This window comes from Gorilla gorilla, chromosome 1 (genome assembly GCF_029281585.2).
Source record: "Gorilla gorilla gorilla isolate KB3781 chromosome 1, NHGRI_mGorGor1-v2.1_pri, whole genome shotgun sequence".
Taxonomy (NCBI): domain Eukaryota; kingdom Metazoa; phylum Chordata; class Mammalia; order Primates; family Hominidae; genus Gorilla; species Gorilla gorilla.
Genome location: NC_073224.2, coordinates 223,060,066 through 223,130,472, shown reverse-complemented (window position 1 = coordinate 223,130,472; position 70,407 = coordinate 223,060,066). Strand labels below are relative to the sequence as shown.

The window sequence follows — 70,407 nt, the reverse complement described above, 5'->3', positions numbered from 1 at the left end:
GCCCTCTGCACGGGCATCCTGGGCTGTCCCATTGTCTAGTCCTTGTCTCCCCTGCTTCTCCCTCCTCCTTTTCACGTTTTCCCTTTTGACTCCCCTGCCTCTTTCCCGTTCCCGCCCCACCGACCCCATCTACTGAAGCCGAGTTGAGTGAAGAGAGAGCAAGCGGAACAGATGATTGCCTGAAGGCGGCGCAAAAGAACAGAAAGAGCTACCGTGAGAGCCGTCGGGGAGTTCAGCTTCCCTTGGGCCCCACTTGGCTCAGGCTGGGGTCGCAGATCCAGGCATTTCCAGAGGCACTGGCTTCTGAAGCAGGCGAGGGTGAACGCAGGGTGAAGGCCATTCGTCCGCCCTTCTGGCTTCAGAGTCACGCAATGCACGCGTTTCTAATGTACAGCAAGACGATTAGTCGACTCCGCCTCTCCGGTTTTCCGAAGCTTTGTAGTCTGCACAGTTGTCCCGCAGAAAGCGAATGGCAACCCCTAGGGTTTAGTGATTGCTTAATATATATAGAGATGAAAGTAAGTAATAGAGGTTGTCTCTGTGGCGCAGTCGCTTAGCGCGTTCGGCTCTTAACCGGAAGGTTGGTGGTTCGAGACCACCCAGGGACGTGGTTTTAAATGTTGGTGGTTGTGGCCAGGTGCAGTGCCTCACGCCTATTAATCCCAACACTTTGATAGGCCGATGTAGGGGAAGCCACCACAGAGCTCAGAAGTTCAAGACCAGTGAGAATCCCATCTCATTTAAAAAAAAAATTGCAGCTGTATCTATCTCCTCAGACCTATCACTGTATTTAAAAGTGAAAGACTGTTTCCTTGTGGCTTGTGCATCCCATGAGGACAGACAGCAGAAGGTCCCCTTCCAAGCCTCCTAGAAAATAAGATCTCTGCAGCACAAACTAGCTTGTATGTACGGGAAACAAAGTATTTGAAGAAACAAACTTCAAAAATTCTGCCTTGCTTTCCACAAAAATTAACCCAACACAGTCTGCCTTGAAGTGGCATCATACCTCTTCACATGACTCCTCTCCCTGCCTTTATGCTATTGTCATGCTTTTTACTTTACACCTGTTATAAACCTTACAATCCATCTCTGTTACTTTTGTTTCAAGAGTCAGATGTGTTTTTGTTTGTTTGTTTTTGTTTTTTTGTTGTTGGTGGTGGTGTTTTTAAGACGAGTCTTACTCTATCGGACAGGCTGGAGGGCAGTGGCACAGTCTTGGCTCACTGCAACCTCTGCTTTCTGGGTTCGAATCATTCTCCTGACTCAGACTCCTGAGTAGCAGAGATTACACGCTTGGGCCACCACATCTGACTAATTTTTGAATTTTTCATAGAGAGGAAGGTTCACCATATTGGCCAGGCTGGTCTCGAACTCCTGACCTCAAGTGATCCACCTTCCTCGGCCTCCCAAAGTGCCGGGATTCCAGGTGTGAGCCATCGTGCCCGGCTAAACAGTCAGATGTTAAAATTATATATTTGCCTTTGTAGATGTCATTTCTAGTGTCTTTTATTTTTTCATCCAGATTTTCATCTGGTGTCAGTTTCCTTCTGCCTGGAGGACTCCTTTAACTTCTCTATTAGGTGTCTTAAACTTGCACTATCATTCTCTGATGCTCTGTTCACTAAAAAAAAAAAAAAAAAAAAAATTGTTGGCCGGGTGCGGTGGCTCACGTCTGTAATCCCAGCAATTTGGGAGGCCGAGGCGGATGGATCAGGAGGTCAGGAGATCCAGACCATCCTGGCTAACACTGTGAAATGCCATCTCTACTAAGAATACAAAAATTAGCTGGCCGTGGTGGTGGGCGCCTGTAGTCCCAGCTACTCAGGAGGCTGAGGCGGGAGAATGGTGTGAACCCAGGAGGCGGAGCTTGGAACCTGTCAAAAGGCATTCTTAGCCTTAAAAGAAAAGCCAGGGACATCCCTTGCCTCAGGACTCTCGAACTTACAAAAACCTTTCACCCTCTATGTGGATGAATAACAAGGGACAACTTTGGATGTTCTAACTCAAAGGCAGAGGAATTACTTTGGACCAGTGGCTTATTTCTCTAAACAGCTAGACCAGGTGGCAGCTGGGTGACCAGAAAGCTTGAGATCTGTGGCTACCATCACTCTATTGTTAGAAGAAACCACTAAGTTTACCTTGGGACAACAATTAGATGCTATACCACCCCACCCCCACCCCCTGCCACCCCATGAAGTATAGTACAGAGGGTCCTAGAGGCAAAAGTACACCAATGGCTAACAGAGGGCCAGTTACTTAAATATCAGACCCTTCTGCTTGACACCCCAGATGTTACCCTGAAAGTATGCTGATTTTTAAACCCTACTACTCTGTTGCTGCACCTCACGTCTCAAGAAACAGATCCCCAACTCACTGACTCCTGTGTGGAAACCACGGAAGAGCTCTACTCTAGAAGGCCCAACTTTGAAGACAAGCTCTTGTCTAACCCAAATGTTGAGTGGTTTAGAGATGGAAATAGCTATATTCATGAGGGAGTAAGAAAGGAAGCTTAGCCAACAAGAAATCATTGAGGCCAAGGGTTTACCTTCTCAGACTTGTGCTCCAAAAGCAGAATTAGCTGCCCTAATTAGGACCTTCCAACCATGAAAAGACTTAAGCTGGGCACGGTGGCTCACCCCTGTAATCCCAGCACTATGGGAGGCCAAGGTGGGTGGATCACCTGAGGTTCCTCCCAGGAACCTGGCCTCCCAGGTTCACGCCATTCTCCTGCCTCAGCCTCCAGAGTAGCTGGGACTACAGGTGCCTGCCACCACACCTGGCTAATTGTTTGTAAATTTTTTAGTAGAGATGGGGTTTCACCATGTTAGTCAGGATGGTCTTGATCTCCTGACCTCGTGACCACCCACCTGGGCCTCCTGAAGTGCTGAGATTACATGTGTGAGCCACCATGCCCGGCCCCTGAAGCCTTTCTTTTTAAAAAGCTTCCCCACCTTTATGACTGCCTTCAAGTCTCTGCCAAAACACAACTAACAGTGACTGACTCCCTGCTATAGCAAGCTCAGAATAAATAGCCTTTGCTTTTTTTCATTTGGTTGGTCTTTGTTTATTTGCAGAAGCTTCAATGTAGAGTTGACAAAGACTCCAGTCTTTGACCAAACCTTAGTGGTTTCCTCTGAGCCCTTTTCTCTGTTATTTCTTTGCCTGCCAAGTCCAGTTTTAGGAAAGAATACTGTTGAGTCTAGTTTAGCAAGAGTCCTCGCAACCACCTTTGATAGCTAATCAAGTTCCTCTTAGTCATTTTCCATCCACTGACTTTCTTATCTTGCCAATTGGCTATAATCTTCAACTCCTCCTGCTGTATTCGAGGTTGAGCCCAGTTGTCTGCTGGTCTCTCTTGCCTACTGTAGTACATACAATAACATCTGTCTCATGTTTTTAAGAAGTGTCCAGTGCAGCCCCTCAGAAACTACCTTTGCAAAATTATGACAACAAGAGAAAGCTGACATGGCTGACTCCATCTTGGTTCTAGCCTCACAGGCTTGCTGTCTTTGCTCATTCCTGTGCAATTTCCCCCAAGCTATCTTTGGGAAAAATTGAGTTTATAGTTCAAATCAGGGCTCCCCAATCCCCAGGGCCATAAGACAGGTACTGGTCCATGGCCTGTTAGGAACCCAGCTGAACAGCAGGAGGTGAGCTGCAGGCTTTCAAGCATTACCACCTGAGCTCTGCCTCTTGTCAGATCAGCATGAGCATTAGCTGCTCATCAGAGCTCGGACCCTATTGGGAACTGCTCATGTGAGTGATCCAGATTGCGCACTCCTTATGAGACTGTAACTGATGCCTGATGACCTGAGGTGGAACAGTTTCATCTGGAAACCTTCCACCACCCCCTTCCGTGGAAAAATTGTCTTCCACGAAACCAGTCCCTGGTGACAAAAAGGTTGGGGACAGCCAAAAAGGCTGGTTTAAATGATAACCTTCACCAAAACTAAATTACCCCTGTAAAATGAATGAAAGGCCACCAAGTTAGAAGGATGAAAGGGGCCTGATTTCTACTAAGATGTATGCCTCGTTAAATAATTACCAGCCATTATTCCAGAAGTCACAAGATTGGCAGCTTCCCCAATTACTGCTGTGAAGAACATCACTATTGTAGAACCTAAGATTGGCCTCTTGAGATGTCTTTTCAGGCTTTGGCATTTCTGACTGCTAGATATCACCATCTGGCCCAAAAATCAACCAGCCCCTTAGCCCCCACCCAGAAGCTGACTCCATGCAGGAGGGCCATTTGCCATGCCCCTGTGATTTCATCCCCAACAATCAGCACCGCGCAAGCCCTAGCCCCCTGCCCAACAAGCTATCTTTGAAAAACCCCTTACCTCCAAGCCTTCAGTGAGATTGGTTTGAGTAATAACTCTGTCTCCCACATGTCGTGGCTGGCCTGTGTCAATGAAACTCTTTCCTGCAGTGCCATGGTCTCCATGAATTGAGTTTTTGTGTACATTGGTCAGGAAGAACCCATCAGGCGGTTACATCTGCAGGATGGTGCCAGTTCTTTCCACAAAGGCTGGTCAGATACCCAGAAAACATTTCTCCACTACTACCTGGACAATGTGTCTCCCTGTCAATCTCCAGGGAATGGGGCCTGGATCAAGTATTTAGTATTCAGCAGTTACTACACTGTCACCTAATCCCTCATTTTCAATATTTTGCCATGCCTTCCAGTGGCCTAACTGGCCACCATGCCACAGAATCTTTACTTTATGGTCTCCAAGGAGAACTCCCCACTTGATGTTTTGTGATTTGAGCAATGGAATAGAATCTGATACTGGTGGGCTGGGGTAGGTCCCTGGACACTGGTGGGATCTCGACCCCAGCCGTGGTGTCCAGGCTCTTGACACCATCGCGAGAACAAAGTCAAAGATGAGTCAGCTCAGATAGTGAAAGAAGAGCTTTATTGCAAAGCAAAAAGTACACACTCAAGAAAGGGGAGCTCGGGCATACCCGAGAGAGAATAATGGGTTCTGGGGTTTCATCTTGATGGGTTTCTTTAACCAAGAATTGGAATATTCACGAAAATTCCTGGGTAAAGGTGGAGATTTCTTGGAACTGTGGTGCCATTTTTACATCAAACACTGGTCTCAGAACTGTCATGGCACTGGCGGGTGTGTGATTTAGTATGTTAATGAGCATATAATGAGGGCCTAGGTAAAACCTCCATCAAATCCAGCACCATGTTGGGTCCACTCAGTCTTAGCCAGCTTGATCCACACCCTGGTTTTTCAGCGTCTTAACAGCCCATAGCCTCAAGTCATGTAAATCTGCTGCCTAGAATGTGTTATCCTGTGACCACCCTGTAGTATTGCTGTCTGAAATCTACTTGTAAATATTCAAATGGTCTTTGACTTGGGCATTCCAACTTTGCTTACTTCACAGTGTTTCCTGTGTAATATATAAGAAAAGATGATCCAGACATTTGTTAAACATCTCAAATAAGATGTATCCCAGGTATTTGTGTCAAATTTGGATTATTTTGGTTTCATCTTTGCAGAATATAAAAAACTAACATGAGGTAAGCACTAAGGTGTGGAGATGGCTGTGCAAGAGATGACAAAGTCCAGCACCACGCTTGAGAGTGTCCAATCATCTCTTCTGGGGCAGCATAGTTTTCTACAATACTGATTTCGGAAAAAAAACAACAAATCCAAAAAAAACAACCTACAAGATTCATGAATCTGGACAACTGTCTTTATAACATTACCAGTGATAAAACCAGTAAGGAAGGCTGGTTTGCAGTCATCTGAGCAGCCTCTTTACTTTCATAAATATGGTTTCTCTCTGATGTTAAACGGCTTCCAATTGCAAGCAGAATGCTGCATCACAAGGATAAGCATGTGAAGAGAACGGGTTTCTTTTGTAATCCTAAACATTCTAGTCTGCGAATTAAAAACCATTATTTGAAGAAGGATGCCCCGGCTCCATCTGGCCACCGAAAGGTTGCTCCTTAACACAGGCTAAGGACCAGCTTCTTTGGGAGAGAACAGACGCAGGGGCGGGAGGGAAAAAGGGAGAGGCAGACGTCACTTCCCCTTGGCGGCTCTGGCAGCAGATTGGTCGGTTGAGTGGCAGAAAGGCAGATGGGGACTGGGCAAGGCACTGTCGGTGACATCACGGAGAAGGCGACTTCTATGTAGATGAGGCAGCGCAGAGGCTGCTGCTTCGCCACTTGCTGCTTCGCCACGAAGGAGTTCCCGTGCGGTGGGAGCGGATTCAGGACCGCTGATCGGAAGTGAAAATCCCAGCTGTGTGTCAGGGCTGGAAAGGGCTCGGGAGTGCGCGGGGCAAGTGACCGTGTGTATAAAGAGTGAGGCGTATGAGGCTGTGGCGGGGCAGAGGCACAAGCTCTCATACTTACCTGGCAGGGGAGATACCATGATCACGAAGGTGGTTTTCCCAGGGCGAGGCTTATCCATTGCACTCCGGATGTGCTGACCCCTGCGATTTCCCCAAATGTGGGAAACTCGGCTGCATAATTTGTGGTAGTGGGGGACTGCGTTCGCGCTTTCCCCTGATTCTCCCTGGTTTCAAAAACAGACTGCATGCTAAGGGTTATGTCTTTTTTCCTGTTGGTTTGTGTTCTGGTTGGCGTTTTATGTGGTAATTCTACAGTGGAGAGTTGGGGAATAAGAAGTAACATGTCGCCTGCACGCCATAGGAGAAAAAGCAAGCATCAGCCGTATGGGCTTTGTAACACAAGTTAACTATCGTGAAGTCCGCTCAGCTGTTCCCTTTCTACCCTGGCTGCTTTTTGCAGGGATTGGTCTGTGGTCTCTAGTCTCTTGGGTTCTCACCCTGTGTGAAAATCTTCGTGTTTTTCCCTACCCCCCAGTCACCTCTTACACAGCCTCTGCTTCCAAGCGCAGCCCCCACAGGAGTTTGTAGGATTTCTGTGCTAGCGGGGACTGTGTTCTCACCTCATAGAGCCAGGTAGAAATTATGCAGATGGGCGCTGTTCTCTGGGAAGAAAGCAGGGCCTTTGGGGCTCTCAGTGTCCCCGTTGGGTTGTAGACATAACACGCTTACTTTGCATAGGGGAACGGCTCTGCCGGCCCCCAGGTGCCCTAGCGCATATTCATGGAGGCCCGCAGGTCAGAACCGCAGTCTCACCTGTCTTGGCGGAAATGCCCTGTGATCCTCCCTGAGATAGAAGGCGGGAAGTTTTATGAGGAGCCGGTCCAGTTTCCCTACTATCTCCTGCCGTTTATATATCTAGTCTTTCTTCAGACTTTAAGCGACTGCTTCATGTTTGATGTCTCACTCCCACATCCTATATCCATTGCCAGGCAACTTTCTAGATAGCACCCTGACCCATCCTTCCCACCCCCAAGAAGCCCTTTCCTATTTCCGGGGCCAGTGTCCTCCCCAGTCCCTCTTTCTTCAGACCCTCGCTTATCACCTTCATGGACAGAAAATATTTAGCTCTCTCTCAACCTGAGGTTTACACCTGACACGCGTCAGTGCCCTGGCAAATTCCTTAATACCCCTTCTCAAATAGCAGTGTAAATCATCTCTTCTTAACTCCCAGAGGTATCTAATTGGTTTTGTCCCTGCACTACATGAATACTAGTATTCCACTACAGAGGAAAACCCCAGGCCTAGCGATGGCGGTTCCGGGCATTGTGCCAGCCTCTCCCAGGGTATGTTTTCTGACCTCACCTACTTTTGATCAACTGAGATCAGGAGTTCAAGACCAGCCTGAGCAACATGGCAAAACTCCGTCTCTACTAAAAACACATTCACACGCACAATAATAATAATAATAATTGCCGGGCGCAGTGGTGTGTGTCTGTAATCCCAACTACTCGGGAGGCTGAGGGAGGAGAATCACTCGAACCCGGGAGATGGAGGTTATTGTGAGCCGAGATCGCGCCATTGCACAGCAGCCTGGGCAACAGAGTAAGATTCTGTCTCAAAAAAAGAAAAAAAATTAGTGCATCTGAGACATATTATTGGAGACAGTAGAATCCTGCATCCAACAGGCACTTGGTGCAGATCTGAACCCATTGAGCTATTGGCTCATGTTCCCTATGTTCTATTAAGTATCATAAGCAGAAATTGAGCTCTTTGGCTTTTACCCACTGAGTTTGGCTATAGGACAGGTCTCTCTCTCTCTCTCTCTCTCTCTCTCTCTCTCTCTCTCTCTCTTTCTCTCTCATTCTTTGCATCATTATTTTTTGCCATCAGTGTGGGGTTTTGGTTTTGAGGTTATGAAGTGAATTTCTGGGGACAATCTCTGTTGGATGGTGTTGACAAGGATCCAGTCCCTGTTTGGTGATACATGACAGCTAATCTGTTCTGTGAGTCTTCTTTATTGTCTATTTATTGTCCTGAGAATAATGGTATTTCCTGATATTTGAGACTGCAGCAATGATAAGTTGTTCAGATCTTGTCTTTCCAATGTTTGGTAAAAATTTTATAGGCCCAACTGTTGTCAATATCTGCAAGAGTGGCATCTCTGTTACAAGAGTGATCTTACTACTCAATGTCCCCCCTCCCACCCAACTTCGTTTCCTAGGGGCTCTTGGCTTTAACGAATTTACTGTATCTAAAAGACAACTTAGTACAGGAAGAAAACTAAATCTGTAGCATGTAAGGAGCCGTTTTATTTGATTGGTATATTCAGGTTTCTAACCAGCTGAAAAATTCAAATACATGCCCTTTAAGGATTAAGTTTAAACCTCACTACAAAGAGAGAAAAGATTTATATGATCACATAGAAGCAATGGAATCAGCAATATGAGTACTTTTCACAACGACACAAATCGAATTTAATAATCTCCAGAACATTAAGGAAGTTCAGCCCTTAATGAAAATGAATGAAAAGAAATTATTCACCCACTGTTACATGCCCTGGAAAGAGAATGCCCTGCCGGACTCAAAAGAGTATCACAATATTACTCAGATTTTCAGCAATGAAGGCCCTCCAAGGATCTAATGATGTTCATATTTTCAGTTTATTTCCTTCACTGATAAACATTGTTAATAGATACCATTGCCTCTGTTTTCACTTTAAGTGATGTTACTTAGCACAATTCGTTTCTTTAGAATGCACCCTAGTTTGGTGGAACGAATTTTCCTGCTTTATAAATATAGGATATTTTCTCATGAAACAAATTGGCGTACTCTTTCAGTGAAGTGAATAGACAAATTAGATCTCTAAAATTGTAAAGGAGTCACTGCCCCAATTATCTTAGGAACAATAATAATCACTTAGATAAAATTAAAATAAGAAAATTAAGCCAGGTATGGTGGCTCATGGCTACAGTCCCAGCACTTTAAGAGTTGGAGACCAGCCTGAGCAACACAGTGAAACCCCCGTCCCTACACATTTTTTAAGTATTAGCTAATTTTTTAAAGTTGGCCGGGCATGATAATGCATGACTGTAATCTCAGGCTGCAGTGAGCTACGATTGTGCCACTTCCCTCCAGCTTGAGTGACAGAATGAGACTCCCAACTCAAAAAATAAATAAATAAATAAATAAATAAATAAATAAATAAAATTAAGAATTTGTTGAAAATTGTTTTACTACAATGCTAGGCTGCATGTCTTGCACCTGTACTCCCAGCAACTCAACATGCTGAGGCGGAAGGATTGCTTTAGATCAGCGATTGGAGACCAGCCTGGGGAACAGGGCAAGACATCATCTCTAAAAAAATACAAGGAAAGCTGAGCCAGGAGGATTGCCTGAGCCCAGAAGTTCCAAGTTGGTCAGCTATGATTGCCCCGCTGCACTCTAGCCTGGATAACACAGCAAGACCCTGTGCCTTATTTTATAATTTATGTTTTTTTTTTACTGCTTATGCTTATTTATCTATTTATTTATTTTTGAGACAGAGTCTTGCTCTGTAGCCCAGGCTAGAGTGCAGTGGTGCCATCTCAGCTCACTACAAGCTCTGCGTCCCAGGTTGAAGCTATTTCCCTGCCTCAGCCTCCAGAGTAGCTGGGATTACAGGCGCACGCCACCACGCCCAGCTAATTTTTATATGTTTAGTAGAGACAGGGTTTCATCATGTTTGCCAGGCTAGTCTCAAACTCCTGACCTCAAGTGATGCACCTGTCTCGGCCTCCCAAAGTGCTGGGATTACAGGTGTGAGCCACCTCACCCAGGCTCCTTATGCTTGAAATGTGAGGTTTCATTAGGGAAAAATTTTCTTGTGGAATTTCTAACATGAAAAAATAATAGATTTAGCTGTAGATTAAATTAATGGTCCTGGTAGTTTGGTCCAATAAAATAAATGAAATGAAATTGATAACAGAGAGGAATCTTTGATGCCTTTGAACAATTTAAATAATGTAATATTTATTATATAAAGACATGAAAAAGTTCATTACATTATTATTTTATTTATTTATTTATTTATTTATTTATTTATTTATTTATTTTGAGATGTAGTCTCACTCTGTCGCCTAAGCTAGAGTGCAGTGGTGCAATCTCGGCTCACTGCAACCTCTGCTTCCCGGGTTCAAGCAATTCTCCTGTCTCAGCCTCCTGAGTAGCTGGGATTACAGGCGCACACCACCACACCTGGCTAATTTTTGCATTTTTAGTAGACACGGGGTTTCACCATGTTGGTCAGGCTGTCTTGAACTCCTGACCTCATGATCCTTCTGCTATGGCTTCCCAAAGCGCTGGGGTTACAGGCATGAGCCACTGCACCTGGCCCATTATATTATTTTTTAAAAATCAGTGTGACTCTTTTGACAAATTAGAATAGTTTAATAATCTTGGTTAGGCTGGGCATGGTGGCTCATGCCTGTAGTCCCAGCACTTTGGGAGCCCGAGGTCAGGAGTTTGAGACCAGCCTGGCCAACATGGTGAAACCCTGTCTCTACTAAAAATACAAAAATTAGCCGGGCATGGTGGGGGGCTCCTGTAATCCCAGCTACTCAGAAGGCTGAGGCAGGAGAATTGCTTGAACTCAGGAGGCAGAGGTCGCAGTGAGCCAAGATCACACCATTGCACTCCAGCCTGGGGGGGCGACAGAGTGAGACTCTGTCTCAAAAAAATAATAAATAAATAAAAATAAAGTATAAAAAATTAAAATTATGTGTTCAAATACATTCAATATATGGCAATGAAAAGAAGGCCTAGCATGACTGTCTGCATTTTGCTCCTAACCCTTCCTACCCTGTGGTGACATCTTCCAGGCTAACTGCTTTTTCTTCTTTCTGCACATAGGCCAAGCTATCTATGGGAGGGATTTAGCTTACAGTTTAACTTTAAAGCACAGATGATAATAATCCCTTCCCCAAACTAACCCCTGAGAAGATAGAGAGGTTGTATACACAAGTAACAGTGTTATGCTGAAGATTTATAAGAGCAGTGTGACCTGACAAAGGATGAACAATTTTCACCATCCCCTTGGGCTCTCACTGCAGCCCATGTCTGTCATTGTCAGACCTCTTCACCTCAAGCACCTCCTTCTTCCTCCCTTCCCTAACGTACAAGGAGCCTGAAAATCGTATTAATTTAAGATGGTTCTTTAGGATACTAGTTCACCATCTGTTCAGTTTGGTGGCTCTCTGGAATAAAGTCACCTTCCCTGCCCCTGCACCTCAACCCTCGACTTCTTGGCTGTCATGCAGCAAGCAGTGAGTGCAGTAGGCGGAGATCACACCACTGCACTCCAGTCTGGGTGACCCTGTCTCAAAAAAAAAAAAAAGAGAGAGAGAGAGAAAAATTTGGTTTTAGAACTAGACAAATTAAATGGGACACTTACTTCCAATGAGACCTAGAAATGTCTAAATTTCTAAAATTTCTAAAAGAACTGAGAAAATTGCCTCCATTGAGGAAGTAAGCTGAAGGAGGTAAACTGTCATGTTTTCTGAATTGAGAAACATGGAGGAGGCTTTGTCTCTTTCACCTCCAGCTGCTCCTTCTCCTCCTGCCCCTGCACCTGCACAGTCTTTCTTACCTGAGCCTTCCTGTCCTGCCTTGCCTCTTCTTCCATCACCATCACCTGAGGAAAGTCCCCAGGGATCTGGTCCCTTCCCTGAAACTTCTGTTCTGACAGCCCCTTTCAAGGTAAAACCCAAACCCACAGGAAGAGGGGAGCCTACCGTTGTGTATACCACTTCACCAAAACGTGAATTAAGAATATTATAAAGGACTTCCCTGATCTAAACTTAAATACCTTTCACTCTTCTGTTTCTAAAGCAGGCTCCAAGATCCTGTAGGCTTTGGCAGAAAATTTGACTTAACTGTTGAAATCTTTGAGCCCAAATATTCTGATCTTTATCAATTAATTCACATGCTGGTGAAGAAGGGAAGGCCACTAACTGGTTGCAAAAGGTAAATTGGAAGGATTTTCCAAAAGGGACTGAAGCAGAACATGAAAGGCTCACATTTTCAACAAATATCTCCAAGTTGCCATTCCCCAGGTCCTTCCTAAAAATATAGATTGGAGGATAATTCAGCATTGTACTAAAAAGCCAGACAAATCTGTCTTTGCTTAACTAAAATGGTTTGAGAGCCAGGTGTGGTAGTTCATGCCTGTAATCCCAGCACTTTGGGAGGCTGAGGCGGGTGAATCACTTGAGGTCAGGAGTTCGAGACCAGCCTGCCAACATGGTGGAACTCTGTCTCCACTAAAAATACAAAAATTAGCCAGGTGGCTACTCAGGAGGCTGAAGCAAAAGAATTCCTTGAACCCAGGAGGTGGAGGTTGCAGTGAGCTGAGATTCTGCCACTGCAATACAGCCTGGGAGACAGAGCGAGACTGTCTCACAAAGAAAAAAATAAAAAGAAAAAAGAAAAATAGAAAAAAAATAGCAGGGTAGTAGAAATATAATGCACACAAGAATGATAATCATGAAGACAATCTGATTCTAGAAGAGTAAGGGAACCTATTCCATTAGAGAGCCAACTGAAAACATCAAATCCCAGTTCACACCCCAGGGTGTGGGGTCACGTGCCTGTAGTCCCAGCTACTCGGGAGGATTAGTAAGGAGGTTTGCTTGAATTCATGAGGTCAAGGCAGGAGTAAACCCTGATCATGCCACTGCACTCCAGCCTGAGTGACAGTGAGACCTTGTCTCAAAAACAAGCAAACAAACAAACAAACAACAACCCACAAAACCAAACAACAACAAATTGCCACCTCACTCTGAAATGACAGTGGCAAACATCACTCTGCTATTGGAAAATTAAAAGAGAAACACTCCCTCTTGCTATCAACCTGGCCTCTTGCTCTAACTTGTCTGACTCATGGTTTAAAATGCCCAAAAGCTGATGTACTCAAGTTATAATACACTTACCTATTCTGCACCAGCATTTATTTTTGTCTGAAGGAGATCACCATCCATGGTCCTATACATGTCTAACAGCATGGAATGATGAAGGGCAGTGTCTTTTAGGATATTTGGTTATATCTATATATAGGGCTCTGAAGAAACCCAACATTGGGCGAGTTCCTTCAAACTTTTCACTAGGCATGACCACTGCTCTATTTTAGATAGAGATTCTGTGGGGCAAAACCTGAGAATTATCTGCCTGACTATCAAGAAGATAGCTCCTTGCAGTTTTTGGGGGAGAACACTTTTGCTTCAAGGGAGTGTTTCCTCCCAGGATTAGAAATCTTTCTGTAACCTCAGGAAACATTGCTGATGAAAACCAGGCATGGTGTGCTGCACAACTTGTAGTAATAAGGCAGAAGTTAAAAGGAAAAGGCAAGTTTTCCTGTACTTGGCTGACTCCAAGACCTGCCATAGATAGAGCCCTAGCAGATCCCTGGTAACACGATCTGAAAAGTCAGAGCCCCGTGGAATGAGTTCCGGAGACTCTCTCAACACAATCAGCCCCTAGCAAAGATAAGAGGAAAAAACAACAAATGCCTTTACTACCTTCTCTTTCCCCCTTTCCATTTCTAATTATTCAAGTTTTGCTAAGTTCCTGATTTCCCTTCAGTGCAGCTGCAAGGTCACCAGCTATACTTGCATTGCAAGACCTGTGACAGTTTCATTAGCTGCCTTTCTTCTGCTTCTATAAGCCCTCTTGCCTGCCCCTAAGTTTCATGCCATCAAATTCCTTAGCTTAGAGATGTGCATTAGCTTAGAGATGTGGATCTCAAAGTGGCTCTCAGAGCAACAGCATCAGGGTCACCTGGGAACGTGTTAGAAATGCAGATTCTCAGGTACCATCCCACATTTAATGAATCAGAAACTCAGAGTAGAGACCAGCAATTTGTTTGAACAAGTCCTTCAGGGATTCTGATACAGCTGATGTTTGAGAAACACTAGCTTTTGGTAAACGTAAGAGGGTCACGTTAGTATTTTTAAATCATTGAAAGTTGGTTTGTTTTGTTTTTTCTTAAGTGGGACTCATTTGTACTTCAATACACAGAATGGATATTTAGAGGAAGTCGTTTTTGACCTAACACAGATGAGCACTTCCAATTGAATAGCGCTTTCTGATAATGGGGCTGCCCCCTACAAGTGAATAACTGGGTTTCTCTAGGCTGGAGCTGCAGACAGGTCACTATGTGTATGGAGGATTGTATTAATATGATCGTGGCTCTTTATAGCTCTGCATTACCAATATTCTGTTTTAAAGTCTCTCCTCAATATCCAATGTCTCTGTGTTAATGATGGTAAGGACTGGGTAACAGTAACAATCATCCTGTTGTTGACAACAGATGATAAGTGAAAGCCCAACTTTACACTCTGTATAATCTTACACCAATGCCTCATTCCTCGTCTAATTTTTTTTTTACATGTTAACACATGACCTTGGCATTACTAAGTAAGAAGCCCTCTCACTTAGAACCTGATGCAGTATGATAAAAGTTATTTTGAGAACAATCAGGAGCTCTAGTTTTCAATTCTGCTTCTCTTCTCAAGTAGTTCTATGCCTTAGTTTCTTCTTTGTAAATTTAAATGGTTGGAACCGAGGATCTGTGAAGTGTGATTCAAGGTGAAATTGTATGTACCCCACACTGAGTTTCTCTGCTATACCCCTAACCCATTCAACAATCACACCACCAGTTTTCAGGACTCACAGTAGGATAGCCATCTATCATTTGTTAATAGGTGTGCTCTTTCATCCAAACAAGAAACTCATGATTTCTGCAGTTTTTTATTCTAGCCAGGTTCTAGGTGCTGGCCTGGAACTATAAAACGAACATTTCACAAAAAGTCATGACAATATACAAGGGAAAGACGATTTCTTTGAATATCCATAATCTCAATATGGAGTCTGGCTGTGGATGGCCAAGAGATAGTTTCCTTAACTGGAAAAAGTTTTTAAATGAGGCATGGTGGACGATATATCTTTGCATCATTACAAAGAAGAAAAAAGAGAAATCTCACAACTGAAAAAAGTGAAATCCACTTTATTTAATGCGGACCTCTGTCTCTGGTGTGCAGGTCCTCTGTGTCCAAAGCAGATCTTATCGCTTTTCCTCAAATGGGAACTTGTTCACTTTTAGACTTTGTTATTGTTCATTTTGGGCTTACCTTTGGTTTTTTCCTGTGCTCTTAAAAGGGTGCAAATCAAAATCTGAGTATGATAATCCACTTATCATATGACTAATTACTTCAGTACAAGGAGTTCCTGCCTGTCTGTCCAATATTAATCTTACTATGTCCCAATGTCACATTGGCTTCTTTTCCTTCTCGGTGGCAGCATTTGGAGCTTTTACTTAATTTAGGGTCAATTTCGACCTCTGAATTTTCCACCCCTCCCCCACAGCTGTGGCTGGGTCATGTTGTTTTCTTTTATCTCTATAAATATTGTGACTTGTAATTGTCACTTATAAATTCATTCTGGCTATACTGAATCATTCCCCAATTATCCAAGTCATCCAAATATTCGATGTGCATTTCCACAAATCATGTAGTGGCGCCCTGATAGGGGATGGTTTGTAGAATTAATTATATGCTTTACGTCTCCATTCAGGTCACCAATACATTAAACAGAGCAGGGCCCTGAACAGCTTATATGGATCAACGATTGACAGAGCTGATGGGGTTGCTGCAAAGCCACTGACTTTTGCTATTCCCCATAACAAAGTATGTTCAAATCTAGGTCACAGGTTTGTGGTAGGGTTGATTCACAGTATACATGTGCAATGGTGTTCAGTAGCATAGCAGCTGAGGTTGTGAAGACATGTGCACCCAGGTCAAAGAAGAAAGATCCTTAGACAAAGCCGCTCAATTCCCAGACACCCAATCTTCCTTGGGCTTTGTGAACCTGAGATTTGACAGGCTCTTGGGAATGCCTGTCTCTAAGACTCTGTTGGCAGGCCTAATCAGGCTGGTGGCCATCTCCATATGTGCCCCCCCAGCATTTGTGACAAAATAAAGGAAGGGGGACCCAATAAAGCTACTTCTGAAAGCTTATGATCCCACCCCTCATTTAAACTATGTGATGTTGTCATTCTATATAAACTCTTTCCAAGTAACTTAACTAAAACACACTTTGCCAGTAGTCTTGAGTGTGGGCACAGCATTATTCTTTTCTAGGCCTTAAGGGTTCCTTCTGCTTAAAAATAATGTCTAATTTTCATGAAGCTTACCCATTATTAAAGTGCCTTCTGAATATATGTTATCTTGTTCTATTGGTTTCAATATACCTATTTTCTTTAAAAAGAAAAAATTATGAACCATGAGTGTTAACACCAGAAAAACCTTAAGGTACATCTGATCTAATTTCCCACTTTAAAGTGAGAAAATCAAACAGTGCCTAGGGGTCTGATTTTTCCCCAGGCTAATTCGGGTTTTCATATTTCCATCTCAAAGTGGACTTTCTTTGGCTAACTTTAAGTTTTAAACGTAAAGGCCTGAAAAGGAACTCAGGATCTAGCTTTTTCATTAGTTTTGATCATGTATGAAAGCAAATATTTCTTTCCCCCAGATGAAACCCCCGGGCTTCCAGTATTTGTAGTGATAGTGTGAATCCATTAGGTCTATTTTTAATTATATCTCTCTTATTGGTTATTTTTTCACATTTCCTAACTCATTTGTGATATTGCTTCCATATAATTCAACTTTTTGTGCGCTGGGTTCCCATTTGCCCCACAAAGGCCTATGTGCAAATCTGATATCCTGTTTGAATGACATTGTTTTGTTTTTACCTTATTGCTTCCTATCTTTCACAACAATGTAGTCAGTTCTCAACATTAAGGCATTAAAAATTAGCTTTTCTCAAATGCTCAGCATCATTAATCATTAGGGAAATGCAAATTAAAACCATAATGAATATCATCTCACACCTGTTAGAGTGGCATTTATCAAAAAGGTGAATGATGTGTTAGACATAATGCAGAGAAAAGGGAACACACACATTGTGAATAAGTATGTAAATTAGTACAGCTGGTGTGGAAAACAGTATGGAGTTTCCTCAAAAAACTAAAAATAGAATCTACGCTATGATCCAGGAACCCTATTTCTGGGTACATATCCAAGAGAAGCTTCAGAGAATGCTTTGTTGGGTTTTCTGGAACCCGGCAGGGCTCAGGTGTGTGGGGATGCGCTCTGTGAGCCTGTGTTTCCTCCGCCCTGAGGGCTCCTCCCGCTCCTGTAGGAAAAGGCGGTGCCCCTTTTGTCTTGTCCATGTGGGACTCCAAAGGGTCCAGACGCGACAGAAAGGCGGCAAATCCTCTCAGAGTGGGCAAGGGAGGAGATAGAATATGGGAATGGGGCAGTAGAGGGGTGGGATTTCATGAAATTTCCTGATTCAAGGCTATCATGAAGTAGGCCTCTTTGGGAGCTCGGCCCTCCAGTCACTGGTGAGGGTAACATCCCACCAGTCTCTGGTGAGGTCCAGTCGCCTCCGCCTACTGCATTGAAAGCCAAAAGCAGAACTAGGCCAGCACTGCGGCCTGGAGTCCAGTGACCCAGCGGTCTGCATATTCCCCAGGGTGGAAGCACTCGGACTTCAGGTTTGATGGCAATGCGGTCACCACTGCAATAAGAAAAGCAACTAGGGAAAATGGCACCTTCTTCTCCAAACTTTTGAGACACTCTTGCTCTGTGGTCCAGGCTGGAGTGCAGTGGCGCGATTTCGGCTCACTGCGACCTCTGCCTCCCTGGTTCAGGCGATTCTCCTGCCTCGGCCTCCCAGGAAGCTAATTTTTGGCATTGCGAGAGAGAGGGAAGGCGGTGGGGGGAGAAAGAGATTGATTTTAATGTCTTCAAGCAAAAAGAGACTCTTTCTGCCTGTTGGCCATCTGCTGCCACGTGAACGTGAAAATCCATCGAGACGCTTTCTGTGAAAACCGCCTTTATCTCTTTGTCCCTCTTAGGTTAAAATCCGCACTCCAAAACCTTATTGAACAGAAAAATTACAAAAAGCACATGTAAGACGTTTCAGTTTTGTAAAGGGTAAAATGAAACTGCCCTTCAAGAAGAATCAGAAGACCGACGAGGGAGAGAGGAGCGATCGTGAAATCTAAGTGGGCTGCCCCCGAGTCTTCCAGGGTTTTGTACTCGGTGGCTTGGCCTGAGCTGGTGTGCCCGCATTTTCAAACAGCCAAGTGCCCTGAGACACAGCCTTTGCTACGGTACCTGCTAAAATTTGCAAGTGTGACTAACTATTACTTAAATTGAGTGGGGCAGACTAAGAGACAGCAGCAGTGAAGGATGCCCTTTGGGAGAAAGACGTCGAGGCGCTGAGGCCAAAGGGTCCGTGAGGAAAGAGCCCGCAGCTCGCGCCCCTCGGCCTGCGGAAGGGAGGGCAAGGAGGGTCCTACGCTTCCTGGGAGGACGCGAAGAGCCAAGAGCTCTGACAGCCGGCGCCGGGAAAAGGCCCCGAGGCGGGGTCCGCATCCCTGGAAGGGCGGCGTCCACACTCCTGCGAGGCACGGGGCGCCCGGGGCTCGGAAGCTCAAAGCCCGCCGGCTTCTGCAGCTTCTGGGAGCCAAGAGTGTCAGCCGGGAGGATCCCGCACACGGCGCTTAGTTCTGGAACTGGAAACCCTGGGGAGGATGCGGGATCCCAAAGCCCGGGTGTGGGTCCCCATAGTCTTCGTGTTGGGAGTAGGTGCGGAACGCTAAGCCTGGGCCTATTGGGAGCCATAGTCTTCTTGATGGCTGGTGCTTATTGGGCTTTTTTCAGTCGAATTTCAAAATGCAGTTGAATTTATTACTTTGGAAACGATAATAGAAATGGCTGATCTAAGATTTTCGTGATTATGTTTTGCCTTTTCCAGTGTATGTGCAGTTTCTGTAGTATAGTGGTTATCATGTTTGCCTCACATGTGAAAGACCCTTGGCTCGAGACTGGAGGGAAACATGGACTTTTGGTTTTTCTTTTTGTCCCTAAATTTAGTGAGTTTAATGGAGGTTGGGAAACAAACAGAAAAGTAGTTGAACCTGTGGCTACACTTTAGACCTCCTCAATCTAGACAGATTGTTGACCAGGCTACAGTTTCCACTGGTCTGCCAGCAAGAGGCCTGCTTAATATTAGCTTTGGTTCCAGAAATTCCTTAAGAGTCTCTTCATTCTCTTCTGTCGCCTGAATTTTCACAGGCTGACACTGAAAGTGGATGACATCTTAGTGCATTTCCTAAGTGTCCCGCTTGGCTTCGCTTTACTCTGATAAGTTGCAGACCTGGCTCATTTGCGAGACAAAAACAAAATATTTTTTTAAAAGGTTCTAAATCTGCATCTGGAAGTCATAGAGTCAATATTCCTAAATCACATGAATAATGTATATACATTTGCATGCATACCCCTTCCCCAAATAATCCTCAGAAAACCGGTTAAGTTTTAGCATCTGTGACTCTGAGATGCATATGAGGCCTTTGTAAATTTAGAAGTTAAGAGTAGAAAGTACAGGTTTGTATTTTAGAAGGAGATTTGGGAATAAATGTAGCTCTGGTTGATATAGATCATATGTTAAGGTTTGTTGGCCAGAGCTGGTGTGTGTCTTGGGTGTTGGGCAAAGAACAGAGAACAGCCAAAGCTCTGCGAGGTCAATGTGAAGGGTGATTTCCTTGGTGGGCTCAAGTTTATGACACAGCCTGGACCTAGCTTGGCTTCTCAGCTAGAGAAGAAACATGATTCCATGTCACAGCTCCTGTCTTTGAAAAAGTCATAATGACTCCCAGACCCAACATGTGGAGAAAACTCTGGATTTGTCTCTTCAGTTGAATGGCTCCATTGAAAATGAGGAAAGAAACCTCTCTACTATTTGAACTTCATCAAAAGACTAATATGTTAATATTTTGACCATCAATATTTCCTTAAACTAGTCTACTCCTTTCATAGCTGATACATCAAAGCATATTAACTTAGGAAATGGGATTCTCCCAAACAATGAAACATTGACATCAAGGGTTCTTCATCTTTTCATATCACATTTCCTTCAAATGCTTTATACATCTTCAAGCAGACAAATAATAGTATTATAATGATTACGAGACCGATCATTACTCTTTTGCCAAAAAAACCAGCGACAAAAGACTAACTTAGTGGACCAACCTTTGTTTCTTCATTATCTGTACATTGATTCTGTCCTTTTATTTCCTCTATCTTCTAATTCTGCTTCTGCTTCTTATTTCCTCCCTGGATTTGAACTTTATTTACCTAAACTACCAGTTAGGTTACTTTCTCAGAACCTCTAAGGCAGCAGTTTGAGATTGACAATGGAAGATTTAAGATTAGAAAAAAGAAACATGAATGAATTTCTGATGTTATATTATAGGGGTTTATAATGCAGGTTGAAAGACCTTTTTCAGAGTTAAGAGTTTGATCCACCAAATGAGCTATTTTGATATTTATAACTTTGTCTAGTAAAAGTTTCCTATAAAAACATTTGGTTTGGATGTCTTTGTTAGCTTTTAGTCGACACTTGAAAAAGGCGCTTGGAAGTTTCTAAGTCTTTTTGGATACTCTTTTCTGTTATCCTCCAGGGGGTTGCTGTGGAGAGGCATTGGTGGTTCAGTGGTAGAATTCTCGCCTCCCACGCGGGAGACCCGGGTTCAATTCCCGGCCAATGCAGTAGGGACTTTTTTTTCACTTCATTATGGCCCTTTACCCGTCTTTTACGCTGCAAAATTATACTGCAAAACCTAATAGTGCATTTAGGGGCTTGGCCACCACAAGCTAAAGTGACAACATTACTCACGAAAGTAGCGGCAAGAGACTTTCAGGACACTAACCCAGGACCCATGCAATTGTTGGACGCAAACAGCTTAGCAAAGTGGCAAGCGCGAAGTGTTTCCGGTGAGTCACTGCAGTTTTGATATTGGTACCTGTTACTTTCATCTATTCACGGGGCGGATCCCTGCAAACCCGAAGAATCATCAGGTTCCTGATTCGCGTGCTGCACCTTGGGCTTACTGCTCAGCCACTGTAGAGAGGATCAAGAAATGACGCTCTTGGAAGGAGAGAAGCTGCGGGCAGGACAGTCACGTCAGAGGTCCAAGAGGCTTCAGCGGCCCAAAGAAAGGGAAGGTGTGTGGGGAAGAATCTGCGTGGAGATGAGGGGAGCGGCGGAGACTGGTCCTTGCGCAGAGGTGGCCAGTGGACCCTCAGGGCTGTACCTCAGACACCGTGAACCGAATTTGCTCACATCGTCAGCGACCGCGGCCTCCGCGTGCTTTGTGGGCCCATCGGTGTTCCCCGAGAGATTTCGTGTGTCTGGCGATGTGTGTCAACAGGTGTTGGCCTGAAATTTGGCCGGGAACGTTGGCTCACGCCAGTAATCCCAGCACTTTGTGAGGCCAAGGCGGATGGATCGCTTGAGGTCAAGAGTTCAAGACCAGCCTGGCTAACATGGAAAAATCCCGTCTCTACTAAAAATACAAAAATTAGTCGAATGTGGTGGCATGCACCTGCTATTCCAGCTACTTGGGAGGCTGAGGCAGGAGAATCGCTTGAACCCAGGAGGCGGAGGTTGCAGTGAGCCAAGATCGCGCTACTGCACTCCAGCCTGGGCGACAGAGCGAGACTCCGTCAAAAAAAAAAAAAAAAAAAAAAAGCAGCGAAAGAAGGCAGAGATGTCAATGGGACAAAGAGACCTCCCAGGAGGCTTGTTGTAGAGGCAGTGGCTGGATCCTGAGAGATGAGATTTTTTTAAATTATGTAGCAGAATGGGGAGAGAGAGGGAGAAGCGCATGAAAGACAGAAAAGCACGAAAATCTGCGGCGTCCAAGAATAAAGCAGATAAAATAGTGTGAGTGTTTTTACATTCAAAAAAATAGAAGAAGTGCAATGGCTGTCAGCAGGCTTTGTGGTCGTGTAGTGGTTAATACTTGTAGTTGTGGTTGCGCAACCTCGGTTCTAATCTGAGTCACAGTAGTGTTTTCTATCCTGCAATTGTGGCTAATAGACCTGTCGTTTGCTTTGCCTTTAATCCTAGCAACCTCCAGAGAGCAGAGTAAACCTCTGGCCCCGAAGGGCGTCAGCTTCTGGAGTTTAGCCCACAGCGCAGAAGCTAGGGGGCGGCCTGGCCAATAGGAAAACTTGGACGTGCTCTTTGTCTCACAATTGAGCAGGAAAAATTCCCGTAGGTGAAGATGCCGCCTCTCAAGGGCCCTTTGTCTGTAGCTTCCACTGATGAAATCATGCGGTTATAGTCTTTTTCGGTAGAGAAAAGGGCTGTATCAGTGGAATTTTTTAAAAACACAAAACGAGAACGAGTTTTTCATGAGTTGACAATAAAATCTAAACTAGTTGTCATGGTCTGCACCGGCTTGCCTCCATTCCCCATCTGCTAATTTTTATGAGAATAGTAAATTATTCCTATTATTATTGTTTTTGAGATGTAGTCTTGTTCTGTCACCTAGGCTGGAGTGCCGTGGCTCAATCTCGGCTCACTGCAACCTGTGTCTCCGAAGTCCAAGCAATGAGAACAGTAAAGAAACTACAGTTCACATAAAGTGCACAAATCTTTAGTGCAATTTGTTTAGTTTTGATCAATGTTATCACCACCCAGCTCAAGTTATAGAAAATTGCCATCATCTGAGAAAGGCCTGTTAGAGCCCCTGTCCAGGTGATTCCCACCCTGTGTCCTCTTAGTTTATCACTATTCTGATGTCTATTCCCATAGGTTACAATTGCCTGTTCTTAAAGTTCACATGAATGAATGTACATATGTTTTGTGTCTGGCCTTTTTTCTCCAGTTACATTCATTATACTCATGAGATATATCCATGTAGTTTCATAGATCACTTCTCAATTTTGGGGTTATTGAATTCTTGGGCTGAATATTCTTATAACAGTCTTTGTGTGCACTTGAGATTCACGGAAGTCCTTCAATTGCTGGGTCATGACCTGAGTATAAGTTTAATATCAGTATAAATTGCCAGCCTTCTAGAATGTTTTTTCGCTAGCGATGACAGTTGAAGTGGCACCAAATTCTTGTCAGCATTTGGTGTACTAACTTTGTTAAATGTAGCTATGCTCTCAGACCAGGCTGGCCAACATGGCAAAACCCTGTCTATACTCAAAATACAAAAATTAGCTGGGCTTGGTGGCATGCAACTGTAGTCCCAGCTACTCAGGAGGGGGATGTTGCAGTGAGTCAAGATCGCACCACTGGACTCCAGCTTGGGTGACAGAATGAGACCCTGTCTCAGAAAAAAAAAAAAAAGTAGCCATACACTGGTGAGTGGTTAGTGCTATCTCAGTGTGGAATTAATTTGTATTTGCCTAATGAGCAATCCTATGAAGCATATTTTCTTATTGCTTCCAGCATATAACAAACTCTCCTTTGCAAAGGCCTATTTGAATATTTTGCCCTATTATATTTGGCTTAGCTCTATATTACTGTTTTACAAAATTCTCTTATATATTCAAGAATTGAGTCTTGTTTTGACCTTTTTTAAATTATACTTTAAGTTTTAAGGTACATGTGCACAACGTGCAGGTTTGTTACATATGTATACATGTGCCATGTTGGTGTGCTGCACCCATTAACTCGTCATTTACATTAGGTATATCTCCTGATGCTATCCCTCCCCCCTCCCCCCACCCCACAACAGTCCCCGGTGTGTGATGTTCCCCTTCCTGTGTCCAAGTGTTCTCATTGTTCAATTCCCACCTATGAGTGAGAACATGCGCTGTTTGGTTTTTTTGTCCTTGCGATAGTTTGCTGAGAATGATGGTTTCCAGCTTCATCCCTGTCCCTACAAAGGACATGAACTCATCATTTTTTATGGCTGCATAGTATTCCATGGTGTATATGTGCCACATTTTCTTAATCCAGTCTATCATTGTGGGACATTTGGGTTGGTTCCAAGTCTACACTATTGTGAATAGTGCCACAATAAACTTATGTGTGCATGTGTCCTTATAGCAGCATGATTTATAATCCTTTGGGTATATACCCAGTAATGGGATGGCTGGGTCAAATTGTATTTCTAGTTCTAGATCCCTGAGGAATCACCATACTGACTTCCACCATGGTTGAACTAGTTTACAGTCCCACCAACAGTGGAAAAGTGTTCCTATTTCTCCACATCCTCCCCAACACCTGTTGCTTCCTGACTTTTTAAGGATCGCCATTCTAACAGGTGTGAGATGGTATCTCACTGTGGTTTGGATTTGCATTTCCCTGATGGCCACTGATGATGAGGATTTTTTCATGTATCTTTTGGCTGCATAAATGTCTTCTGAGAAGTGTCTGTTCATATCCTTCGCCCACTTGTTGATGGGGTTGTTTGTTGTTTTCTTGTAAATTTGTTTGAGTTCTTTGTAGATTCTGATGAATCTACAGATGAGTAGATTGCAAAAATGTTCTCCCATTCTGTAGGTTGCCTGTTCACTCTAATGACAGTTTCTTTTGCTGTGCAGAAGCCCATAAGTTTAATTAGATCCCATTTGTCAATTTTGGCTTTTGTTGCCGTTGCTTTCGGTGTTTTAGACATGAAGTACTTGCTCATGCCTACGTCCTGAATGGTATTGCCTAGGTTTTCTTCTAGGGTTTTTATGGTTTTAGGTCTGACATTTAAGTCTTTAATCCATCTTGAATTAATTTTTGTTAAGGTGAAGGAAAGGATCCAGTTTTAGCTTTCAACATATGGCTAGCCAGTTTTCCCAGCACCATTTATTAAATAGGGAATCCTTTCCCCATTTCTTGTTTTTGTCGGGTTTGTCAAAGATCAGATAGTTGTAGTTGTGTGGCATTATTTCTGAGGGCTCTGTTCTCCTCCATTGGTCTATATCTCTATTTTGGTACCAGTACCATGCTGTTTTGGTTACTGTAGCCTTATAGTATCATTTGAAGTCAGGTAGTGTGATGCCTCCAGCTTTGTTCTTTTGGCTTAGGATTGACATGGCAATGTGGGCTCTTTTTTGGTTCCATATGAACTTCAAAGTAGCTTTTTCCAATTCTGTGAAGAAAGTCATTGGTAGCTTGATGGGGATGGCATGGAATCTATAAATTACCTTGGGCAGTATGACCATTTTCACGATAGTGATTCTTCCTACCCATGAGCGTGGAATGTTCTTCCATTTGTTTGTATCCTCTTTTATTTTGTTGAGCAGTGTTTTGTAGTTCTCCTTGAAGAGGTGTTTCACATCCCTTGTAAGTTGGATTCCTAGGTATTTTATTCTCTTTGAAGCAATTGTGAATGGGAGTTCACTCATGATTTGGCTCTCTGTTTGTCTGCTATTGGCGTATAAGAATGCTTGTGATTTTTGCACAAGAATTTTGTATCCTGAGGAGTCATTTTTAAAATAAATATATTGCAAATGACTTTTCCCAGTCAGTGAAAAGTCTGACTGAAAGCTGTCAACTGAAAAATCACACAATTTATAAATTTAGAAGGGAGATTTTATTCTTTATAAAGGGTTACAGCCTGCAAGGTGGACATTCCAACAGACAGGGAGGCATACCCTCCTGCTGAAACCTGAAAAGTACGTTTCCAGGGAGGGGAGGGGGGAACAGGGATCTATGTTGATGTGGTGGGCCACATATACATATTCAACAGGGAATAGGAGGAGCTCTGAATATTCACGAAGGGATCCTGCTGCATGCATGCTGAGTAAACATGCCTGTTACATGCAACCCATGTTCACTTTGGGGTGGAGACAACATTTAAATACATTATAATTAGGCCCTATGCTTCAAAAGGGGAAGCAGGGACACAAAGGCAGTAAAGTGCACAGCATCTGTAAACCGTCTAGAACCAGTCCACAGCCAGTGGTCTCTTATCAAGGGAAAGTTACTGAAATCAGTCTCTTGTCCAATCAAAGCTGTAGTTATGGCTTGTGTAGGGAGGGCTCAGTCAGTTTATGGTTATTGGTGAGCTGCAAGTGCTTCAGCATTGCTTGTCTCAAGGCCAGTGCTTGTTTAGCTAGAGAAAAAAAGGAAGAAGAAAAAAACCTGTGGCAATTAGAACATAGTTTACTCTTTAAGTTGAGGGGCGCATGACTCCACCTTGCCTGGCGTGGCCTTAGGTCTCATTTATAATACCATATCTTCCCACTGCAAGGAGTCTGTTCTGTCAGTCTTAGGATCTCTATTTTAACAACAATGCTGGTCAGTTGTGTCTAAACCACAAAGGGAGAGAGTGTAAGGAGAGGTGTCTGAGATTCCAAATACTGGGCAGGAACTCAGTATTTAAGACTTCTCTGGGGTCTCCTTGGCCAAGAAGCACTCTGTCCAGTTGGTTGGGTGGCTTTGGATTTTAATTTTAGTTCTCAAAGCATTTCATTTGATGAAATTTTGCCATACTTTTTCTTTATTTTTAAAGCCTGTTATGTTCTATAAGAAATCTTTCTACTCAGGATAGTGAATGTATTCTCTTAATTTTATCTCTCTGTGAGTTCCAGCGTTTTAGTTTTACTTTTTAAATTGATGACATCTAAAATTCTACTCCTAACCAAAACATTCCTGGGGGTGACCAAGGACAACTCCAAAAATCTTCCATAAATGGAAGTAAGACATACTCCTTAAAGAACTTACTGGGATCCGGGCCTGCAGGGCACAGTGGCTTTAGTGCACCTCTGCTCTTAAGACTATTCAGAAATTGTCTTTGTGAACCCATCAGGCTGTTTCAAAATCAGCAATTTAGGGCTCGCTTGCAACATGCAGTTATGCAGCAGCTGTTTTGTGGATCTGGTGAGTGCCTGCATGCATAGTTCCCCGGGAATTTTCTAAATTTGAATTCTCATGGTATTTCAAGAGGCTCACTTGTCTCTTTCTTTTCTTTTCTTTCTTTTTTTTTTTTTTTGAGTCAGAGTCTTGCTCTGTCACCCAGGCTGGAGTGCAGTGGCTGGAGTGCAGTGGCTGGAGTGCAGTGGCTGGAGTGCAGTGGCCGATTTCAGATCACTGCAAGCTCCGCCTCCCGGGTTCATGACATTCTCCTGCCTCTGCCTCCCCAGTAGCTGGGACCACAGGCACCCGCCATCACGCCCGGCTAATTTTTTGTATTTTTAGTAGAGACGGGGTTTTACCGTGGTCTTCATCTGACCTCGTGATCCGTCCGCCTCAGTCTCCCAAAGTGTTGGGATTACAGGCATAAGCCACCGCGCCCGGCCAGTTGTCTCTTTCTTTTGCCTACTGCCACACACATACCACCAAATCCTGCACTCCAAGCTGCTTCTACACCCTGGACTCCCAACCTCCAGTTAGAAAATCCACATCTTCCCACACCTGCCTCAGGCTCCATCAGGCTACTCTGCCTCCTGCAGCAACCAGGCCAGGGGGAATCTGGATTCCTATTACACTTCTGAGGAAGGTGGTCAGGGAGTGTGGAGGATGTGGGTGGGAGGGGGTGAGGTTGAGGGCAGGAGTACACTGTGGTCTTCTGTCTTCTACCTCACTGGCCCAGGGGCTGCTCCCCCTCAGGTTGTCTGCTTTCAGCCCTGCCCTCTGAGCTCTGGCACTCAGGCTGGGATGCCGCTCAGTACAGAGGCTCTGCAGCCCTGCAGGGGTCTGACTGTTCCACACCAGCAGGATAAAGGCCACAGGGCATGCTGTGGTGGAAAAGCATGCAGAGGTGTGGGCTGAAGGCCTCTCTTTCCACAGTCCCTTTGAAGACACCATGGAAGTAGGCACCCCCTTGATGGACAAGGTGGCCCAAGGCCTGGCTTCACATGCAGGCTCTTGGGTCCCAGCGGGTCCTCTCTGTGCCTGGTATAGCCAACTGCTTCACGCATCTTACCCGGTTTCCTCTCCTCCACAACCCAAGCTCCTCCTCGACCCCCTTGCTCAGCTGTCCTCAGGACAGCAAGATCCCCAGCCCTTGGAAAAGCCCATCTCTAGTGCTTGGGGAGGGAGTTGGGTTCAGGCGGTCTAACCACAGAAGAACAGAGAACCTGAGGCAGGAGGAAATCCCTTCCCTTGCTGGGTCTCTTGGCACAGCCCATCCAGGGGTCTGGGTCAGGGTCCAGGTATACTCTACCCTCCTTGAGGACCTGGGTTTTCAGGCCCCCGAGGTTGGTCAATGTGGAGTCTTTCCCACTGTTCATCTGGGAACTGAAGGAATATCCCATGGGGCCTTCTCTTACTCATTAGAGACACCCAGAAAATACTCCATCCAGCAGAAACTGGGTGCAGTGTATCAGACTGGTATAGTTATAATTGCAGCGTGTGGAGGTCAGATACGTTTTGTGACTATTTTCTCTCTGTCTGTGTCTTGCTTGCCTTTTCGCTTTCTTAGTGGTATCTTTTGATGAGAAGGTGTGGCTAATGTTGATGAAGTCTCATTTATCATGTCTTTCTTATATATGTATTTTTTCTGTGTCCTGCTTGTTGGTAGGCTAATCTTTGCCTGCCAACAAGTCAGAGAGCATCCTTGAAATGCTTTATATCTTTAACTTTTCAATTTTGGTGTGTAATGCACCTGAAATTACTTTTGTGTGTACTGTGAGGGAGAATAACATTGTTGGTCTCCCCCACCTCGATATAGAAGTTCATTAATTGAAATGATTTATTTTCTTTTATTGAACTGCTTTTATTGAAAACCCATTTATTGACCGTATAGCTGTGGATCAATTTCAGGTCTTTCAACTCAGGCTGTTTATCTGTTTGTCACTCCTGATGCCTTGTCTCTAATAGCTTATAGTAAGCCTTAAAGTCAGATAGTACAAGTCCTTGTTCTTTCTCACACATTGCAATCAATTTTGAAATAGCTAATAACTCATGAAACCATCACACACATCAGGATATGCTGTCACTTTATTCCTTTCTGATATGGTTTGGCCATGCCCTCACCCAAATCTCAACTTGAATTGTATCTCCCAGAATTCCCATGTGTTGTGGGAGGGACTTAGGAGGAGGTAATTGAATCATGGGGGCGGGTCTTTCCTGTGCTATTCTCCTGATAGCGAGTAAGTCTCACTATCTGATGGGTTCCTCAGGGGTTTCTGCTTTGGCTTCTTCCTCATTTTCTCTTGCTGCTGCCTTGTAAGAAGTGCCTTTTGCCTCCCGCCATGATTCTGAGGCCTCCCCAGTCATATGGAAATGTAAGTCCAATTAAACCTCTTTTTGGTCCTGGACTCTGTGATGTATTTGTCAGCAGCATGAAAACGGACTAATACACTCTCATTTCTGAGTGGGACACATGCTGTCACTCACATATGCTGGTTGCTGACTTGTGACGGAAGATTCTCTATTGTACCCTCTGGGGACAATACATCTCCAGTTCTCTGCGGGGAGGATGAACATGCAAAAAATCCACAACACTCAGCACTGTGTCTAGATTTAGTCCCATTAGTCTGAAGGGGACTAATGCCCTTATAAAAGGGACCCTGGGGAGCTGTCTCGCCCTCTTTCTGCCCCCTGAGGGTACAATGAGAAGGTGGCAGTCTACAACCAGAACAAAGGTCCTCACCATAACCCTACCATGTCGGCACCTTGATCTCGGACTTCCAACCTCCAGAACTGTGAGAAATCAATTTCTGTTGTGAATCAGCCACCCAGTTCATGGCACATTGTTATAGAAGCCCGAACTAAGACAGAGATGAAGTCCCTTGGAGGGTCTCTAATTTGCTAAGCTGGTCATCAGGCGGGATATTGCCAGTCAGAAACAGGAAGAGCTGACATTTTGTGTATATGAAAGAAGATAGTGGACAGGCCCATTGTGTCGGCTTTGTCCGCCTTGGCAACCTGGAGACGGAAACTCGATTCACCATCGCCAGCCACGGGAGGAATGGGAGGACCTCCAGAGGAGGTTAGGTCGACTTCATGGTAACTTTAGATCCGGAAACCTCCCAGGATTTTTCTTGTCTTCCCTTTGATCTCTCTTCCACCTCCCCAACAGGACAGGACTCGCCGCCTTTCTTTCCCGGCAGAAAGGGGTCCGTTGCGGACAAGACCAAAGTGAGCAGCTGGTTTCCCCTACGTGTCCTTCCGGGCCTGGGCGTCTCGGGATCTCAGGCTGACCCGACGCCTAACTCCCGGTGAGTGGGACCAGCAGGAGCCTGGAAGAGCGCACGCACCGAGGTGGAAGTTGGGCGCCGGGGGTCGAGATCCGCGGTCAAACCCTCTTCTTCCAGGGGCAACGCGCACCTGCCCCCGGGGATGCCGAAGGAAGTGGCCCATAAAGCTTCTCTGCAACCGAAAGAGGCCTGAAGCTCCAGGAGGGCCAAGAGGAGCCTCGTTGAGCGAACCCGGCCCTCTGCCTCGCTGGCCCTGGTCAACAGGCTCGGAAGAGGCCGATTTGGAGGACAGAACGGAAGAAAAGACCTAAAGGTTTCGAATCTCGTGACGTAGAGATGTTAAAAATCTCCAATCCTAAGGTCTGACTGTGCGGGGGAGCGAGGGGGTCTGAAGCTGGATCGACCCCTGAGCCTTCATCTGGAGAGTCCTCTGCACAAGCTCAGAGCAGGACAACGCGCATCAGTGGTTCTCAAGAGGGGGCAACTTCGCCCTTACACGCCTCTCCCATCTCCGCTGGGACAGTAGGTCACGAATGGGGGAAGCGGGGAGGGAGAATGCTAACCCCCTGGCATCTACCTAGTCAGCGGCAGCGAGGGCTGCTGCTAAACACCTTACAATCCACTGGAGGGCCCCTTCCCTACCCCGAAGTAGCCATTCCGCAGAGGTGGAGAGACTCGCGTGTAGCTCAATGCCCACGCACTTAGCCGATGGGAAATCACAAATTGATGACCAGTTGGCTCTTGGATCTGAGGAAAAAACTCCAGCGTCAGAGGGAAGTCTCGAAGTTTTGCCCGGAGCAAACGGAAGGGTGGCGTTGCCATCGCCTAAGATGGGAAAGTGGTAGGTGTCACAGGTTGCAGGGGAGGGTCGGAGTCCAGCTGAGGGCCCCCTTCCTGGAAAGAGTTTCCCATCCAGCCCGTCTCGGTTTCCGCATCCGTCGGATTCCTTATGACGTTGAGGGTGCTGGCGTCTGGATCCTTTATGATACAGAGGGTGACCCCGTCTCACCCCGGGCGCCTCCGCGCTCCCGCCTCCTCCTGGCAACCTGGTGCGCGGCTCCAGACCTGGCGACCAACGACCGACTGGTCACTTGCTGCCACCTCGCAAAGGCGCATCTCTAGTCCAGTGGTGAGCTGCGGCCGGGTCGCTGCAACTCGCTCCAGGACTCGGGACTCGTGGCCTTGGTGTCCCTCGCGGAGCCCTCGGTGTGTCGCCTGCAGGCTCTTTTTTTGAAGAAAGCAGGGAGGGAATGGCCTTGTGAGAGACTCCAGGAGCAAAGAGCGACCCTCACAAGGCCCAAGTCCTCCCAGAGCTCAGGGAAGCTGTCGCTTCTGACGGAAGAAGGGAGAGAAAGCTCCCTCCTGTGTGTCCCTGGTGGTCTAGTGGCTAGGATTCGGCGCTTTCACCGCCGCGGCCCGGGTTCGATTCCCGGTCAGGGAATTGTTTTACACTGGCCGCTCTCCCGCAGGAATCTTCCTTCACTACGCTGTCAGCCGGCCTGCTCCAAGGGCCAGAAGCAGAACAGTCTCCGCAGCGAGGGGCAAAGCCGGGCGAAGGAGGGCAAGTGCTGGTGGACCACCTCTCACGACCCACCGCTCCTATTTCTCTCCGTGTCCGTCATCCGCGGAAGCAGCTTTAGAGAGCGACTGAGCGTCTCGCTCCGGTGTACACAGCTGGTCAGAGATTCCAGCCCCCATGGAGCTGCACCCAATAAGCCCACACTCTTTCCCGTCGCCACCCCGGAGACGCCCATCGGGCTGAGCTGCGAATAACTAAGAGAGAGGCCAAGCCAAGTCGTGGCGTTTGTGGCAGCCCCGGACACGGGCACCAGCCAGTCAGCGGAGCTGCCTCACCTCCGTTGCCGGCGAACGCACTCGTTAGGCCTTCGGAAGAGGCGACCGGAGGCGATGCCCGCGAATTTGTTAGGGGGGTAAGCGGCGGGTGAGGCCCTCCAGGGTGGTCCCGTTTGCTGATTGAGCGGTACACGGAAGCGATGTTCGCTGACCCAACAAGGACAGCAGGTGGAGTAGGCACAGATGGAAAACAGCTGCCGCTGCCCTAAGCAGAAGGCAGGTGGAAAAATCAGCACCAGGACGTCGAAGCGATGGTCCCACAGTCAAATCCCACGATGTCTACACTCTACCAAGCACTTGCGCACGCTCCGCCTTTTCCATTCAGTACTCCCAAGAGGGGTTCGGAAGAACCCCGAGTCCACTGTAAGCTCAGGGGAGAGCGGGAGCCAGGGAGGTGAAGGGCGCAGACTCCGCAGAGGCGGCGGGCAGAACCCCGGGGGGTGAGAGGGCGCGGTGGCTGAGGGGCGGGAGCCGCTGCTGAGAGGCGGCCTGGGTTGTCTTGTGGGGTGACTGTCGGTGGAATCTTTGGTGGAGAGTGGTTTGGAAGACTGGCGAGGGGCGGCAGTGGGGAGGGTGGTGACCCTGAGCGACCGGCCAGGGCCAGGAGGCTGTGCTGTCCCTGCAGGCCATGTGCTCATTTCCACTTACCTGGCAGGGGAGAGACCGTGGTCACGAAGGCGGTTCTCCCAGAGTGAAGCTTCTTCATCGCACTCTAGAGTTGCTGATCCCTGTGATTTCCTCCATGTGGGAAACGGTGTTTGTGCTAGAAGAGGCTGCGCTCTTTACCTGACATAACGGGGTTCAAGACTGACATCGCCTCACGCCCACCCGAAAACGTTTACATGGCTTGTCTCTTTTTTTTCTGTCCTAAAGTCGCCTCATCTTCACATCCCCTCATTTTTCCTTCCACACTCGAGAGTGTCTCTCTCTCTCATTAAAAGCGCCACCAAATATTTGAAATATCTCAACCAGAAAGACTGCAATAAATACATTATTTCATTCGTGGAAGGTACAGACCAGCTAGGTTGAGAGTTGTTTGATATTTTCTGCTAAACGGTGAGGCATAGAGTATTTGGAAGGTTGCTCTTTGGGCCGTTGTTTGTGTACTCTTGGGTTTCCCTCTTTTCCCCAGACAGTATGTCGCTGTGGGGCCAGCGGTAAACCCTGCTTTCCGGCTTTCTGGCTGCAGATAAAGGCCGCAGCTGCTGCAGGAATCAAAAGCAAACCAAAAGACACGTGGCTTCGCCACTGTGGGTCCAAGATAGAGTCTGACTGTACCAGGATTCGGATTAGAACAGAGGTTGCTGCAGACACAACGCAGACTGCTAACCACTAGAGAATCCCAAGGCGCCCCACACCTACTGCCCATCGTTTTGCTTCCCCATCCCTCTATTATTTATTTATATATTTTTTTGAGAGACAGAATTTCGCTTTGTCGCCCAGGCTGGAGGGCAGCGGCACGATCTCGGCTCACTGCTACCTCCGCCTCTTAGGTTCAAGCGATTCTCCTGCCTCAGCCTCCTAAGTAGCTGAGACTACAAGCGTGCGCCACCACGACCAGCTAATTTTTGTATTTGTAGTAGAGACGGGCTTTCACCATGTTGGCCCGGCTGGTCTCGAACTCCTGACTTCAAGTGAGTGATCCACCCACCTCGGCCTCCCAAAGTGCTGGGATTACAGGCGAGAGCCAACGCACCTGGTCCCCCGATTTTTTTTAATGTAAAAACATTATGCGATTTTTACTTCTTGATTCTTGGGCAGCTACAGGTTCTTGTGATTTTCTCTCACATCTTCTCCCCATTTCCCCCTCTCCATTCTGATACATGTCCCATCTTCTCTGCTTCCAGCCGGTGCCCTCTGCACGGGCATCCTGGGCTGTCCCATTGTCTAGTCCTGGTCTCCCCTGCTTCTCCCTCCTCCTTTTCACGTTTTCCCTTTTGACTCCCCTGCCTCTTTCCCGCTCCCGCCCCACCGAACCCATCTACTGAAGCCGAGTTGAGTGAAGGGAGAGCAAGCGGAGCAGATGATTGCCTGAAGGCGGCGCAAAAGAACAGAAAGAGCTACCGTGAGAGCCGTCGGGGAGTTCAGCTTCCCTTGGGCCCCACTTGGCTCAGGCTGGGGTCGCAGATCCAGGCATTTCCAGAGGCACTGGCTTCTGAAGCAGGCGAGGGTGAACGCAGGGTGAAGGCCATTCGGCCGCACTTCTGGCTTCAGAGCCACGCAATGCACGCGTTTCTAACGTGCAGCAAGACGATTAGTCGACTCAGCCTCTCCAGTTTTCCGAAGCTTTGTAGTCTGCACAGTTGTCCCGCAGAAAGTGAATGGCAAGCCCTAGGATTTTGTGATTGCTTAATGTATATAGAGATGAAAGTAAGCAATCGAGGTTGTCTCTGTGGCGCAGTCGGTTAGCGTGTTTGGCTGTTAATCGGAAAGTTGGTGGTTCGGGACCACCCAGGGACGTGATTTTAAATGTTGGTGGTTGTGGCCGGGTGCAGTACCTCACGCCTATTAATCCCAACACTTTCATAGGCCGACGTAGGGGAAGCCTGCACTGAGCTCAGAAATTCAAGACCAGTGAGAATCCCATCTCATTTAAAAAAAAACAAATTGCAGTTGTATCTATCTCCTCAGACCTATCACTGTATTTAAAAGTGAAAGACTGTTTCCTTGTGTCTTGTGCATCCCATGAGGACAGACAGCAGAAGGTCCCCCTCCAAGCCTCCTAGGAAATAAGATCTCTGCAGCACAAACTAGCTTGTATGTATGGGAAACAAAGTATTTGAAGAAACAAACTTCAAAAATTCTGCCTTGCTTTCCACAAAAATTAATCCATCACAGTCTGCCTTCAAGTGGCATCATACCTCTTCACCTGACTCCTCTCCCTGACTTTATGCTATTGTCATGCATTTTACTTTACACCTGTTATAAACCTTACAATCCATCTCTATTACTTTTGTTTCAAGAGTCAGATGTGTTTTGTTTGTTTGTTTTTGTTTTTTTGTTGTTGGTGGTGGTGTTTTTAAGAGGAGTCTTACTCTATCGGACAGGCTGGAGTGCAGTGGCAGAGTCTTGGCTCACTGCAACCTCTGCTTTCCGGGTTCAAGTCATTCTTCTGACTCAGACTCCAGCAGAGATTACAGGCTTGGTCCACCATATCTGACTAATTTTTGAATTTTTCGTAGAGAGGAAGGTTCACCATATTGGCCAGGCTGGTCTCGAACTCCTGACCTCAAGTGATCCGCCTTCCTCGGCCTCCCACAATGCTGGGATTCCAGGTGTGAGCCATCGTGCCCGGCTAAACAGTCAGATGTTAAAATTATATATTTGCCTTTGTAGATGTCATTTCTAGTGTCTTTTTTTTTATCCAGATTTTCATCTGGTGTCAGTTTCCTTCTGCCTGGAGGACTCCTCTAACTTGTCTATTAGGTGTCTTAAACTTGCACTATCATTCACTGATGCTCTGTCCATTAAAAAAAAAAAAAAAATTGTTGGCCGGGTGCGGTGGCTCACGTCTGTAATCCCAGCAATTTGGGAGGCCGAGGTGGGTGGATCAGGAAATCCAGACCATCCTGGCTAACACAGTGAAACCCCGTCTCTACTAAGAATACAAAAAATTAGCTGGCCGTGGTGGTGGGCGCCTGTAGTCCCAGCTACTCAGGAGGCTGAGGCGGGAGAATGGTGTGAACCCAGGAGACGGAGCTTGGAACCTGTCAAAAGGCATTCTTAGCCTTAAAAGAAAAGCCAGGGACATCCCTTGCCTCAGGACTCTCGAACTTAGAAAAACCTTTCACTCTCTATGTGGATGAATAACAAGGGACAGCTTTGGATGTTCTAACTCAAAGGCTGAGGAATTACTTTGGACCAGTGGCTTATTTCTCTAAACAGCTAGACCAGGTAGCAGCTGGGTGACGAGGAAGCTTGAGATCTGTGGCTACCATCACTCTATTGTTAGAAGAAACCACTAAGTTTACCTTGGGACAACAATTAGATGCCATACCACCCCACCCCCACCCCCTGCCACCCCATGAAGTACAGTACAGAGGGTCCTAGAGGCAAAAGTACACCAATGGCTAACAGAGGGCCAGTTACTTAAATATCAGACCCTTCTGCTTGACACCCGAGATGTTACCCTGAAAGTATGCTGATTTTTAAACCCTGCTACTCTGTTGCTGCACCTCACGTCTCAAGAAACAGATCCCCAACTCATTGACTCCTGTGTGGAAACCACGGAAGAGCTCTACTCTAGAAGGCCCAACCTCAAAGACAAGCTCTTGTCTAACCCAAACGTTGAGTGGTTTAGAGATGGAAATAGCTATATTCATGACGGAGTAAGAAAGGAAGCTTAGCCAACAAGAAATCATTGAGGCCAAGGGTTTACCTTCTCAGACTTCTGCTCCAAAAGCAGAATTAGCTGCTCTAATTAGGGCCTTCCAACCATGAAAAGACAAGCTGGGCACGGTGGCTCACCTCTGTAATCCCAGCACTTTGGGAGGCCAAGGTGGGTGGATCACCTGAGGTTGGGAGTTCGAGACCGGCCTAGCCAACATGGCGAAACCCCGTCTCTACTAAAAATACAAAAATTAGCCGGGTGTGGTGGGGTGCGCCTGTAATTCCAGCTACTTGGGAGGCTGGGGCATGAGAATCCCTGAGTTTGCAGTGAGCTGAGATTGCAGTGAGCTGAGATCATGCCACTGCACTCCAGCCTGGGCGACACAGCAAGACTCCGTTTCAAAAAAAGAAGAAGAAAACCAAAACCCTCAAGAGTCAATGTGTTGACTGACTCTAAATGTGGGTTCCTGGTGCTCCATGCTCATGCAGCCATAGGGAAGGAAAGGGGACTATCAAAAGCCAAGGGATGCCCCATACAACTTTACTCAGATCTTGGAACTTTTAGATGCTGTCCAACTCCCAAAGAAATAACAATTACTCACTGCAGGGGACACCAGAAGGGAGACACTTTAATTGTTAGAGGAAATTCCCTGGTGGAAAGAGCAGCTAAGGCCACAGCTAAGGAAACCATGGTATTTCAAGCTGCTGCACTACTACCAGGTACTGCATCCATGTCAGTGACACCATACTAAACCCCTAAGGAAATTAAAGGGACTGAGTAAAAGGCTTCCAGGGAGACCCCTCTGGATGGTTGCTAGAAAAGAACAAACTCTATTCCTGAGGCTGACAGATGGGAAATAATTAAACATTTTCATGATTCCTCACATTTGGGATGGGATTTTCCATTCAAATTAGTTTCCTAAATATTCTTGAGGAAGAGACTGTTCCAAACTATAAAAAGGATTACCACTCAGGAAGCCACCCCATACCCCGATCCCTGCTTAAACCTGTACAACACCAAGGAACATACCATGGTGAAGACTGCCAGACGGACTTAACCCAGATGCCACCTTACAGGGAACTACAAGATTTGCTAGTACTTATAGACACTTTCAACAGGTGGATAGAAGCTTTCCCCACAAGGACAGGAAAAGTATTGGAAGTGTCTAAATTCTTCAAGGAATCATTCCAAGATTTGGATTACCAAAAGGTTTGCAAGGTGACAACTGACCTCACTTCACAGCTAAGGTGACCCAGTGAGGTCATGCCTCAGCCTTAGGCATTACCTATCTTCATTCGTCATGGAGATCTCAGTCTTCAAATAACAGATAGCCAATCACGACATTAACAAAACTCTTTCAGTTTTGGGGCTTGCCTGCCCTGCGTCACTATCATTGTTTCCTTGGGTTTCCCAGGAATGCAGGTATGAGACTGCCGCCCTGCTTATAGATCTGTTTCCCTGCAAGGAAACAGGAATATGTTGCCTGTGGCTTCCAGAGTTGGAGATACATGTAGTTGCACCCCTGAGGGCTAACATTTAATTTTGGAATCAAGTGATGCATTCAGACTGGTTACTATCATTCTGTGGTATATATTTAGTGAACACATTCATGATTGAGTTTCCTGCTTTTAGCTGGAGCAAGAAAGTTTTATAATTGTGATTTGTATGAAAAAATCATAGGCAAGGGAATGGATGTAAAATAAACTTTATTGTCAGAGGTTTCTAAAGGCTCATCCTTCAAGGAAAATGGACATATGCTGAAGAGCTGATAAACTGTCTACAGCAGTGTTATTCTAACCTAATCTTGATTCCAAGTTCTTGCCATTTTCCTCCAGCTGCTGTTGACTCCAGTTATATATAGGATGGGGGAAAGGGGATTATCTATGAATGTAGGCATCGCTTTCTCTTGGGGAGTTATCACATTGGCAGACTGAAGGGATGTGATTTCTACAATCAAACTATCCATTTGGAGTACAAATCTGGAGTGGCTGTACAATTCGGTTCTCAGAGATGAGCTTGCAGATTCGGACTTTCAATTGTTCTGTTGTTTTAGTTTTTCTCAACAACTGGGGAACTGTTTGTGACTAAGCTTTGTTAAAAGTAGAGAAGAGCTTTTCATAGTTCCAACATTAGTTGTTACCTGAAACAAACAAAACCACACACACATACAATTAAACAGTAATCTTTGGTGAGGTCTTGCTGATACCTGAGGCTGGAGTGAGAGCTGAGTGGTGATACAGGCCAGGTGCAAACTGAGTGCAACTAAGTGGATAATCTCCAGTAGTGAACTACAGTCTAGAAGAAGATAGTAATAATAGATTGAAAAAAAAGTCTCCTGAAATGAACTAGCTGGCCTGTGGTGTAGGACACAGGACCGCACCCAGCTTATGATTCTAAAAACCTTGCTCAAAGCCACTGCAGATGAGTTTGCTAGGTCTGTACCACCTCCTCAGCATCAATTGACTCTCCATAATACTCTTCTGGAGAGAAATAAGGGTCTTTCAACCTCCCAGGAAGGGATTTGCTTAGCCTCAAATGTGCACATTCAGAAATAGCTTGTCGTAAGAAAGAGAGGATAGTTTGCAGAGAAATAACCCTCCTAAGTCCACATCCTATTCCTTTTAAATAAGAGAGTGGTGCCAAGGGAAGAGCCCTAGAATGTCAAAGCCAACAGGGTGCTCAGATACCACCCAAGTACAGTTCCATCTTTGGCCCTAAGGAGACAATGCTGTCATGAGGCTAAGGCCGTATGATCTGTAGGTGAAAAACCTGGGATGAGAATCAAGGCCTCAAACCTTTTCCCCTACATCAGAGAGTTTAGGAGCAGTTAGAGGGAAGGCTTCAATCTGGAGAACACTAACAGGCTCTAGAGATTATTGGGTCATGGTGGCTGGGACAGAAATAAGGATTCACGGAAAGATGTTTATAGTAAATGTTCTTTTGGGATTTTGCTTGATAAAAAGGCTGAGCAAAAGAAAAATTTATTTATTTATTTATTTATTTTTTTAGACAGTTTCACTCATGTTTCCCAGGCTGGAGTGCAATGCTGCAATCTTGGCTTACCACAACCTCCAACCCCTGGGGTTCAAGCAATTCTCCTGCCTCAGCCTCCCAAGTAGGTGTGCTTACAGGCATGCACCACCATGCCCAGCAAATTTTTTTTTTTTTTTTTTTTTTTTTTTAGTAGAGACGGGGTTCCTCCATGTTGGACAGGCTGGTCTCAAACTCCCGACCTCAAGTGATCCTCCCATAGTGCTGGGATTACAGGCACCAGTCACCACACCTGGCCAAAAGTGAAAATTTTCTAATTGCAATTCTGAACCACTCAGGGGTTGTGAAATCTATATAGTGGACTCCTTACTACTACAGGCTTTATTTAAATTCTAGGTAGGGTGGATTACACATAGTAAAAGATTTTTTAAAAACTGATCACAGGACAGGCGCGGTGGCTCATGCCTGTAATCCCACACTTTGGGAGGCCGAGGCGGGTGGATCACGAGGTCAGGAGATTGAGACCATCCTGGCTAACACGGCGAAACCCCATCTCTACTAAAAATACAAAAAAAAAAAAAAATTAGCTGGGCATGGTGGTGGGTGCCTGTAGTCCCGGCTACTCAGGACACTAAGGCAGGAGAATGGTGTGAAACCAGGTTTGGTTTTTCTCCTCAGTGGTAAGAGCTATGCACAATAGGGTAGCTAAGATATTATAATTTGAATCAATACATTTGTATTTTGCCAAGGACCAAGATGAACTATGATGATTTCAATTTTTTAGTACTTTATTTTAATCAGTTCGAAAATTAAGACTTTTGTTCCTTTTTTGGCTTATGGCACCTTTTCGGTTTTCACACTTTCTCAAAGACCAGTAACTTAGAATCTAAATTATGATTGCTTATTCTTTCAGTACTCTAGGGGAAAGTTGATTTAATCTTGACAAAATGTATTCAATTAAAATAATTGTTCTCTTAAATCTTTTCTTTCTTTTTTTCTTTTTTCTTTTTTGAGATGGAGTCTTGATCTTTCTCCCAGTCTAGTGTGCAGTGGCACAATGTTGGCTCACTGCAACCTCCACCTCCTGGGTTCAAATGACTCTCCTGCCTCAGCCTCCCGAGTAGCTGGGCCTATAGGTGTGTGCCATCAGGCCTGGCTAATTTTTGTATTTTTAGTAGAGATGGGGTTTCACCATGTTGTTCTCTTAAATCTTTTCACCTTTTAAGTTTGTCCTTCTTTTCTCCAATTTGCAATAGTGGAGAGTGGCTTGCAGCTAAATAGTATACTTCTCAGAGCTACTTATTCCTGGAGCCTGGCAGTCTGCAGGCCTGGACGGGGAGCATCTAGAAAGCAGCCCTCTCTAAGTTGGGAATAACTATGAGAATTGTGGGTTATAAGGCTTTGAGCAGCTCTGACCTCCCTGTCCTCATTTGTTTCTACTGTGGGGTGTGACAAGAGAAGGGACTCATCTGAGAGAGACTTCATATTGTGGCCTTTCACCGTTTACCTCTAGAAATTTGATTCAGGCAAGCCCGGGAGAGTCTCTGGTATTCTTCTCTGAGAAGAAGAATTCATTATACAGCTGGACAATGGAATCTATGATCTGCCTGTAGAGGTTAGAGGTGCATCCTGTTCCAGGAAATAATTACAATTTAGGCAAGTTATACATGTTTGCTTAAGAGAATGTTTTCTGCACATTTCATGTTCTTCCTTTCTATCTTAGCCTAGGGAGAAAACCGTGGGGACTCAGGGCTGGAACTTTAGTGTGATGGGGCAGAAGCTTAATTTTCACATGATTCTCAACAAATGGCAGCACATCCCATATATTATCATGTCCAATGGCTGCAATATGAAGGAGGCTTTTCCGAAATAGTTGCTGCTTTGGTAAAAAATTAACTAGATGGATTCAAAGTCAAATTTGAAGAAAGCTGAGCAGGCAGAAGAAACAATCAGTGAACCTGAAGATAAGGCAATGGAAATCATCCAATTTGAGGAACAGAAATAAAAAAGATCGAAGAAAAGTGAACAGAGCCTAAGTGACCATCAAGTGGACCACCATGTACATTGTGGAATTTCTTTTACTGTTGTTGTTGTTTTGGGGTGGGAGGGGGGATGGAGTTTCATTTCTGCAGCCCAGATTGGAATGCAATGGCGTGATCTCATCTCACCACAAACTCTGCCTCCTGGTTTCAAGCAATTCTCCCACCTCAGCCTCCCGAATAGCTGGGATTGCAGGCATGCACCACCATGCCTGGCTAATTTTATATTTTTAGTAGAGATGGCATTTCTCCATGTTGGTCAGGCTGGTCTCAAACTCCTGACCTCAGGGGATCCTCCCGCCTGGGCCTCCCAAAATGCTGGGATTACAGGCATGAGCTACCGCTCCCAGCCTTGCATTGTGGAATTTCTAAACAAGAGGGAGAGAAGGGCAAGAGAGAATATTTGAAGAAATCATGGCTGAAAGCTTCCCAAATTTGAAGAAAGACATGAATACAAACACAGTAGCATAACAAACTCCAAGTAAGATAAACTTAAAGAGACCTACACCAAAACACATTATAATCAAACTTTCAAAAGTCAAAGACAGAGAATCTTTAAATTGGTAAGAGAAAAGCAACTGGTCACATGCAAGAAATCTTTAATAAGATTATCAGCAGATTTCTCTTCAGAAACTTTGGAAGCAGGAAGGACAGGAAATCAAAAGCTGCCAACAACCAGGAGGGTTGGCTCATATCTATAATCCCAACACTTTGGGTGGCTGAGACAGGCAGATCACTTGAGGTCAGGAGCTCAAGAGCAGCCTGGCCAACATGGCAAAACACTGTCTCTATTAAAAATACAAAAATTAGCCAGGCGTGGTGGTGGCCGACTGTAATCCCAGCTACTTGAGAGACCAAGGTGGGAGAATCACTTGAACCTGGGAGGCGGAGGTTGCAGTAAGCCAAGATCTCACCACTGCACTCCAGCCTGGGTGATAGAGTGAGACTCTGTATTAATAAACAAACGAACAAAAGCTGCCGGTGAAGGGGAAAAGGATCAATAAATGGGCATTCCAAAAAGTCAAAAGTCACACAAATATCAATCCAAAATAAACTGGTTTCCTGACTGGAAATCGAACCCAGGCTATGGCAGCAAAACACAGAACATTAAGCACTGAACTGCAAGGTAGAGCAGACTTTATTGTGCATCCTGGAAGGGATCCAGAGCAGGCAGTTTCAGCTTATGAAGAATTTTAACTTTGTTTCGGGTCAAATTTTGCTCTTTAATTTAGTCAAGAGAATTTTTTTCCCTACACAACACACGTAATATTGTCAAGAGAATTTTGAAGGGTAGCCATGACACCACTATGTGTGTTTGTTTTAATTTGATCTTCCTATGAACTGTTAAAATAAGAGAGCTCTAAAATCCTTTTTTTTTTTAAATTCAGGTGTCTTATTTAAGGGATCCATCTTCAGGCCATTGGCAATTAGAATTTCCAATGGTGTAATTATTGCAATAGCAATTCAACCAAATAACCCCTTTCTGGAAAGCCCAGGATGTCATTTTCTAGGTTAACCTTCTGGGAAGGGCAAAGAAGAGGCAATCCCAAAGATTCCCCCGCAAGAAAAAAGTTCAATGCAAGGAGTAGACCACAGATGGGTAAGGATGAGGTTTGCCTCCAGCAACCCACAAATTTATGGGGACTTCCAGTCACAGACCTGTGAATCCGTGATACCAGGTAGGCCCTCTTGGGACTGAGCTTTCCTAGAACTAACCAGGCAACAAGAATTGAGATGACAAAAGCCTCAAAGGAATGGGACTTCTTAAGACAAACCCCAAGAGCTTGACATGGTCAGAACAAAAAGTGTGCTGGGGTTCCCAGCCATTTTCAGACAGGCCACCTAGTATGACCTGAAAGTTACCGCCCCTTAGGTCCTTCGCACCCAGGGATCCAAAAAAGGTCTTGAAGAAACAGAAAGGGAGAGTTGGAAGTAGATCAAAGGGAAAGAAAGAAAATCCTAGATTTCCTATCTGAAGGCACCATGAAGAGAAACTCCATCTCCTCTGGGCGGCGTCCTCACGTTGCTGGTGAACCGAGTTCCGTTCTCCATTGGAGACCAAATCAGTTGACTTTGGCTTGACTCTTAGTCAAGAAGCCCCGCTTTGTCCTCCCCTGTTTAGCTCTTGGTCCTGAAGCACTTGATTATCTCTCCCGGGCTTTCGATGGATTTCAGGGATGCAACTAAGAAATTTGTTTTTAATACACTTACTTGAAGTAAGAATATTTTAAAGTATTTTTGCAAAGAAAAACGTTTCCTTTTGCAATGAAGACATTCAGATGTGAGGAAAATCACGCGGCTGGGGAAAGCAAATGCTGTTGAGAATGTCTCACAAACACAAATTCCACATCAGCAGGTAGGTTTGACCCTCAGGTTGGGCACATTTTAAGTGCACTGTTGGAACTTAAGATGAATCTAGGACATTCATGATTAATATTTTTAGTTTTTAGTACAATTTAATATTTTAAATTTAAGTACACATTCTGAAAATTGTATAACCAGCACAAGAAACTGGCTTTACGCCATATTTACAAACATAGGAAAGAAAGATGATATTTTAAATGACAATGCTTCATAAATGGCAACATTTTTAAAGTACCTAGAGAAAAAAAGTTAACCTAGAATTCTATGCAAAAATAAAATTTCAAAACTGTGAGTGAAATAAGGACATTGAAAAACACAAAAGCTAAAAGAATTCACCAACCCACGCTACAAGAAATCTTGAGTCCTCCAGGCAGAAGCAAAAGGATACCAGATAAAAATGTGGACCTACACAAAGAAACGAATATTGGAAATGGCATTTAGAAAGCATGTACTACACGTTTTCTTATAATTTAAATCTTTCAAAAAATATTGGACGTAATAAATAAAAGTAATAATAATGAATCACAAAGGTTATAGTGCATAAAGTAGAAATACATAACACTAGGATAAAGGCCAGAAAGGGAGGCGTAATGACACTAGAAAGCAGACTATGATAAATTAAAGATGTATCCCGGAAACCCTAAAGCAGCCTCTGAAATAAGAAAACGGTTATAGCTAATAAAGCAACAAAGGAAAGAAAACGGAAGGAAATAAAAGCTATGGAAACACTACGCTGGAACAACTACTCTCCAGGCCTCCACCCTATAGAAATACACCAGTGGCCAATGAGAGTGTACAAGAATGATGACTGCAGCATTACTTGTAATCATAAAATAATAAAACCAACGTAATTTTAAAGATATAGGAAAAGGGTTTTATTTATTTAACAGACAGACAATTGAACAAGCAAACAATGGGAGCAAGTCCTTTGCCAAAAGGATCACAGAGGTTCATGATGATGCTACTCCTCCAAGGATTTCAGAGTTCCCAGACGCCTAGTTTTCTGTCTAGTTTTTCTGGAAGATGTTATTCTTGGGGAGCAATAGGTCCTCGAGTTTGGTGCTCTTTCAGGTTCTCTCTCCATTTCCCCATTCTGCTACAATAAACAAACAAAAACAATTCTCACTTCCAGAAGATCCCACTGTGCCTCTTCATGAGCCTTTCAGGAGGTCTGGATGTCTGTTCCACCGCTCCCCGGCTTCTTTCCCAGCTTTTGCTTTTCCCTTTCCCAGCTCTTGACCTACCACCCCACGGCCGCACCACCGCCCAGCTGAGCCCCCGCGGCTCCACCGCGCAGAAGGTGCGCCAGAGGCCCTGCCAGTTGCCCTCCCTGCCGGCTGCCGAGAAATCAACGCTTTGTAAAAAGAACTTCCCCGTGGAAAAAATCTCTTGATTTCCACTCTCAGGGCTCTTCAAAGGACTAAAAGCTAAAGGCGACGATGAATTCATTCCACAAGTCCTAGTCACGCGCCCTGGTGAGTACCAGACCCTGCTTTCCCCGAGGGGACCCACGAGCGACCCTCACCACCATCCCTGCCCTGGTGGAGCCCCCGTGTGGAACACAGGATCCGAAGATGGCAGCGGAAGCTCCTCAGCGGCCCCGAAAGCGACTGGGCAGGGTGGGCACAGGCTCCTTCAATGGGTGAAGGCAGCGCAAAGAACGGGAAGAACCATCCCGGGAGCCCACAGGGCGTTCAGCTTCCCTTGGGGCCCCAGGCAGCTCGGGCTGGGTCGCCCACCAGGGAGTTTCTGGAAGCTTCTGCAGCAGGCGAGCGGCAGGGCGGGCGAAGGCAATTCGGCTGTTCTTCTGGCTCCAGAATCTCCTAACGCGCAGGCGTCCAACGTGACCGGCGCGACACACCGCTCTAATCTCTCTGGTTTACCAAGGCCTGGCTCGGTGGTCCTGCCCGGTGGGCCCTGAGAATAGACGGAACGGAGGAAGTTCAGTGAGTGCGCCCTTCCTATATGCCCAGTAGAGTCAGAAGCGCTTGTCTCTGTGGCGCAATCGGTTAGCGCGTTCGGCTGTTAACTGAAAGGTTGGTGGTTCGAGCCCACCCAGGGACGCTTACTAGAACTTTTGAAGCATTCACGCAATGTCAATCACTAGATAAATGGGGAAGATCTTATCTTCCCGAAGTCCCAAGCCACTAATTTATGACTGATCCATGTCAAGGGCCGCCCACCTCCCCGACCAGATTCTAAACCGGCTATCTCCTGAAATGCCGGGTTTACACCTGTGTCACTAAGAAATCCTGAAACAGAGACCTAGGAACCCACTTCTGATGTGATAAAATTCTAATTCAGTCCATTATACGCTTAAACGAGTATTTACGTGTCTCCATTTTTTCATATTTTAGTAATAGGAGTCCAGTATTACCTCCAGGATGTGCCTGGGTTTCCTGATTGCTCTATCAATAATGAGACCAGTGGAATCATTCATCATGATAGTGATTCTCTCCATCATTTTTGAAAAGAGTCTTTTTCCTCAGTTTATGCATGATTTATTTAACCCTTTTCAAAATGTTTTTGTTAGCCAGGCATGGTGGCATGCGCCTGTAATCCCAGCTACTCGGGAGGCTGAGGCAGGAGAATCGTTTGAACTTGGGAGGTGGAGGCTGCAGTGAGCTGAGATCACACCGCCACACTCCAGCCTAAGCATCAGAGTGAGACTCCATCTCAAAAAAAAAAATGTTTTTGAGATGACGTTAGTTTCATAGTTTTAGGATTACAAAGAATGCTGCAGTCACCAGTCCTGTACAGATATCTTTGGTCATTGTGGAAATGTTTACCCTGCAGACATTTCTATACTGTAGAGAGCTGGATGTGCCATTGCTACATTATAGTGCTTGTATAATGCTTCTAATGTGAGTCCATTCTGCAAATGTATCTTTTACGGGAGCAGTACCAAATAATATTCCAATATGAATGTTTATAAGAGGAAAAATGTGCAGATGTGCACTTGAGCTGCGTGCCTCTCCATGGGGCTCATGTTCATAAAATGGTGGCGTTAGCAATCATCTGAGAGTGGAGTTTGTGGCCCTCTGACGTCAAAATCTGAGGCAATGGACATGAAAACCCTCACTGTACATCCTCTGTAGTCTGGCCAGAATCATTCCTAGGTCGGTGGTCTCTTATCAGGAGGGAATGCTGCTTGCTTGTTTTGTCAAAACCACAAAAGGGAGGGAAAGCATCAGGCTGTTGGTTGATAACAGCAGTGAAGCAAGTCTCTCCAAAGGCTTGGATTGTTAACCTTTAGGGAAAAAAATCCTAATTCTTGCCAGATGGTGCCATGAATTTCCAGGCTCTTGGTGTCCCAAGCAAAGAACTGTACATGACACACACAAAGCAGCAAAGCAAAGCAAAATTTATTAAGCACAGTAACAGTCTCAGAGTGGGGAGAGTGGGCTGATCTCTGGGATGTGAGATCAGTATTAGTTTGGTGTACGTTGGGTCTTTTTATGTGTGTTTTTTTTTCTTCTCTTCACAAGGATGCCTAATCGTTAGCCAGTGTTTGCCTTTTGATTGATAGGCGTGTTGCTTAGTTATTTTGGCCCTTGTGGGCTTGCACATTGCCTCCATCCCATAAATTTAGGTACATGCATGATATGCAGTCCATATGCATGAGTTTTAATGAGCTGATTATCATATGGAGTCATGTTAAGGATACTTTTTTTCTCTACTACACGTGCCTATCTCTGAGGAGCTGCCCCTTTACTGGTTTGGATCTGGCCAGCCATGGGGTCCTGGCTTGCTTTTCTTTCTTTTTTTTTTTTTTGAGACAGCGTCTCGCTCTGTTGCCCAGTCTGGAGTGTAGTGGTGCAATCTCGGCTCACTGCAACCTCCGCCTCCCGGGTTCAACCGATGCTCCCGTCTCAGCCTCCCACGTAGCTGGGAGTACAGGAGTGCACCATCACACCCAGCTAATTTTTTGTATTTTCAGTAGAGATGGGGTTTCACCATGTTGGCCAGGCTGGTCTCAAACTCCTGACCTCAGGTGATCTGCCTGCCTTGGCCTCCGAAAGTGCTGGGATTACAGGCATGAGCCACCGTGCCCAGCCTTGCTTGCTTTTTTAAATCTTACTTTTTGTTTTGGCTGCTCAACTTCTGCCTTATATCTTGTTTCTTGCTCTCCCACCACATCACCTTGCTTCTTTCTCTGCTTTCACTCACTCTGCCTTTTATCCAACTTCCAATTCCCTCTGCTGTTCTCCTGCAACATAATGGCAGTTAGTGAGGGGAGGGTTTTGAGGTGGCATGTCCAACCTCCTAGCCTGCCACACCCAGAAACCTCTTTCGAGGTTTCTCTGTGGTCCTGTCAGCCAAGAGGGAGTCCACTCAGTTGGTTGTAGGGCCAAGGGCTTATTTTTATTTCTCAAACCTGACAAGATAAAGCTGGATTAATGCAGATTCTCTGCAGGTGTAAATTTCCCCTACAAAAGACAGTTTTGCAGAGTTACTTCTGTTTGCTGGCTCTCTGACAGCCATCTTAAAATGTGCCAAAGAAATATATTCTGGGGTAAAATATTTTGATTTTCTTCATCTATCAACAGCCTCACCATGCTGACAGCCTCCAATCCAAGCATACCTGAAGCTTTTCTTTTTTTGTTTGTTTGTTTGTTTGAGACACAGTCTCGCTCTGTCACCCAGGTTAGAGTGCAGTGGCATAATCTCGGCTCACTGCAAGATTCGCCTCCCAGGTTCATGCCATTCTCCTGCCTCAGCCTCCAGAGTAGCTGGGACTACAGGTGCCTGCCACCACACCTGGCTAATTGTTTGTAAATTTTTTAGTAGAGATGGGGTTTTGCCATGTTAGTCAGGATGGTGTTGATCTCCTGACCTCGTGACCACCCACCTGGGCCTCCCGAAGTGCTGAGATTATGTGTGTGAGCCACCGTGCCAGGCCCCTGAAGCCTTTCTTTTTAAAAAGCTTTCCCACCTTTATGACTGCCTTCAAGTCTCTGCCAAAACACAAATAACAGTGACTGACTCCCTGCTATAGCAAGCTCAGAATAAATAGCCTTTGCTTTTTTTCATTTGGTTTGTCTTTGTTTATTTGCAGAAGCTTCAGTGTAGAGTTGACAAAGACTCCAGTCTTTGACCAAACCTTAGTGGTTTCCTCTGAGCCCTTTTCTCTGTTATTTCTTGGCCTGCCAAGTCCAGTTTTAGGAAATAATACTGTTGAGTCTAGTTTAGTAAGAGTCCTCGCAACCACCTTTGATAGCTAATCAAGTTCCTCTTAGTCATTTTCCATCCACTGACTTTCTTATCTTGCCAATTGGCTATAATCTTCAACTCCTCCTGCTGTATTCGAGGTTGAGCCCAGTTGTCTGCTGGTCTCTCTTGCCTACTGTAGTACATACAATAACATCTGTCTCATGTTTTTAAGAAGTGTCCAGTGCAGCCCCTCAGAAACTACCTTTGCAAAATTATGACAACAAGAGAAAGCTGACATGGCTGACTCCATCTTGGTTCTAGCCTCACAGGCTTGCTGTCTTTGCTCATTCCTGTGCAATTTCCCCCAAGCTATCTTTGGGAAAAATTGAGTTTATAGTTTAAATCAGGGCTCCCCAATCCCCAGGGCCATAAGACAGGTACTGGTCCATGGCCTGTTAGGAACCCAGCTGAACAGCAGGAGGTGAGCTGCAGGCTTTCGAGCATTACCACCTGAGCTCTGCCTCTTGTCACATCAGCATGAGCATTAGCTGCTCATCAGAGCTCGGACCCTATTGGGAACTGCTCATGTGAGTGATCCAGATTGCGCACTCCTTATGAGACTGTAACTGATGCCTGATGACCTGAGGTGGAACAGTTTCATCTGGAAACCATCCACCACCCCCTTCCATGGAAAAATTGTCTTCCACGAAACCAGTCCCTGGTGACAAAAAGGTTGGGGACAGCCAAAAAGGCTGGTTTAAATGATAACCTTCACCAAAACTAAATTACCCCTGTAAAATGAATGAAAGGCCACCAAGTTAGAAGGATGAAAGGGGCCTGATTTCTACTAAGATGTATGCCTCGTTAAATAATTACCAGCCTTTATTCCAGAAGTCACAAGATTGGCAGCTTCCCCAATTACTGCTGTGAAGAACATCACTATTGTAGAACCTAAGATTGGCCTCTTGAGATGTCTTTTCAGGCTTTGGCATTTCTGACTGCTAGATATCACCATCTGGCCCCAAAATCAACCTGTCCCTTAGCCCCCACCCAGAAGCTGACTCCATGCAGGAGGGCCGTTTGCCATGCCCCTATGATTTCATCCCCAACAATCAGCACCGCGCAAGCCCTAGCCCCCTGCCCAACAAACTATCTTTGAAAAACCCCTTACCTCCAAGCCTTCAGTGAGATTGGTTTGAGTAATAACTCTGTCTCCCACATGTCGTGGCTGGCCTGTGTCAATGAAACTCTTTCCTGCAGTGCCATGGTCTCCATGAATTGAGTTTTTGTGTACATTGGTCAGGAAGAACCCATCAGGCGGTTACATCTGCAGGATGGTGCCAGTTCTTTCCACAAAGGCTGGTCAGATACCCAGAAAACATTTCTCCACTACTACCTGGACAATGTGTCTCCCTGTCAATCTCCAGGGAATGGGGCCTAGATCAAGTATTTAGTATTCAGCAGTTACTACACTGTCACCTAATCCCTCATTTTCAATATTTTGCCATGCTTCCAGTGGCCTAACTGGCCACCATGCCACAGAATCTTTACTTTATGGTCTCCAAGGAGAACTCTGCACTTGATGTTTTGTGATTTGAGCAATGGAATAGAATCTGATACTGGTGGGCTGGGGTATGTCCCTGGGCACTGGTGGGATCTCGACCCCAGCCGTGGTGTCCAGGCTCTTGACACCACCGTGAGAACAAAGTCAAAGATGAGTCAGCAAATAGTGAAAGAAGAAATTTATTGCAAAGCAAAAAGTACACACTCAAGAAAGGGGAGCTCGGGCATACCCGAGAGAGAATAATGGGTTCTGGGGTTTCATCTTGATGGGTTTCTTTAACCAAGAATTGGAATATTCACGAAAATTACTGCGTAAAGGTGGAGATTTCTTGGAACTGTGGTGCCATTTTTACATCAAACATTGGTCTCAGAACTGTCATGGCACTGGCGGGTGTGTGATTTAGTATGTTAATGAGCATATAATGAGGGCCTAGGTAAAACCTCCATCAAATCCAGCACCACGTTGTGTCCACTCAGTCTTAGCCAGCTTGGTCCACACCCTGGTTTCTCAGCGTCTTAACAGCCCACAGCCTCAAGTCATGTAAATCTGCTGCCTAGAATTTGTTATCCTGTGACCACCCTGTAGTATTCCTGTCTGAAATCTACTTGCAAATATTCAAATGGTCTTTCACTTGGGCATTCCAACTTTGCTTACTTCACAGTGTTTCCTGTGTAATATATAAGAAAAGATGATCCAGACATTTGTTAAACATCTCAAATAAGATGTATCCCAGGTATTTGTGTCAAATTTGGATTATTTTGGTTTCGTCTTTGCAGAATATAAAAAACTAACATGAGGTAAGCACTAAGGTGTGGAGATGGCTGTGCAAGAGATGACAAAGTCCAGCACCACGCTTGAGAGTGTCCAATCATCTCTTCTGGGGCAGCATAGTTTTCTACAATACTGATTTTTGAAAAAAAAACATCAAAATAAAAAACCTACAAGATTCATGAAACTGGACAACTGTCTTTATAACATTACCAGTGATAAAACCAGTAAGGAAGGCTGGTTTGCAGTCATCTGAGCAGCCTCTTTACTTTCATAAATATGGTTTCTCTCTGATATTAAACAGCTTCCAATTGCAAGCGGAATGCTGCCTCACAAGGATAAGGATGTGAAGAGAACCGGTTTCTTTTGTAATCCGAAACACTCTAGTCTGCGAATTAAAAGCCATTATTTGAAGAAGGATGCCCCGGCTCCATCTGGCCACCGAAAGGTTGCTCCTTAACACAGGCTAAGGACCAGCTTCTTTGGGAGAGAACAGACGCAGGGGCGGGAGGGAAACAGGGAGAGGCAGACGTCACTTCCCCTTGGAGGCTCTGGCAGCAGATTGGTCGGTTGAGTGGTAGAAAGGCAGACGGGGACTGGGCAAGGCACTGTCGGTGACATCACGGATCGGGCGACTTCTATGTAGATGAGGCAGCGCAGAGGCTGCTGCTTCGCCACTTGCTGCTTCGCCACGAAGGAGTTCCCGCGCGGTGGGAGCGGATTCAGGACCGCTGATCGGAAGTGAGAATCCCAGCTGTGTGTCAGGGCTGGAAAGGGCTCGGGAGTGCGCGGGGCAAGTGACCGTGTGTGTAAAGAGTGAGGCGTATGAGGCTGTGGCGGGGCAGAGGCACAAGCTCTCATACTTACCTGGCAGGGGAGATACCATGATCACGAAGGTGGTTTTCCCAGGGCGAGGCTTATCCATTGCACTCCGGATGTGCTGACCCCTGCGATTTCCCCAAATGTGGGAAACTCGACTGCATAATTTGTGGTAGTGGGGGACTGCGTTCGCGCTTTCCCCTGACTTTCTGGAGTTTCAAAAATAGACTGTACAGCCAGGATTGTATGTTTTTTCTATTGTTTTGTGTCTCGGTTGGCGTCTCAAGTGTTAATCCTACCGTGGAGAGCTGGGGAATAGGAAAGTAGCGTGTGTTTCCCCGCCATAGGAGAAAAAGCGAGCATCAGTCGTATCGGCTTTGTAACACGAGTTAACTATCGTGAAGTCCGCTCAGCTGATTCCTTTCTACCCTGGCTGCTTTTTGCAGGGATTGGTCCGTGGTCTCTAGTCTCTTGGGTTCTCACCCTGTGTGAAAATCTTCGTGTTTTTCCCTACCCCCCGTCATCTCTTACACAGCCTCTGCTTCCAAGGGCAGCCCCCACAGGAGTTTGTAGGATTTCTGTGCTAGCGGGGACTGTGTTCTCACCTCATAGAGCCAGGTAGAAATTATGCAGATGGGCGCTTTTCTCTGGGAAGAAAGCAGGGCCTTTGGGGCTCTCAGTGTCCCCGTTGGGTTGTAGACATAACACGTTTACTTTGCGTAGGGGAACGGCTCTGCCGGCCCCCAGGTGCCCTAGCGCATATTCATGGAGGCCCGCAGGTTAGAACCGCAGTCTCACCTGTCTTGGCGGAAATGCCCTGCGATCCTCCCTGAGATAGAAGGCGGGAAGTTTTATGAGGAGCCGGTCCAGTTTCCCTACTATCTCCTGCAGTTTATATATCTAGTCTTTCTTCAGACTTTAAGCGACTGCTTCATGTTTGATGTCTCACTTCCACATCCTACATCCATTGCCAGGCAACTTTCTAGATAGCACCCTGACCCATCCTTCCCACCCCCAAGAAGCCCTTTCCTATTTCTGGGGCCAGTGTCCTCCCCAGTCCCTCTTTCTTCAGACCCTCGCTTATCACCTTCATGGACAGAAAATGCTTAGCTCTCTCTCAACCTGAGGTTTATACCTGACACGCGTCAGTGCCCTGGCAAATTCCTTAATACCCCTTCTCAAATAGCACTGTAAATCATCTCTTTTTAACTCCCAGAACTATCTAATTGGTTTTGTCCCTGCACTACATGAATACTAGTATTCCACTACAGAGGAAAACCCCAGGCCTAGCGATGGCGGTTCTGGGCATTGTATCAGCCTCTTCCAGGGTATGTTTTCTGACCTCACCTACTTTTGATCAACTGAGGTCAGGAGTTCAAGACCAGCCTGACCAACATGGCAAAACTTCGTCTCTACTAAAAACACATACACACACACTAATAATAATAATAATAATAATAATAATAATAATAATAGTAATAATAATAATAATAATTGCTGGGCGCAGTGGTGTGTGTCTGTAATCCCAACTACTCCAGAGGCTGAGGCAGGAGAATCGCTTGAACCCAGAAATGGACTTTTATATGGATGTGGCCTATATGGATGTGGGGAGAGGTTCTACTTCTCACCAGAGTTAATCTAGGGCACCCTAGAGTGCTCCTGTCAGAATCCATATTCTTGCACTGAGAATAGTTATGTCCTTGTCCTATGACTGGGCACTGATTTGGGCATATGTGAAGTGTGAATTGCTTAATGTGACCTGCTTCTCTGAATTTATTTCCAGAAAATGAAAGTGATCATGAGCAAGAGGAAGAAAAAGGGCCAGTGTCTCCCAGGTAATGCCGTGGAATTGTGGGCTGTTAATTCAATAGTGGCAGCTGGAGTTTGTAGATTTAGGGGAAATGAGGAAGCAGTGAATAGAACTTTTTCTTCCATTCACCCAGCTACAAGTTGTCCTTATTAACAATGTTGTACATTATTTGTGGCCGTTGTGTTGGTTTTAATTTCGTAGTCCTCTCAAGATAGGAACTTGCAATCAGATGAGCCAGGTGAACTAGTCAAACTGGGATTTCTTGTTGATCTTTTCAAAAAACCAGCTCCTGGATTCACTGATTTTTTTGAAGGGTTTTTTGTGTCTCTATCTCCTTCAGTTCTGCTCTGATCTTAGTTATTTCTTGCCTTCTGCTAGCTTTTGAATTTGTTTGCTCTTGCTTCTCTACTTCTTTTAATTGTGATGTTAAGGTGTTGATTTTAGATCTTTCCTTTCCTTGTGGGCATTTAGTGCTAGAAATTTCCCTCTCCACACTGCTTTAAATGTGTCCCAGAGATTCTGGTATGTTGTGTCTTTGTTCTCATTGGTTTCAAAGAACATCTTAATTTCTGCCTTCATTTCCTTATTTACCCAGTAGTCATTCAGGAGCAGGTTGTTCAGTTTCCATGTAGTTGTGCGGTTTTGAGTGAGTTTCTTAATCCTGAGCTCTAATTTGATAGCACTGTGGTCTGAGAGACAGTTTGTTGTGATTTCTGTTCTTTTACATTTGCTGAGGAGTGCTCTACCTCCAACTATGTGGTCAATTTTGCAATAAGTGTGATGTGATGCTGAGAAGAATGAATATTCTGTTGATTTGGGGTGGAGAGTTCATAGATGTCTATTAGGTCTGCTTGGTGCAGAGCTGAGTTCAAGTCCTGGATATCCTTGTGAACCTTCTGTCTCATTGACCTGTCTAATATTGACAGTGGGGTGTTAAAGTCTCCCATGATTATTGTGTGGGAGTCTAAGTCTCTTTTTAGGTCTCTCAGGACTTGCTTTATGAATCTGGGTGCTCCTGTATTGGATACATGTACATTTAGGATAGTTAGATTTTCATGCTGAATTGATCCCTTTGCGATTATGTAATGGCCTTCTTTGTCTCTTTTGATCTTTCTTGGTTTAAAGTCTGTTTTATCAAAGACTAGGATTGCAACCCCTGTTTTTTTTGCTTTCCATTTGCTTGGTAGATCTTCCTCCATCCCTTTATTTTGAGCCTATGTGTGTCTCTGCACATGAGATGGGTCTCCTGCATACAGCACACTGATGGGTCTTGACTCCTTATCCAATTTGCCAGTCTGTGTCTTTTAATTGGGGCATTTAGCCTATTTACATTTAAGGTTACTGTTGTTATGTGTGAATTTGATCCTGTCATGATGATGTGAGCTGCTTATTTTGCCTGTTAGTTGATGCACTTTCTTCCTAGCATCGATGGTCATTACAATTTGGCATGTTTTTGCAGTGGCTGGCTGCTACTGGTTGTTCCTTTCCATGTTTAGTGCTTCAGGAGCTCTTGCAAGGCAGGCCTGGTGGTGACAAAATCTCTCAGCAATTGCTTGTCTGTAAAGGATTTTATTTCTCCTTCACTTTTGAAGCTTAGTTTGGCTGAATATGAAATTCTGGGTTGAAAATTCTTTTCTTTATGAATGTCGAATATTGGCCCCCACTCTCTTCTGGCTTGTAGGGTTTCTGCAGAGAGATCCACTGTTAGTCTGGTGAGCTTCCCTTAATGGGTAACTTGACCATTCTCTCTGGCTGCCCTTAACATTTTTTCCTTCTTTCAACCTTGGTGAATCTGACAATTACGTGTCTTGGAGTTGCTCTTCTCGAGGAGTATCTCTGTGGTGTTCTCTGTATTTCCTGAATTTGAATGTTGGCCTGCTTTGCTAGGTTGGGGAAGTTCTCGTGGATAATATCCTGAAGAGTGTTTTCCAACTTGGTTCCATTCTCCCCGTCACTTTCAGGTACACCAATCAAATGTAGATTTGGTCTTTTCACATAGTCCCATATTTATTGGAGGCTTTGTTCATTTATTTTTACTCTTTTTTCTCTAAACTTCTCTTCTCACTTCATTTCATTAGTTTGGTCTTCAATCACTAATACCCTTTCTTCCACTTGATCGAATCGGCTACTGAAGCTTGTGCATGTGTCATGTAGTTCTCGTGCCATGGTTTTCAGCTCCATCAGGTCATTGCAGGTCTCCTCTACATTGTTTATTCTAGTTAGCCATTCGTCCAATCTTTTTTCAAGGTTTTTAGCTTCCTTGTGATGGGTTTGCACATCCTCCTTTAGCTCGGAGAAGTTTGTTATTACCGACTTCTGAAGCCTACTTCTGTCAGCTCATCAAAGTTATTCTCCGTCCTGCTTTGTTCCATTGCTGGTGAGGAGCTGTGATCCTTTGGAGGAGAAGGGGCGCTCTGGTTTTTAGAATTTTCAGCTTTTCTGCTCCAGTTTGTCCACATCTTCGTGGTTTTATCTACCTTTGGTCTTTGATGCTGGTGACCTACAGATGGGGTTTTGGTGTGGATGTCCTTTTGTTGACGTTGATTCCTTTCTGTTTGTTAGTTTTCCTTTTAACAGTGAGGTCCCTCAGCTGCAGGTCTGGTGGAGTTTGCTGGAGGTCCACTCCAGACCTTCAAACAGGGATTTCTTGGTGTCACCTGTTCTCTCCCACATGTTTAAATCCAGGGAGAGAATGTATAAATGCTTTCTGCTTATTTTTTGTTAGTATGTTTGCTAGTATTTGTGTAAGCAAAGAAATTGAAAAAATAAACATATTATATCAAAATATCGTAAAAAGGGGACCCTTAATACACAAGATCTGTGTCTGCACTGCCTCAAGAACTCTGTTCACTTGAATGCTGCATGTAAAATTCATCCCAATTTAGACGAAGTAGTTGAAGCCCTGTGTTAGTTCTCTGTGCTGCAAGTCATGATGGTAGTTTACAGAGAGAGTCTGGGTGCCCTGCATTGGCTGATCTGTGGCAAATGTACTGAGCACGTGCTGCCCATTTTTGTTTGGTCCTCAGAGCAGTCACCCTCCAGCCTGCATTTAGAAGGATAGTTTTATTTCTCTTGAAGGGAAAATGCCTTTGGTTTCTGTGAGCACTCCATTCTGTCTGCCATCAGATCATCTGGAAGGTTTTGTTGTCTAATCTCTGTTGGTTATATCTTCTGTCATCCCTGTCCTGCCTGGCTCATCAGGAATCTGCAGGAGTCTGAAGAGGAGGAAGCCCCCCAGGAGTCCTGGGATGAAGGTGATTGGACTCTCTCAATTCCTCCTGACATGTCTGCCTCATACCAGTCTGACAGGAGCACCTTTCACTCAGTAGAGGAACAGCAAGTCGGCTTGGCTCTTGACATAGGCAGTGAGTACTCCATTGTGAAGGTGATAAAGCTCCAGTTCATGTCCCAGGTAGACCCCATAATCTTTGGGCCTTGCGCCCCTGGTTGGGCTGAGAGTTGTCATCACTGTGGGTGGAACCTATATATCAATGTAGATTTCAATCACTCTGGAATCGAGTCTGAAGCACAGGCGTGGGGTGGGTCAGTGAGCTTTGCTCTCTTCCTAGTCTCAGGCCATGCCTGTTCCACCCTGGACTGACTGTCAGGACATTGAACACAAGGCGGGCGTGGCAAACTCACACCAAGCTGTGCAGCACATGTCCAGGGGTTGTCTGTCAGATCAGCTCACCTGAGTTGAATGTCTCTTGTCAGCTACAAAGTTCTTTATGAGTTTTGTTCCCAAAGCATGTCTGTGCAGTTCTTTACCTGCCCAAGGCCAGTGTCACCCTTGTCTACCTCTCCGTGGAAGATGTGACCCAGGTTTCACTGAATTTATCCCCATTTTCTGTGTCTTCTAAGTTGGCTTGTCGTAGCTCATCTGTCCATCATCTTGCTGGTATGTTTTCTAGAAAAATGGCTGACTTTTCACCCACAAAAGCCATGATAGCTGATGCTTCTGTGTAGAACCAAGTCTCATTTTGACTCAAGAGCTGGTACATTGCACCCCTGCATCAAATCTCAGTGTCCACAATCTCATAAACTATCAAATCCTGGGTATTTGATGAGAGAAGCCTGAACATTGCAGTGTCTCTCCTATGAGGCGTTAGAACGAGTTGCCTCAAATCTATTGGGAAAAACATTGCTCATTTGTGTACACAAACCTAGGACAGAGCACACTGGGAAGATCACATTCCAAAACAGGGGCATTTTGCCCAAGGCTCATGAAAGGAACCAAGTCAGTTCTCTCAAGACTTGCCCTCAGGCCTCCTGGTATATTTCTCTCAAAGTCTCCTGTTCTCACACTGAGAAGACTGATGTCCCTGTGTTAGGATTGGACAGAGGAATGTTTCCATGTGCAAGGAAGAACTGCTTCACGTAAGAGGCCCTGTCTGAATTTATTTGCAGGACATTGGTGTGATCAAGTGAAAAAGGAGGACCAAGAGGCCACAAGTCCCAGGTGAGTCTGAGAAATTATGGACAGTAAATTTGATGTTGACACCTGGAGATGCCAAGTCTGGGGAAAACAGTACATGCTGAAAATAATGATTTCATCTTGTCAGACAAGTCTGAATTATGTCTACTAACATTGCTTTTGGTTCTCATTACAGTAAATGTTTAGGTTTCCATTTCTTCCTATCCTTCTCATTTACTAACCTAGTGAAGGTTGACCATACTTCAAAAGCTGTATTCTCATGGTGACTGCAGGGAAGCTTGAGCACATTTTATGCAAAATTATTGAGCCCACTCTTTTCATGATCACTGTTCATTGTGTGTCCTGAAGGCACAAATATAGAGTGTTCTTTGACTCTCTCATCAGTGTGTCACCTGGCCAATTCACTGAGCTCACTATCTCTCTCTCTCTCTCTCTATCTCTCTCTCTCTCGTGTATGTGTGTGTGTGTGTGTGTGTGTGTGTGTGTGTGTGTGTGTGTGTGTCTTTCTCTTTCATCCTTTTCTACCTGGCCCTGGTCTGTCCCAACATGAAGGCAATAATTTGTTGCCTCATTAATAGATCTGTCCTTTTTCTTTTGAAACAGTTCCTTATGTTACCCATGAAGCTGGGGCTGTGTGGTTTCTGATTCCCCCTGGCTTATTCTTTACTTTTCCTGCTTTTCCAGGCTCAGCAGGGAGCTGCTGGATGAGAAAGAGCCTGAAGTCTTGCAGGACTCACTGGATAGATTTTATTCAACTCCCTGTGGGTATCTGGAACTGCCTGACTTATGCCAGCCCTACAGAAGTGACTTTTACTCATTGCAGGAACAACACCTTGGCTTGGCTCTTGACGTGGACAGTGAGTACCTTACTGTGAAGGTGATAAGACTCCACCTGGTCCTCCAGATATGGGTGATATTCCTGTTCCAAGTGGCCCTTATTGACCCGAGAGATGTCATTGCCGCAGGCAGGACCCGTGGGCGCATAGAGGTTGTAATGAAATTGTAGTTTCAGTTGGAAGCCCAGACATGAAATGGGTCAGTGAGCAAGGCTCTATTCCTAGTCTCCAGCCATGCCTGTGGCAACCTGAGCCCACTCTCAGCACATTGGACCCAGGCAGATGTAAAAAATTCACAGAACTATGATTTGGACTCAAGGGTTTGTAGATTTCCTCCTTCATTCAAATTTCAGTGTCTTGCAACCACGAATGAGCTGGGCATTTGATGAGACAGGGCTGAATACTGCAGTTTTCCTCCTAGAAATCATCTGGGTCATTTTCTTTGAATTGATGGGAGCAATAAGGCATAACTGTTTGCACAAACTTGGGATAAATGATTTTCGGATAACTGTCTACCAGAATAGGGACATTTCACCTTGGTTCTGAGATGCAAACCAAAGAATCTCTATCATGACCGGCTTTGAGGGCTCCTGAAGTATATCTCTCACATTGTCCTGTTCTCATGCTGAGGAGCCTGAGGTCCCTGTGTGGGGATCAGACAGTGGACTGTTATGGGTGTAGTGAATTGGCTTATTTTGTCTGTCCCTATCTGAATTTATTGCAGGAATTAAAAAGGACCAAGAAGAGGAAGAAGACCAAGGCCCACCATGCCCCAGGTAAGTTTGAGCAATTGTCAACAGCTAATTCTGTGTTGACACCTGGACACTCCTGGTTCAGGGAAAGCAGAGCAGGCTGACATTATCAATTATATGTTTTCAACCAAGCCTGAATTTTTACTACTCACATTGCTGTTGGTTTTCATAGCAGTAGATATTTAGGTTTCCATTTCTTCCTCCCCTTATCATTTACTAACCTACTGTAGGTCGACCATACTTCAAAAGCTGTATCCTCATGGTGACTGCATGGAAACTTGAGCACATTTTATGGAAAATTATTGAGCACAGTCTTTTCATGATCACTGTATGCTGTGTGTCCTGAGGGCACTAACTCAGAGTGTCCTGTACTCCCTCCTCAGTGTGTCACCTGGACAATTCAGTGAGCGCTCGCTCTCTCTCTCTCTCTGCCTCTTTCTCTCTGTCTCTCTGTCTTTCTCTTTCATTCTTTTCTGTTTGGCCCTGTTCCATCCCAGCTGAAGGCAATAATTTGTTACCTCATTAGTGGATGTATCCTTTTTCTTTTTTAACCACTTCCTTATGCTACCCATGAAATCTAGTTGGGGCTCTGTGGTGTCTGATTTCCCCTGGCTTATTCTTTACTTTTTCTACTTTTCCAGGCTCAGCAGAGAGCTGCCGGAGGTAGTAGAGCCTGAGGACTTGCAGGACTCGCTGGATAGATGTTATTTGACTCCTTTCAGTTATCTAGAACTGCCTGATTCATGCCAGCCCTACGGAAGTTGCTTTTACTCATTGGAGGAAGAACACGTTGGCTTTTCTCTTGATGTGGATGGTGAGTACCTTTCTATGAAGGTGATAAGGATCCACTGAGTTTTCTGTGTAGAGATCATATTCCTGCTCTAAGAGGCCGTTACTGAGCTGAGAGATGTCATTGCTGCACTGAGGGCCTATAGGCACATATAGGTTGAACAAAACTCTAGTTCTACCTGGAAGCCCAAACATGGGATGGGTCAGTGAGCGTGGCTCTCTTCCTAGTCTCAGGCCATGCCTGTGGCACTCTGATTCTACTCCCAAGGCATTGGACCTGGGCAGATGGGACAAATTCAGAGAACTATGATTTTGACTCAAGGGTTTGTAGATTTCCTTTCTCACTCTAATTTCAGTGTCTAAAATCCTCACAACCATGAACAATCTGAGTATTTGATGAGACAGGGCTGAATATTGCAGTTTTTCTCCTAGAAATCGTTTGAGGGCATTAGCTTTAAATTGATTGGAAAGATATGGCATAACCGTTTGCACAAACTTGGGACAAATGATATTGGGATAATGATCTACCAGAATAGGGACATTTTACCCTTAGTTTCTTTGACAAAAACCAAGGAATCACTCTCATGACCAGCCTTCAGGCCTCCTGAAATATATCTCTCACAGTGTCCTATTCTTATGCTGAGGAGGCTGAGGTCCCTGTGTGAGGATTAGACAGTGGAATGTTATGTGTGTAGGGGAATCAGCTTAATGTGTCTGTCCATGTCTGAATTTATTGCAGAAATTGAAAAGTACCAAGAAGGGGAAGAAGACCAAAACCCACCATGCCCCAGGTAACTTTCAGCAATTGTGGTCGCTTAATTCTGTGTTAACACCTGGAGACGACAGATCCAGGGAAAACAGTGTGTTTGATTTCATGTTTTCAATGAAGGCTGAATTACTCCTGCTGACATTGCTATAGGGTTTCATTGCAGTAGACGTTTAGGTTTCCGTTTCTTCCTCCCCTTATCATTTACTAATGTACCATAGGTTAACCATACCTCAGAAGTTGTACCCTTATGGCAACTGCATGGAATTTTAAGCACACTTGATGGAAAACTATTGAGCTCACTCTTCTCATGATCACTGTTTGCTGTGTGTCATGAGGGCACTAACTCAGAGTGTCCTTTTACTCCCTCATCAATGTGTCACCTGGCCAATTCACTGAGCTCACTTTCTCTCTCTGTCTCTGTCTCTCTCTGTCTCTCTCTCTCTCTGTCTTTCTCTTTCATTGTTTTCTACCTGGCCCTGTTCTATCCCAACATAAAGTCAATAATATTTTTACCTCATTAATGGACCTATCCTTTTCCTTTTTTGACCACTTCCTTATGTTACCCCTGAAATCTAGTTGGGGCTCTGTGGTGTCTGATTTTCCCTGGCTGCTTCTTTAGTTTTGTCTCCTTTTCCAGGCTCAACGAGGTGCTGATGGAAGCAGAAGAGCCTGAAGTCTTGCAGGACTCACTGGATAGATGTTATTTGACTACTTCAACTTACTTTCAACTACGTGCCTCATTCCAGCAGTACAGAAGTGCCTTTTACTCATTTGAGGAACAGGACGTCAGCTTGGCCCTTGACATGGACAATAGTTTTTTTACTTTGACAGTGATAAGGCACCACCTGGCCTTCCAGATGGGAGTCATATTCCCACACTAAGCAGCCCTTACTAAGCTGAGAGATGTCATTGCTGCAGGCAGGACCTATAGGCACATGTAGGTTTGAATGAAACTGTAGTTCCCTTTGGAAGCCCAGTCATAGGATAGGAAAGTGGGCATGGCTCTATTCCTATTCTCAGACTATGCCAGTGGCCACCTGTGCTCAGTCTGAAGACATTGGACCCAAGTTAGGTGTGACGCGTTCACACGACTATGTAGCACATGCCGGGAGTGATCTGCCAGACATTCTAATTTGAACCAGATATCTCTGGGTAGCTACAAAGTTCCTCAGGGGTTTCATTTTGCAGGCATGTCTCTGAGCTTCTATACCTGCTCAAGGTCAGTGTCATCTTTGTGTTTAGCTCATCCAAAGGTGTTACCCTGGTTTCATTGAACCTAACCCCATTCTTTGTACCTTCAGTGTTGGTTTGTTTTAGCTGATCCATCTGTAACACAGGAGGGATCCTTGGCTGAGGATTGTATTTCAGAACCACTGACTGCTCTTGACAGTTGTTAACCCACTAGGCTCCTTTGAGTAGAGAAGCCATAGTCCTTCAGCCTCCAATTGATATCAATACTTAGGAAGACCACAGCTAGATGGACAAACAGCATTGAGAGGCCTTAGCCCTGCTCCTCTCAATTCCATCCTGTAGAGAACAGGAGTCAGGAGCCGCTGGCAAGAGACAGCATGTCACCCGGGACTCTGCCGGTGCAGAATATGAACAATGCCATGTTCTTGCAGAAAACGCTTAGCCTGAGTTTCATAGGAGGTAATCACCAGACAACTGCAGAATGTAGAACACTGAGCAGGACAACTGACCTGTCTCCTTCACACAGTCCACGTCACCACGAATCACACAACAAAAAGGAGGAGAGATATTTTGGGTTCAGAAGAAGTAAATGATAATGTAGCTACATTTGTTTAGTTATTTTGAACCCCAAATATTTCCTCATCTTTTTGTTGTTGTCATTGATTGTGGTGACATGGACTTGTTTGTAGAGGACAGGTCAGCTGTCTGGCTCAATGGTCTACATTCTGAAGTTGTCTGAAAATGTCTTCATGATTAAATTCAGCCTAAACCTTTCATCAAGAACACTACAGAGTCAATACTGTGAGTTTCCAACCTCAGCCCATCTGTGGGCAGAGAAGGTCTAGTTTGTCCATCAGCATTATCATGATATCAGGACTGGTTACTTGGTTAAGGAGGTGTCTAGGAGATCTATCCCTTTTAGAGACACCTTACTTATAATGAAGTATTTGGGAGAGTGGTTTTTAAAAGTAGAAATGTCCTGTATTTCAGTGATCATCCTCTAAACATTTTATCATTTATTAATCATCCCTGCCTGTGTCTGTTATTATATTCATATCCCTACACTGGAAATTTTCTGCCTCAATGTTTACTGTGCCTTTGTTTTTGCTAGTGTGTGTTGTTGAAAAAAAAAATTCTCTGCCTGAGTTTTAATTTTTGTCCAAAGTTATTTTAATCTATACAATTAAAAACTTTTGCCTCTCACTCTGGACTGTTGGATTGTTTTTTACATTCAGCGTTATAATCTTTTGTTATGCTGATTGGTTTTGGTGGGTACTGATGCGAATTAATAAAAACATTTTCATTTCCCTGTTTATTTTCTAATCTCTTCCACCTTGTAGGCTATGTTTACCATATGTAGCAGAATGCATTTACTCCATTTCTTGGTTCTAGATATTTATATTCTTTGTGAGAGAGTGTGTGTGTGTGTCTGTGTGTGCCTCTGGCATTTAGGAAGGGTTGTGTAGCTCATGTTTGATATTGACTAAAAATGTTTCATAGTTTTCTCCCCTTTGAACTAGACACACTTCTACTATTTGGTTTATACGTTTTAAATTATGACTTTCAACGTCAAATATTTCCATATGACAGTCAATTACATGATGTGTTTTCTTTTTCCTACCTCCTTTACCTGCCACTTCTCATAATGGTATTTGAAGCTAAACATATACCAGTGACATTCTGTGGTTGTCATCTTGCCCATACCTTGGTTTTTGGTTTAGATCCACAATTAAATATATTAATGCTCATGAGCTGTTCAAAAGTGAATGTCACAGTCATCACTTGCTGAGTGGTACTCATCCTTAACAGAGTCCTCATGAGGGAATCAGGTCTCGCTGAGTTTCGCATGTTTAATAATCTTCCTCGCGGTCTTGATACATGGATCGCATTACTGGATATAATGTGCTTGCCCAAAATGATTTTTCTTGCGTTTTTAGGAGCTTTTGTCTTCCTTGCGGGACATACATGGTGTATGTTCTCGTTGTGGGATTCTATTTTGTTCTACCAGGACCTATAATTTCTGCCAGTTACTTCATTTGTTCTCTTCACCATGAGTCTCCAGAGGATGCTTCCTTTGTCCATGCCTCCCCATCTCCCAGCAATTCTGCATTTCCAAGACTGGCAACTCTGGTCCTCTGCATGGTGAAGCCCCTTCCTTTCAATTCCCCAGTAGCCAGTGCTCTAATCCACCAGGTCTCAGGCATGATCTGTGTTTCTCCACATGCTCTTTCTGAGGATAGTTTTACCTGTGTTCTGTCATGAACAGGCCCTCCCTGCTGTCCTGGCCTCGATTTGCATAGTGTTTCCTGCTCCCTCTGCCCTTGTGTGGCTCCCAGACCCAGTGAAAGAAAATCACCTGAGGGCCACAGTGTTCCTTAGCCCTGGTGTTTAGGGGCAGGGTTATGGGTGGGATTTTTGACTCTCTAAGTTAACCCCTAGGGCTTTGAAGTGTCTGTTGAGAAATTCAGCTGTTATCATCCTAGGTGGACTTGCTCTCTCCTGTCCTCCTACTTCAAATGCAGAACTTCAATCGTGTACAAAAGAAGACTGAGTCATATAATAGAACACACCCTTATTCATTGGCTGGCTTCACCAATCATCTCATGGCTGAACTTGTAAAAATACACTCTTAGCCACATACCTATGAAATGTATATGTGTGTGTATACATATGTGAATTTGCTTCTGAGATTATGGAGGCTGAAATTCCCAAGATGGAAGGAAAGCTGGATACCCAGGAAAGCATTTGTTTCCTATTAGGCCTCTTAATTCTCTCCTGACCTTTGATTGATTGCATGAGTCCCACCCCCGTTAAGGGGGGCAATCTGCTTCACTTAGTCTGCCCATCCCGATGTTAATCATATGTGAAACACTCTCTGGAACACAACTAGAATCACATTTGGCCGAATGTCTCTGCACCCCGGTGCTCAGTCACAGTGACACGTGCAAGTAACTATCACACTTGCCCTTTGTCACATTTGTCATTTCCCCTGATTTTCTCCCAATCTGCAGCTTATATTTGTTCTCTTAATACTGTCTCATGTTGAGCAAAAACTTTTAATTTTTATAAAGTTGAATTTATCAATGTTTTCTTTAATGGTTTGTGTTTCTTGATAACAAAGAACACTTTGCCTAACCGTGTCGTGAAGATTTTGTCTTATATTTTCTGCTATACTTTTTCTACTTTTATAGTTTATATTTAGTTGCATGATCCATTTTGAGTTAGCTTTTGAGTCAGTATTGAGGTTCAGGTGAATCTTTTTCCCTTGGGGATATGCATGTCCAGTTGTTTCTACACAATTTGTTGACAAGAGAATGCCTTCTCCACTGAATCATATTTGGACCTTTGTCAATCCATTGGGTGGTTGAGACTGGTCCGAGGGCTGTCCTGGTGTCTGGACAGAGTGACAGGGCATGAAGTAGGGTGGTTCTTATGGGAAAAATTAAGGAAGGCACATTTTTCTATGAGGCATAGGAAGCCCCAAGCACAATTGGGGTACCTTCTACCAGCATGTGATAGCACATTCATCTCTGCTGTCTCTACCTCTCCTGTTGCAAAAGCTTGGGTGTGCACAGACACTGAGGTTGAGTGGTGTCTTTGGGCACTTTTGAGCATTGACACCAAAGCTCCAGCATCAAATCTTAGAATGTCAAGCAGCCGGGTGGATCACCTGAGGTCAGGAGTTCACGACCAGCCTGACTAGCATGGTGAAGCCCCGTCTCTACTAAACACAAAAAATTTAGCTGGGCATGGTGGTGCATGCCTGTAATCTGAGCTACTTGGGAGGCTGAGACAGGAGAATCGCTTGAGTACCTGGGAGGCAGAGGTTGCAGTGAGCTGAGATCACACAATTGCACTCCAGACTGGGCAACGAGAGTGAAACTCCATCCCCCCAAAAACAAATAAATAAAAATAAAAGAATATCAAGCAGTCAAAGAAGCAGGAAAACATGACACATACTGAAGAATCTAATAATCTGGTTGAAATTGACATACACGTTGGAAATAGAAGAAAAGGACATTACAGCAATTAGTATAATTGTATTTTAATTAAATGGAGAGGTTGAAGATTTTTTAAATATCAAATTCTGTAGATAAATCTATGATTTGCAGTGTGAAATGGAAGAAGGCACTGGATTAAACATTGCAGAAGAGAAGATTATTGAACTAGAAGGAATAGAAGTTGAAACTAACATAAATGGAACACACATTAACAAATGACTTGAAAACATAAAAAGACCATCAGCATCAAAACTTTAAACACCCTAGTATAGGGCTAAATGGAATCCCTGAAGGGCGTGTAGTGGAGAAGAGAGACAAAGATATTTAAAACATACTGGATGAAAGATTTAGAAGCTCCATGGAAACCATAAACTTCAAATATTACAGAAATATGATTATCCTAAGAACAAGAAACATGCAGAAAACTTCACCAAGGAACACCTCAATCAAATCCATCAAAACCAGTGATAAAAAGGAAATCCTAAAAGTAATAAAAGGGAAAAGAACATGTTACATACAGAGCACTAAATATAAGGATGGCATAAGATTTCTCATAGGAAACTTTACAAACAAGAAGTTTGCAATAAAGTACTTAAAAAAAGAAAAACTGTCACCTACAATTCTACACCTGGCCAAATTATCTTTCAAAAATAAACATGAGAAAAAATAGTTTTGAACAGAAACAAAATGATCTCAATTTGCAGATGGTGTGATCCTATGTATAGGAAATCCCAAATAATACATACAAAGGCAAACACACATACATGCACACAGACACCAGACACACACACACACACACACACACACAGACACTATCAGAGTTAATAAGTGAATTCAGCAAACTTTCAGCAAACAATCCATTGTGATGTCAATGAACTATCTGAGAAGAAAACTGACACAATGATTTCATTTATAATAGCACCTGTAAGGATAATATGCCTGGGAATAAATTTGTTCAAGAAGGTGCAGTACTTGTACACAGACAACTACAGAACATTGCTCGAGGAGACTAAGGAAGACCTAAGTCAATGGAAAGACATCTTGTGTCCATGGGTTGGAAGTTGTAACATGGTTAAGATAAAAATACAACCCAAAGCAATCCACAGACTCAATACAATCCTATCAAAAAGTGGCCTTTTTTACAGGAATGCCTGAGAAGAACTTCATGTTCCTAAAAAATAGCAAGTGTCCCCCCAAAACAAAAGCAATCTTGAAATGCAAGAAGGAACGTTCTCTATTCCAAAGGTCTTTAACTGCTCTCAGCGATACTTGCTAATCTTCAATATATAGGCTTTCACACACCATTTTTTCTTCTTTTGTTTCTAGACACGATCTCACTCTTTCACTCAGGCTGGAGTACAGTGGCAAGATCACAGCTCAGTGCAGCATGGAATTCTCAGGCCGATGACATCCTAGGGCCTCATCCACTGAGTACCTGGGACTACAGGCTCACACCACCACAGCTGGATAATTTTTCTGATTTTCAGTAGAGATGAGGTCTCACTATGTTGCCTAAGCTAGTTTCAAGCTTCTGAGCTCAAGCGAACCTCCTGCCAAGGCCTTCCTAAGCGCTAGGATTTGAAGGTGAGCCTGGCTGGCTTTCACATCTTTGCTATGTAGTTTATATTTCTTGGTGTTATTGTAAATGTTTATGAAAGGAATCTTTTCAAAATTTTGTATTAAAATTATATATTTAAGGAATTACATATATTATATATATTTAAGGAATACAACCTGAGGACTACATATACATATACACATACACATACATATATATATACATATATGTATACTATACATAATGAACTAATGCCTACTAGGTGAGGGGCTGCCTTGTGAGCAAACCCAAAGTCCTTGGCTCACAAAGCCTTGTCTAGAAAGATGGAGGGATCAGCAAGCTGGGCACACAGCAGGTTCTGTCTTTAGTGCAGGCACCTGCCCACTCGGGTCTCTGGCAATCCTGACCAGGCTTCATGATGGGTGAGGTGAGCTAGGAATGGGAAAGTGGATGACCTCAGACCCAGAGACTGCAGTTGTCACCTGGGGACCTGGCATGTGCGTGGAGGAGTCTCCCACTGATTTGGCCCTGGGTCAATGCCCAAACATGCACAAGGACAGGACTGTTGGCCTCAATGTTTTAGGAGCCAGCAGTCTTCTAAAGAGGGTTTGTGGTGGGGAAGAATGTTCAACAAAACAGAAGAGTTATGGGTACTCTAGCTTGGCAACAGAGAATACTTCCTTGTGCTACTAAATGACAATATTTGACAATTATGGATGACACAATTGAGCAACAGCTTTCACGGTTTAACAAGCAGGGTCTCTGGAACACTAGGTTAGTGCTGTCAGAAGTTGACTGAAAAGTCTGTGGTTTGAGCCCATCCAGTCGCGTTAATGTTTCTAGCTGATGTGACCTTCCCTCTGAAGAGTCTCTTCCTTGGACCAAATATATCTTCAAGCTTCTCTTCTTCTTGTCTCTTGTCTATTTTCCAAGGTGCCTCTTTGTTGCTTGGGGCAAAAACAGTTCATTATTAATCCACATCCAGCAAACATCTACCCTTACTTATCCCGGTTTTTAGGGTTTTGAGTTTGTTTGTTTTCTCAGCTTCTCATATTTGGAATACTGGGAATTCCTAAAGTGGAGAACAACAGAACCTGAATCACACCTATGGTGAAGCCACAGGCCCTGGGTGAAAAACCTAATCTGCTCGCGTTTAAAGATAAACACATTAATTTTCTGTGCTTCCATTTCTATCTGTCTAATGGGCTAAATCAGAACACTTAATTTGTCCAATGTTTAAACGAGCAGTGCAGGAAAAGCGTGGAGCCAATGCCTGTCACATAGCAATTGGTCAACACGCATGAGCTCCTATCAGCGTCACGGCCTCCAGCATTTCCATCAGGCTTTGATCTTTGAAACGTCCTTGGTGATATGAATGGGTCATTCTTCCAACATTCTCTAACCGATGGCCATGAAATTGCTCCAATGTGTATTATTACAAATACAACTGCAGGGACCAGACTGACACATGTATCTGTCGTGCATCGCTTGTCTATTTCTCCGTAGACACCTGGAGATGGAACGGTCAGACCAAAGTGTTTATACATTTCTGATTTTGCTAATTTCTATCCAAATTACTATGAAAAGAAGCTGTAATAAGTCATACTTTTAATATTTTATGAGAATTCTTTTTTTGTCCATCTTCTGGCCAAAACTGGGAAGTACTTGCCTACCATTTCCTCTGAACTTACTTTTGCCAACATTTCTGTAGTCACACAGTGGGATCACATTGCATGCATGACATCAAACTCAAATCCTTAAATGAAAAGAGGGGTTCACATGACTGTATAAAAATGTATATTCAAAATACAAAAATGCAAATATATATGTGTATAGAAATACATATATACACACATACATATATGGGAAAGGAATTTTTTTATTTGGATACTTTATCGAAGTTATATAGACTTGAAAATTGGTTTAGTAAAACAGCAATCCCCTTGTGTACTCCCAGAGTTTCATCACGTAGAAGCAAGTATTTAGTTATCTCCTTATGTCTAAATAGATATTATTCCTTTTTGATTTTCCAGTGTAGGCACTATCTCTCCTTCACATACTTGCTCATCACCACCATCCCCAAACAT

General features: G+C 44.6%; 1 protein-coding gene, 1 long non-coding RNA gene, 6 other non-coding genes and 1 pseudogene across 10 annotated transcripts; 8 read left to right on the top strand and 1 right to left on the bottom strand.

The window, feature by feature from the left end:
- The first annotated feature begins 534 nt into the window (after positions 1–534).
- Positions 535–608, top strand: TRNAN-GUU (transfer RNA asparagine (anticodon GUU)). Its single transcript has one exon. It is a non-coding gene; the product is annotated as a tRNA-Lys (tRNA).
- Positions 609–6,368: 5,760 nt separating this feature from the next.
- Positions 6,369–6,532, top strand: LOC115933328 (U1 spliceosomal RNA). Its single transcript, XR_004069201.2, has one exon. It is a non-coding gene; the product is annotated as a U1 spliceosomal RNA (small nuclear RNA).
- Positions 6,533–20,892: 14,360 nt separating this feature from the next.
- Positions 20,893–20,963, top strand: TRNAG-CCC (transfer RNA glycine (anticodon CCC)). The gene has a single exon. It is a non-coding gene; the product is annotated as a tRNA-Gly (tRNA).
- Positions 20,964–31,665: 10,702 nt separating this feature from the next.
- Positions 31,666–31,737, top strand: TRNAE-UUC (transfer RNA glutamic acid (anticodon UUC)). The gene has a single exon. It is a non-coding gene; the product is annotated as a tRNA-Glu (tRNA).
- Positions 31,738–32,790: 1,053 nt separating this feature from the next.
- Positions 32,791–32,934, top strand: LOC115932725 (uncharacterized; annotated as a pseudogene).
- An 11,791-nt stretch (positions 32,935–44,725) lies between these two features.
- LOC129533291 (uncharacterized) lies at positions 44,726–45,830 on the bottom strand. The gene is made up of 2 exons (XR_008679426.2): positions 45,400–45,830; positions 44,726–44,970 (listed from the first exon to the last, which is right to left on the bottom strand). It is a non-coding gene; the product is annotated as an uncharacterized lncRNA (long non-coding RNA).
- A 34-nt stretch (positions 45,831–45,864) lies between these two features.
- Positions 45,865–45,938, top strand: TRNAN-GUU (transfer RNA asparagine (anticodon GUU)). The gene has a single exon. It is a non-coding gene; the product is annotated as a tRNA-Asn (tRNA).
- Positions 45,939–51,967: 6,029 nt separating this feature from the next.
- On the top strand, positions 51,968–63,964 carry LOC115933275 (neuroblastoma breakpoint family member 3). Of its 3 annotated transcripts, none has more exons than XM_063702354.1 (9): positions 51,992–52,101; positions 53,963–54,014; positions 57,191–57,354; positions 58,397–58,448; positions 59,109–59,281; positions 59,985–60,036; positions 60,654–60,826; positions 61,541–61,592; positions 62,208–63,142. In XM_063702354.1, the coding sequence occupies exons 3-9, from the start codon at positions 57,273–57,275 to the stop codon at positions 62,449–62,451; spliced, it is 828 nt and encodes a 275-aa protein (XP_063558424.1). In that variant the 5' UTR covers positions 51,992–52,101; positions 53,963–54,014; positions 57,191–57,272; the 3' UTR covers positions 62,452–63,142. The 3 variants fall into 3 exon arrangements, with proteins under 3 accessions (XP_055241680.1, XP_063558424.1, XP_063558427.1); XM_063702357.1 differs by having other exon boundaries at positions 56,552–57,354; XM_055385705.2 differs by lacking the exon at positions 53,963–54,014 and having other exon boundaries at positions 51,968–52,101; positions 62,208–63,964.
- Positions 52,220–52,383, top strand: LOC115933276 (U1 spliceosomal RNA). The gene has a single exon (XR_004069178.3). It is a non-coding gene; the product is annotated as a U1 spliceosomal RNA (small nuclear RNA).
- Positions 63,965–70,407: the final 6,443 nt, after the last annotated feature.

Coding starts and splice junctions, on each gene's coding strand:
- LOC115933275 (XM_055385705.2), top strand. CDS start 52,007: ATGAGGCAGCGCAGAGGCTGCTGCTTCGCCACTTGCTGCTTCGCCACG. Junction 60,037..60,653: donor CAAGGCCCACCATGCCCCAG/GTAAGTTTGAGC, acceptor CTACTTTTCCAG/GCTCAGCAGAGAGCTGCCGG. Junction 61,593..62,207: donor CAAAACCCACCATGCCCCAG/GTAACTTTCAGC, acceptor CTCCTTTTCCAG/GCTCAACGAGGTGCTGATGG.